Genomic DNA, 61325 nt, shown 5'->3' on the forward strand with positions numbered 1-61325 from the left:
AATTATGTAGATTGATTCAACCAATTTGCAGACACCGTAAAATACTTTATGATGTTGGTTGCGGTGTCGACACGCTTGTCATATGTCATCAAACAATTCACTACTAACACAAATATTTTTGATGTTAATTACAGACCCACTTGGTCTCACAGAAAACGACTGCATTAATAGTCTTAATAGTGGTAATGTGTACCAATATTTCCGTTTAAGGTGATGTAATTTTTACAAACACCTCTTATTCACGTATGTTCGGCCACCACCATCATTATTGTAAACGAAATTACAATATATGACATTGAATGATTGAAATACTTGAGCTCGCCGGGATTGACACGGATCTACAATCCTTGAGCCCAACCAGAGTAACCAATGTGTCGAATTGCGATGCCACATTGCATAATGGTGAAGTCAATTATTGTGAATAAGTATTCTCATTGGATATGAGCATTCAACTATAGTCCACTATGTTGAAACCTTGACAGGCGGTCTCTTTTTCTACTAGTAGTGTAGAATGTCACTTTAATGAGACAGTTTTCCCGTTGTTAGGAGAGATAAAGACAAAGAATGTTCAAGTGGAACGACAGAATTGTCGTGATTTGTCCCCAATGTGTCTCATCTTGATCCCCACTATTGCACAAAGTGACGAGCTCACAAATCAGCTGCAAAATATGCCTGCAAGGATAGATGTCCTAAGAAGAGGGCATGACGCCGCCCAAGAGAAATTGGGCACATGGTGACGCCATAAAGTGGCATATATGGTGTCATAGGCTGTGGCTCTCCAAGGAAGAGAGGGATACCTCCTTATGTTCGATATATGCTTGATTAAAGGAAGAAAGCAAGTTTGGCACAATTGGATCCATTGATTCATAATCTCAAATCTGCCTCATGAGAATTCATGGATTTTGGTTAGCACAGGGAGATGCCTCAGATATTAGAACAAATCCTTGCAAATACTTTATAGTGTAGGATATTGAGTCTTGATATTGAACCACATTTCGTTGAGGAATACCAACGTAGTAACTTGGGATAATGGAAAGAAGCGATCCAGCATGAACTAAAGTTCACTAACAAAGAGATAGGTATTTGGGCAGGTGAAGCCGACACCGGAAGTGTAAACCCTATCATATATCTTTGTTAGGATGCGTATGAGAATTAAGAGTATAGACTCATATTATAGCGCAAGGTCTCTCACTAAACGCACTAGAATCGATTACAAGAAAATATTCATTTGTAATAGACCACAATGAGATATTCTCGTAATAGATGTCATTGCACTCCACTACTTTATCAATTTGGTAGTTTCTGAAAAACTGACAAATGTAGCTTATGAATGTTGTACCAAAATATCTCTATGTGGGATCGAAATTAAGAGATATACATGAAAGTCATAGACCAGACTTTATTCATCCAAGAAATGGTACTAGACCACGTTACGCTACAAAAGGAATTGAAACGTGCATGAAGTAAATACTTAATTTGGAATATGGATCATAAGAATTATGTCATTGCGTATTCAATATGAATTTTACATAGTCTTTTGATGAACTAAAAAGATGTCGTCATTACAAATCTTAAGTTGAGAATAAAAAGATCTTTGGGAAAACACAGACCCAAAAATGGATCTCGAGGATTGTAATATTGATGATTAACCATCAATCGGCTTCAAGCACTCTAAAGGTTAAAAGTGAGGCTTCTATAACTCCATGATTAGTCAAAGTCTTTAAAGATAAATTCGTCTTCGTCTAAATGGAAGATGATAAGTAACTGTTTGGAAATGAGATTCCCTATACAAGTGCAAAGATTCATTATTGCACTTAACACAATATGCAAGACTTGACCTCTCATTTGTTGTATAGCTCTGCGCCCACACAACAACAATACCTAAAAGTGTAGACTTATTTAGTCCCTATCAATGTTCTAAAACTCGGTCAACTCGGCCGAGTACTCGGCTGGTTACTGAGGCGATTTTGACCTACTCAGTGTCTCTACTCGGCGGGAAGAAAATCGGCCGAGTACTTGGTCCAACTCGGCCAACTCGGTCCAACTCGGTCATAAAAAAAACAAGATTTTAGGGTTGTTTCGAATCTTCCTAGTGAAAGGGTTGGAGAGGAATCAGGAGTGAATGGTGGCTTAGAGCCTAGGAGAGATCCTAGAATCCAAGAAATTAGGGAACTTGATGAGGATGATTTTATATCCGATGATGAAGAGGAAATAGATGACTTGAGTTTTGATTTTGAGTAGGATTCGGAGGGAGTACAAGATGGATATGGAGAAGAAGAATTTGAGACATAGTTACATATGCTTGGGATTGTTTGCAAGAATTGAATTGGTTTGCTTTACTTATGTTATTATAATGGACTAATGGTTGTTTTTATTTTTTAGACATTATTATCTCTTAAATATTGTAATATTTTATAGACTATTTTTATTATTTTGGACATTATATATTAGATTATATATTTTAAAATAATAAAATAATTCAGAAATTAGAATCCGAGTACTCCCCGAGTACTCCTCTACTCGCTGCTCACCGGCCGGCCGACTGACTACCGAGTAGGGAGTTTTAGAACCTTGGTCCCTATACAGAAAAGAGAAAACGACATGGTAAGGATGAACACTATCTACGTTGTCGCCAGATATGCTTAAAGTAAATATGTAAAAGTTATCAAAGCTCCCACGATTAATGTAAAGATCAAGAGGAGTCTAGCACATATATTTTAATCTCAAATGTAATAGGTGCGTTGTGCTCTTTTCCCCTTTGACCAAGATTTTATTTTCTTCCATTGGGTTTTGTTACTTGGCAATGTTTTTAATGAGACAACACCTTATGCATCATTATATCTTCAACTCGGCACATTGGGGAGTGTTGAAGGAAAAACACTATTAGTGTGTCTTCGTTAAAGTAAATAACGGAATGAGTTAATGACGTTTATAGTCAACTGACGTAACATATCAATCACCATTATGTAGCATTAATTATCATTGTAATTACCATTAAATTTTTATTGTAATTCTGACCCCTATATAAATGGGAGTATCAATGAAATGAGTAGACAATTTCATTTTACTTTTACATATATATCTCTACTACTATAAAGCGGGTACCCAAAAGCTTCACCAAATCGTGAACTGCTAATTATACCCCTATATAAATTTTATCCCCACACATATATAAGAGGATAATTATGTAAAAATACATATATTTCATTAATGCGATTATCAAAACTATCATTCGTAGGAAACAAAATTATATTAAAGGATTGTCTTTCAAAAATACACTCATAATAAAATTTTGTAAACCACATCGATGAAAACACGTGCATCGCACGGATACGAGGTTAGTATATATATATATATATACAGTCTCTATCCAGAGTGAAGCTTCACTCTGAAATTACAGAGTGAAGTTCCAATTTTAGCACACTTTTTGGTCAAATGTTTTCACTATAAGTGATTCAATATTTAAGTATGTTATTCAATATTATCTCTACAAAATTTCATCTAATTCGGACATCATTAAGATATTGAAATTAGATTAAATCAATGAATGAATTAAAACTATTCAACGTGAACCGTTCGTGTAATCTCAATTTTGAAAGCTCAAACCATTGTCAAATTAGATGAAACATTGTAGAGATGATCTTGAATAACATACATAAATATTGAATCGCTTATGGTGAAAAAATTTAACCAAAAAGTGTGCCAAAATTGGAACTTTACTCTGTAATTACAGAGTGAAGCTTCACTCTGGATAGAGACTATATATATATATATATATATATATATATATATAGATAGTATTCTTGATCTCCATGCAGATAGTTTTTGGTCGAATTAAAAATTATCAAAACTAAGTAGCCTAACAAGATTATAACAAAAATTAAGAATCATATATTGTCCCGTTCGGCTGTTCTTGAGATTTGTGAACAACTCCTCAACAATTACAATATGCTATGTGTATGGGAATCGAATAATAAAGATGGTATTTTAGAATTTTTAATATTACATTGTTACTCTCAGAAATATGTAGCATGGACAACTCTTCATTCTTGTAACAAAAAGCGTATGATATAAACCTGAGAAAGACTACCTGTAAGTATGATGTAGTATTTCTCAAGTTAATATCATACACTCTTTGTAATTGAAGATGTTTTACTTAAGTACGCGCTCTACCGATATAAATGAATTTCTCATTTATTGTCTAGAAGAAAAAAAAAAAATAGAGTGAACAACCATGCATAATTACCTACCCATATGGCCATATCTACAGTACTAGATAATGGATATGTGTAACAATGTTTGTCGATCTTGATATATTTTTGAATTAATGGAACTTTAACATTACTAGCATGGTTATACATAATGCTACACAAAATTAGGTTGCCAGGGAAATTGGAAGTAATGACACAATTTATACAACAATCATGTTCACTATACACAATTTCGGTGATGAGTATCTTTATGTATAAACCATTCACCACGGAATCTAAGACAAAATTAACCAAAGCTCCATACCTAATCACACACATCAATACACTAGAGTCTCTCTCGTCTCTCTCTCCCCCGCTCCCTTGATCAATTTCATTAATCTGTTTCTTGAGTCTAGGTCTAGCTACTCCAAGCATCAACCATGCCTAAGGCCAAGCTCGCAAATGATGAATCCAAGTGTCCATTCTGTAAGAGAGTCATGAAGAAGGAAGTTGTGCTCGTGCACATAATGAGGTTTCATCCAAAGAAGGCAGATGAAAGAAAGTGTGGCATTTGTGAAGAGGAGTTTTCAAGCCCTAGTGTTATGATTGCTCATCAAAAGACCCACAATGGCTCTCACATCAAATGCAAGTAAGTAATGTGATCAATTCTTTATTGAATTTGCATACTTCAACTTTCTTGAAATGTAATTACTTATTCAATTCTTTGTCTTCATTAGGAATTGTCCCAAGATTTTTAGTGATAAGCCATCCTTAGGAAACCATGTCGCTCAATTTCACTAAACATGGTGAGAGAGTGAAGAAATGAAGATGGAAACGAAGATGACAAAGGCTCATGAAAAAGAAGTAAAGATCAAGTAGGCTGGCGCAAAGAAGCGAACCTCATGAAGAAATGTAGAGAGGAAACAAAGCTTTCTTGGTTTTTTTTTTTCTTCTTTCGTTAACAAATTGAGTGAAAATGATGATGTAATATTTTGGTGACTATCTTTTTTTTTTGTTTTTTTAGAAGAGTTTTTGGTGACCATCAGACTATGTGATTGGTCAACGACATTTTTTTGGGTATTATAGACGAATTGACTCTTCTCTTGCTTTAAAACCAATATGGTTGAAAAGCCCATATTGGCTCCTAAAGCCGGTTGCGGAGCTCATCGAGTTTCGTTGTCTCGAATTTCATGTTGTTGCGAATGCTCACAGGTACTGTTTAGGGTTCTTGGGCTTTGATTGATTTTGATTTTGATTCTGGAGAGTGCTTATAATCGGGTTATGTCATGAGGTGTTTTGCTAAAAGGGAATCGGGTTTTTGATATAATTTCTGGATTGAATTCCTTTTGTGATTCTGGGGATTGTGATTTTCCGATTCAGGCTTTCGTGTTCCTCGCTTAGCTTTTGATTTATACTCTCTTCTTGATTGTTGGTTTGGTTAATGGTTTTGTAAAATTTGCCTCAGTGTCTGTAATTGGCTTTTAGTTTTTGTAGGATTTCGACTTAGATTACAGTGTATGAATTTCTGTGGTTATTCGTAAATTATCAGCTTAGAATGATTGGTTGTAGGCGGAGACTGCCCAGATTAATGTATCTGATTTAAGATGTGTATTTGAATTGTTAAAAATGGTTCCCTTTGAACTATGAGCTCTTGAATTGTTACCTTACTCATTTGGTTCGAGTATTTAAATTATTCATTTAAATGGGAAAGGGCAGGTTGTCTGATCCAAACATTTACTGTACCTGGGAAAGTTATCAGCTTGACTTGATCTGTATCTGGTCAAGCATCTAATGGCTCCATTCTGATGCTCTTTTGAATTGTAGCTATTAGATACGTGTGTGTAAGCAGTGTCTTTCAACATCAGCATTTATGATGTAATGCCTTAGCTCAGCTACCTAATGTATTGCCTATGATTTTCTCCTGTCTTTAAAACTGGGTAAGTAGGATCAATAAAACAGTCTAAAATGTATGTACTCTAATGGGTTTTTATCTTTGTTGATTGATTGTTTTAGCGGGAGTAGGATGCACAATGTTGAATAATTATGGTTTATATAGAACCTTAGAATGAAGTGGTGCTGTTCATGCCTTTTTTTAAAATTTTTTTATTTAAAGTCCTGTATACATTGTCAGTAGACATGTAAGTAAGATCAAAGATTTTATGATCAGCTTTTATTGTTTGACAAAGTCAGATCTAACATGAACTTGAGAGGCAAAGATCATTCAGCTTTGAAAATGATTGTAGTAATACTGATAAATTATATACATATATCTTTTTGTGTGCGGTTATGGTACAATATGATTTCTTCCAACTGTGATTTCTTGAGTCACTTCCCACTTTATCACACTTGGGTTTCTTTATTGAATCTTAATATGTATCAACACCATCTTTGTAACATTGATATCTGTCACTGTCCATATTTCTTTTTCTCATTGTTTCGATCTCTGTTACTTTTAATTCAAAACTACTCATAATGCTTAATTTAGTGAGAATACAAGACAAATATCAACTATATATGCTATTTATACAGGTTTCTGATATTTTTCCTGTATATACTACAACAAATTTTAGTATATGCAACGGATGTCTAATGCAAGGAATTAAAATTCTTCGTATTGAGACTTTTTTGCAAATTAAGTTGCATATCCTTGCATTTGGCTCTTATCATAGGCAAAGAATGTTTGGTGAAAGAGGGATGTCTGGTTCGCAACAATGATTCAATAGATTCAAAGTGTTTTTGAGATGATAATAGGCCCAAAATCAACAGGGCAGATTGTTCAAATAAGCTGCCAGAAACTCGCCTTTAGTGTTATAAAGAAAAAGTTGAACTTCTGCAGAGCGCCAAGCTCTTGTATACTAGACAATTGGTCTACCATGAAATCGAAGCCTTCAGTTTTGTCCTTCTTTTTTTTTTGCTGTTTTATTCTTTTCATTTTTTGCCCCAAATTTAAAGAATGAACTTCTGTCTAAATGTACTGAATTAAGATATCTTCTCATTGATCAATCTTTAAGTTTGCACCTTAATTAGCTATTTCATTATTCTCATATATTTGTAATGTAATTACCTGAAATGCTTCCTTTGGGTTGGTTAATGAGTGAAACTAACTAGTTGGAAACCAAGTGAACTCACCGGTTTACTTCTAAGTAAACTTGGTTTCTACCGGAGGTACCGTTTTCTTTTATTTTGTACTATTACCCATTCTGTTATCTGCATTTGTTTTCATGGAGATGCAAACTTCAATACATTATCTTGTACATAAGCCATTAGACAATGTAGTTAGTGATTGGAGTTAACTTATTTGGTCAATCTATTGTAAAACTTATGGCTGCAGTCCCAACTTCAAATATGCATGTAAGTCACCATTTCACTTTCAACAAAATCATTTTGATTAGCTCGAACTTTGGCATACCCTGTGATGCTAATATTTTCTTCTGATTTGTAATTTAGAGCAAAGTGACTCTTGATTAAAGGTTTTCACCCTGTGAATTTATTGACTGTACTTCTGTGTGGTGCATAGTTTGTTTATGGAGTTGATTGGATATGAATAGTTACGTAACACCCCTATTAGCTGAATACACTTTTGTCCACATTATACAAGTTTTTCTCTCAGTATACGTAGTTTTGTTTCATTTTCTTACTAACTGCGTGAACAACGGATAACAGTTTCTAAGTGTAAAAGTAAGTTGAATACGGTAAAGCTATTTTTTGATAACTCTTGGGAATTAACAACTGGCATGGGTATAGGTTTATCTATCTTTCTGATTCCAATCTTGGATGGTATATTTGGATTGTCTGAAGTGTTATCTGTCTTATTTAATATATTTGTATATTACGCTTGAATTGTGAATATTTATGTATAGACATTGAGATTTACTGTAACCTGGAGTTTTAAGGTCAATAATTTCAAAAACAACATAATATCATATATATGAGTACATAAACTTTGTCATGATTGCAGAAATATATATTCATGTTTCATTTAATAATTGCAGTTGAGAATGATTTTTGTTTTCCTTGATCCAGAAGAGTTCTCAGAGTTGCAGGTATTTGAGGCTACTCCAGCTAGAAGTGATCTGCACTTCTGAAGAATTCTTGTGGTTATCTCAAGTCTTTGACTTAGGTTAGATGTCTTTGACATGGCTAGATTTTTGTGAATTTGTTGGTCATCATTGTGGAATTTTCCATATGTTATTGTTACTCTAAATTCTTATGAAAAGTAAATCGTTCCCTCAAAGCTTCAGACTGATTTTATTCTTGGATAAGAAATTGATATAAATATTCCTCCAGAAGGCATGTTTAATTGTTAAAATGACCTTGCCTGTACTAAATGCAAGGAATGATATGTAAGGAATTCTCCTTGCATATTAGTTAACTTTGATAGTTGCATTTTGTGACACTCAAATGCAAGAAATTTTAGTCATTGTATATGCTCTTCCGCAAGGGCTTGCAAATGGAAGGGATGTACCTTGCATTTGTGTGCAGGCAAGGGATTTCTGGTTTTTTACAAGGCAACAATTTCTTGCAAAAGGCCATTTCTCTTGTTATATATTGATCACCAAATCAAGCTTTTGAAGACATTTTAAAGATGCGGCATATATTAATCTTGTAATTAATGTATTCAAGAAATTAGTATTATTTATTGTAAATGAAGTGGGTGTTAAACTGATAATAGTATAATTATTTGTTGATTTAAGTGTACAACTTATATAGTTCTTGGTGATTTCAGATCCATATTTTAAGCTATCTATTCATTCATACTATTGTCTCTTGCTGTATAATCAGTTTATCTTGTCATCTGTCAAGAAGCAATATTTTTCTAGAATTAAAGACGTTATAGAAAATTCTTCTTCGTTTACACTTGAGAAATTTTTGTAGACCGCTCAAAAACATCAAGAATATGTGTACTCATTTGTAACAATCATAGACATCAGGAAGTACAGAAACTGAACACAAAACCAAAAGACAGTGTCCGTGGCAGCATTTGCTTCCCTACTGATCCAAGACCAGTTGGCCAAAGACAATCACCCAAACGTTTGATCTCACGAAGCCAGGACAACAAAGACCAAGAGACCAATCCCTTTGGGATTTTGAATTTGATAAAAGTGGAAGGCAATCTGTTTTTCAGAGAGAAAGTAAGCAAGTCGTTGCAGATTTCCGCAGAAATTGCTCGATCAGCACAAACCAAACCATTCTTTAGTGAAATCGTGAAGGAGCACTGCCGAACCACACAAGAAAGATTTAGAAAACCAAGTGGAATCTGTATTAATCTTAAACCACCTGCAGGAATCCAATATGAAAGAGCAGCATGGACAGTCCAACGATGAAATTTTTTTTGGTAGAAGAGACCATTCTTTTTTTTTAATTAATATATATTTTTTAAGCTCCTGATCTCTGAGAGAAAGAGACTTGAAGATGTGAAAAAAAACCATTCTTCTTCTTTAATCATATGGTCTGTATGGGCCATGAAGAATCATATTTCTGATCAGTTTCTTTCACATTATTCTAATTTGAACAATTTTCATCCTCATGCCATGCAATCTCAAAGTAGGATACACAAAGAGGAGAATGTCGTGGAAAGTCCAACAGTTACAAGTGACGAGCATGCATATTATACATAAACTGCTCTGTTCAGGTTACTCCCTGGACAGATTTATTATTCTGTACATTTGCATTGTACATTGTACACTTACATGGAAATCTTGTCAAGCCAAGAACCTCTCTATCAAGTAACCAAAGAAGAAGCTCGTCTTGGCCCATCCACTAGTCTCAGGTGCTTTGGAAATCGTTGAAACTTTCTTAACATTGAACATCATAGTGTGTCCAATTTCCTCACGAAGAGCTTCGATTTTCTGAATATCCACCGAGTTGCCTGAAGAGTCTCTAACATAGAACACATTCAGTGCTTGTTCACCAATGGTTGAGACGCCTGCTCTTGAAACTGATAAGCCATTCTCCCTCAGGATCCTTGTTACTTCGGATAGCAAGCCTACCCTATCCTTTGCACATAACTCTAGCCTAAGCCCCTGAATGCCATTGTAATTTGATCCAAAATATTCATCAAGATTCTAGAAAGCATAAATTTCATGTATATGACATCAATAAAGCTTAAAAATTTCATGACTAAGTACGAGGAATAAAACTGAGTTATTTTATTGATAGATGATGCTCTCTTATAAAGGAGTTTACAACATATAATATTCTCATAAACAAACTCTATCAACTAATCGTTTGACTAGCTTAAATTTAGACTAGTTCAAACTGTTTAGATAAACACATAAGAATATTCTAAAAATAGGCATTGATTTAAAGTGAATATCACAATGTGGTTTGTTATGTATAGAAGGAGATTTTCCTACAAAAGGTGACTTGTAAAGGGTATAATCATTCTCTTTTTCAACTTTCAAACGCAGAATGGTTGTTTTTCTGTTGCAATCACTTTAGTTTATGGATTTTTATTATTAAATAAAATCATCTTATACAGACCCAAATTTGAAGAAACTTCAGTAGGGAATTTCGTATAATTATGAGTTATGATAGATACAGGGATATAGGCTCCACTAATCATCATGATACCTGTTTCAAGCATAATATCAGAAAACCTTAGTGCTTAACTGTGATCTTAATGTTAGCTGTGCAAATATATGTATGTTTCTTTACTACAGCATTCTAAGACACAGTAATATTTAACCCTTGGGTTAATTGACTACATATTTGACCCTTTGCTCAGTGAATATAATTTAAGACAGTAATATATTAGATGGATGATTTTTCTTGTTTTCCACTTATTCCTCTAAATATATATATATATATATATTGAGATTTAATTTTTAAGGTTTTGAAGTGTCCTTGGGAGGCATTAGGGAAGGACGTTACCATGTAACCACTATTTATGATTGTATCATTCAGTTCTTTCTGCCAAAAATTATCTTTTGAAACCACAAACACAAAGATACTGATCAGTTTCCATAGATATATATGACAAAATGAAGACTACACAAACAAATCCACATGCATTCTGCAAAATTATAAGTATTGACAAGGAGCGTAAAATGACACCGTACCCCGGCCCGCCCATTTTCATGATCAGATGCTGATAATTAGCACGGCTAACAAGAAAGCAGGATAGTACGTTGTAGGTCATAGCCAATTTTCCTTACAATGCATATGCATAATATACTATTTAATGAGATATATATGTATACTCTCCGGATATGAGATTTCAAGAAATTGTGTCCTTTAGTACTTCAATAAAAATTAATAAATAATCTATTTCTAAACTATATATTTATTTATCTAAATTCAAAAGCCTTAGTAATTATTTCTATGTATCAATCTTTTAGAAATTATGAACGATTTAGTTTGGAAATTGAGCAAGAGAGAGAGTTCTAATAAAATTAGCATGAAAGAGAAATTTTTGATCTGACTAACCAAACTATGTAGAAAGTATGAAAGAATTCTCTCTCTATAAAAGTATATATTAAATATAAAAAAATGTAAGAAAATGGGGCATGAGGTGGTCACCCGCTGTTGCAGCCTCACCTGCATGACTTTGATCCCTTTTTTTATATTATGAAATGATATATATATATATATATATAAATATTCATATATTCTTGACTAAGGAGGAGAAGCATTGATCAGCTAGCTGTACATAATTCATATAGAGGACGTTTCTTTTTCTTCCACATGTTGTAAGGGACTAAGGATTAAGATGATACCATCTGTAAATAATGTTTGCTTTTACTAACCTCGCTCACTCGTCTACGAATTGCAGCATCAATACATTTGACTACCCTTTCCTTCTCACCTTCAGTATCAAGGGTGCAACCATCCATGTGACGAATATAGTACTCCTGCATGCAATCCACTATATGTTGTCATATCTTTTAATAACCACATCTTTGAGAGGATTGAAATGATTCGAGCTAGTTAACGTAGTGTATGTACGTACCTGTGATGCATATGGAACATCAGACGAGATGGTGGCATGGAAAACAACATACTCCATATCAGTGAGTGTGCATACAATGTCAAACATTAGTTTTGCGCGATCTTTGCACCGAACGCTGACCACCGAGTATCCTTTTTCTTCCCAACGCTCAATGGTGATCTTGGGTTGGAAACAGACAGGAAAATCAACCTCATTTGAAAATCTACCACCACTATGGCCACTGACCTCATAATCTCTATCAGCAAACAACATCTGGTGGAGCCGTCTATCCACATGAGTGAACCCCATAGAGAAACTGGTATGACCAACATTGTTATCATCCTTACACCCGCGTAAGATATTCTTGAGTTTATCTTCTATAGTTGATAATCTGGTTGGATTGTCCACAGGTTGGGATGTAGTGTCATTAACATAAACAACACATGCTATTCTTTCGTTGTGTGTCCATACTTCAGCAGCAAGTACATTAAAGTGCAGGTCAGCAAGAACAGCAGAGATCTCAGATAAGAGACCTGGACGGTCTCTTCCAATTAGCTCAATGACTGTGTGATCACCAACAGAATGAACTCCAACTCTTTTTCCTGACCAAGTCTTCACTACTTCTGTAGTATGCCCCTTTGGTCCTAAAGCCTATTCATGCACACAAATCATAGACAACAATGCTCTTAATACCATCATTTTCATGAAACCCTTTATGTAGGCTGCTTCACCTGCTTGGGACAATGGTGAGGCTTGGCTAAATTTACAAGTGAAATCATTACATCCAATTTGAAACTATGATAAAGGTCATTGTTAAAATTTGAATTATGCTAGCCACTGATGTATGTGAATTCGTGGTCCATGAATGGGAGTGCATAAGCATCAAAACTCATGTTGCAACAGTAGAGTAGCTAGAGCAGTAGAGGCCTGGGGGGTAGGTGCATACCTTTTCAATATGATCGATGGTTCTTTTGTCTGTAATCTGCTTTCCTTGTTGATCGGTGACGTGAAACACTGTTAAAAATATATAGAAATTTCATCTGTCATCACCTCGAGAAAATTCTTCTCTAAATTATTTTCCAACAATTTTTATTTCTTCTACTAGTTAATCGTACACCGAAGAGTTACAAGAGGGGGCCGGCCATGGGCTGTGCCAATTGTGCAACAGCACAGGGGCTCAAGGCACAATTGTGCAACAGCACAGGGACTCAAATTTGTGAGGACCTCAAATTTTTATTTAAAGTTTACTTATAATTAGAAGTGTGTCAATAGCTATGAAATTAGTTGATGGTTCAGTTGGCCAAGGCTCTTTTTATAAATGTGGTGATCTGAGTTCAAATCACCATACCAACATTTTTTCCCTTGAATTTCTCTTTTGTTAAAAAACTTTTTTCTCATGATTTTATGGGTTGAAACACTCAAAAATATCTTTTCTACAAAAAAAAAACCCTCTTCTCGGTCTTCTGCTTTGATTTCAATTGAACATGAGTTTTTAGAAAAGCTTGATTATGAGAGTTTGATAGATGATTTTGTATCTAAGAGTGCTAGAAGATCAGTGTTCCAAAAGTAGTAATATTGCATTAATGAGATTATCATGTTTCCTTGGAAAAAGTTTGGTTTTAGTTAGTGTTTCATTGTAATGACTTTTGTTACTCCTAAATGTCAAGGCAATCAGACATGCTTTTATGCATACCATGACTTATGTTTTTGCATTTGTGCTTGTTGTAGCTAGACTTGAGGTATGCAATTTAGATTTCTCTTAAAGCCATGTAACTAGAGATTATGTATTTATTTTTATAAACAAATGATATGAGAATACCCATTTATTGTTGGAAACTTTAGTTTATTGTTTGTTTGTTTTTTCTATTAGTAGCAGGAATGCCTCAATATGTAAGTCACACATGGCCTCACAAAATGACGGACCGGCCCTGACAAGGGTGGATAGTCCATCTCATGTTGAAGGCAAGAACTGTCTTACTTGGTATTTAATTTCTTCCTATAGAGAGAAGAAATCGCCATAATATAGTAATATCTTAGCAGTTGGTGAAACATATACACACATACCGTCCATGAACCATCCACCATCAGAGGAGATATAGGCTTTAGTGATTATGAGGTCAAGGTCTGTCAGTACTTGCACAACTTCTAGCAGAATTCCCGGCTTATTGACGCTATCGACCTACAAAGATAAAGACACTATTCAGCATCTATGGTTTCTGAAATATGTGTAATGCATTGTGGGAAAAACAACATGAATCAAGTTAACTCTTGTCTCTATGATCAATACGTATACAGTAAAACCTAACAAGTATATGTGTACAGTTTGCCTGCGAAGCTAGTTCTGCATCGAGCAACACTACAATTAGTTGTTTTAACTTTAACACATTTCAGTGAATGAAAGCACCCGTGAATGAATACTGGAACTGTATAAGATGCATATATATGATCAGTAAAGTAGCTAGGAACAGATTCATTGTCTTCAGCTACAGCTTACTACAAGACGTACTATATGTGAGAATATTACATAACTGTAATGACTACAATCAAAAGTCACCTTGACTAGGGAACAATCATTGCAGCTAGAGTTGTCCACAGAGACCCTGCAAACATATTACGTAGAAATGTGAAATACTAGAGGTGCTAATTAGTCTCTACGTTCGTCATTCGATATTGCTTAATAGCTAGCACACTAAAAGAAGAATAATTAATCATCTCTTCCAGCCATTTCATCAAATACTAAAAGCTCTCGAATTGAAATAGTACTAAAAATTCATTTTTGGAGAATAGATTCAGAGACCCATATATCAGCCTCACTATTGGCAATAAAAAGTTTATACGATGCACGATTTCCATGAATCACATGTCAAAAAGTATATTGTTTTCCACTGTTTTGATATTCAAGAGCACACATTCATTCGCCATCAATCAAGTTAGACAATACGGCTAAAATGATGACGATGAAGCACTAGTCTGGTTACTGAAGCCGTGATACAAAAGTATAGTTGTGATTTGAACCTTGGGGGATTAATTCTTGTGCTCAGGTTCTCATACTCAGGATCAAAGTATGGCCAATAAACTCTTGACATTACTGCTCAGGAAAGACCTTCATGTGAGACAAAAGGATAGAGTACAAATATTAGCAATAAAAAGAGATTATAAAATGAGCGCTAAGATATTTAATGTTACAGTGTAATTTGAAGGGCCTCCGTTTCTTCTTGCAAAAATTGGCCAAGATGTCAGGTAAAAAATAAAATAAAAACTTGAGATGTGTTACACAAGAAAATATAGCCAGTGAATTTCGATCAAACTCAACACGTAGTGCATAAATATTTGACTTTTTTTTTCATAACAGGAACTGAATAAGACTCTAATTACTTAGTACACATCCATATTATTGAGGTTTCAAATCAATTTCTATATGTATTAGAGATTGCCGAAACAGACATGTGCAATTAATTTAGAAAATATGAAGAAGTTAAATGTTAAGACTAAACCTATTTCCTGAAATTAACACAGCAATAAAGTAATATTTCTGCAAGGAATATGTCTTAAAACGTATTATGGGCATGTTTTGGTAATAGACCTATATAAAGCAATATGTCATGTTTTTTGGTAATAACTTGAAGTTCATACCAATGCATTTGAGGCGTACTGACCATAGTTATTTTGTCCAAGTTACTGATGTGGTGGCCATATTCACTTGATCAAAATCATTTTCAGAAACGTTTTTTTATAGAAGAAAATTAATGAATGCAATTATGGAAAAATTAAGAGCCATTGTATATGTTTGCATGTATAGCCACATTGCCATGTATATATAAATTCTATCTTACTCACTTCACTTCCTCCACAGAGAAAATTCTATAACCAAACAAGCATGGCTCAACCTATAAGAAATGTCTTGTTTCTAACAGTGATTCTTATACTGAAAACCACCTCTGTAGCACAGTTTATCAAGCCCAAAACTCATCTCCAGATCTCTAATTACATGGAGACGGAACTCACTGTTCATTGTAAATCAAAGGACGACGATATCGGCGTTCATACACTGCCACCTCAAGGCTCCTTTACGTTCAGCTTCAGGCCAAACTTTTGGAACTCCACTCTATTCTTTTGCAAGTTCATCTGGAAGGATGAATCTCACTGGTTTGATATTTACGTACAAACCAGAGATCAACATGTATGCGTAAAGCACTGTAACTGGTTCGTGATAAAGAATGGCAGTGGTGTGTGCAGGTTAGTCGAAGGGGAGGCTGCTTCGGTATCTATGTGCTACCCGTGGAACGATGCCTCTCATGCAGAATCAAGTCATCATTAATTAACATCTCAATGTACAATTATTTTCATGATATACCGTTATTCAATAAAAGTCTTTTTACTTGTTTGGAAAGTTAAGAGGTAGATTTAGCAAACACATTGACAATTAACTGGTTGGATTTTAAGTGCATGTGAGCTCTGTTCGAAATATCGGCGATATCGCCGATATATCCCCGATATATCGCTGATATTTCGAATCCGATACGATAAGAGCATATCAGTCAAAATTTATCGGTCAACGCAAAAATGACGGTCAACGGTCAAATATCGGTCAAACTTTGATTTTTTATTATTTTTTTCAATTTTTGTTTAATTTTTTATTATTTATTTCCTCTTTTTAAAAAAAAACTTATTTTTTTTCATTTTTTCATATATATTTTTAATTTATATAAATTTTAAATATATATGATGAATTTCAAGTCTAAATAATCATTCTTAAATACATATTTTTATTATTAGATGTCGTTCGTGTACTTTAATTTTCATTAAATCAAGTATTTATTTTTTTTAGTTTACTTAGTACCGTTTTTTTAGTTTATTTAGTACATATTGAAGTATAATTTTATAAATTTTATTGAAAATAAGCAAATCCGATAAAACCGATATATCCCCGATATATCGTTTTACCTCTTGACCGATACGATGCCGAAAACGATATTTAGACCATTGCATGTGAGTGAGACTGTGTGTACTCTCACAAAAAGAATGAGCAAGAGGCCAAATGTGGTTAACACATTTTGAAACGCGAGGGTAACAATGTAAATGAGGTGTTTAACAAGATGATAATTGTCAAATTGTGTGTGGGAGACAAGGGATCGGAGGAGACTAATAATTTGGAGATAGATGATTTTCCCTATTTTAAATTTTTAATGGCACACTCATACAGGAAATCCGGGTCGATTCAAAGTGAAGTTTGTAATCTTCTATTAATAAAGCCATAAGGGAAGTTTCATGGTTAAATTTTTAAACTACTCAAAATGCTCACGGTTTATTAATTTCTGAATTCTGTCTAGGGGTGCTAAGGGTAAAATTATAATTTATAAATTATAAAAATAAAAAGAAAGAAGATGGATTTTCGATATGATGCTAAGAGTAAGATTGTAATTTACAAATTATAAAGGAGAAAAAAATGAATAATGATTTTTTTCAGTTCAAATAGATAATAACTACTAACTATTGTGAATATAACTACATAAAATATTCACTATCAGTTTATTTTTTAAAATTTTTGTTTTGTTTTTTCTACAATTTCTAATAGAAGAAAAAATGGTAATACTTAAAGAAGCCAAATGGTAACATACATGGAGGCTAGTATTAATAGTTCAAACTATCCATACATACTTGTTTGACAATTTAAGACCTAGTTTCATACCGTTTTACTTTTTTTTTAAAGGTATTATTTAATTTTTCAATTTTATTGTGTTTGATAAATAAATAAAACAGCTTTTTTTTCCCCAAAATTATGGAAGTAGCTTTTAGATGCAACCTTATGGTTTCTTTTGAAAGCTAATGTCATAAAAAACACTGAAAAATAAGTTTTAAAAATGAAAACGAGAAAATAAAAAAGTCAAAATGATGTCTTCACTTTTCTTTTGTAAAAGTTGAAAATATTTCTAATTCTCATTTTATATTTTTTTAGAAATATTTTAACCAACACATTTTCACCTTAAAAATAAAAATATAGTTATGGAAACGTTACCGAATGCCACCTAATATTTTATGAAATGAAAACAATATCTAAAAGTAAACGTTTACCAAACATGAAGACACAAGACTGTTTTAATTTACATTTGATTTTTAAGTCAAACACTATAGGACAGTTATAATTGACTACTAAGGAGGTTACATTATATTATATAAATACCGTACTATTTATTCGGTTTTAAATATATATGTAATAATAAAATAATTACACATAACATTGATGATTCAATGAATATGCGCGCCTAAGGTTACTGGTAACTTGACTTTCATACCAATGCACCTGATGACCTAAGGTGTACTGACCAAAGTCAATTTCAAAAACGTTTTGAATGCAATTATGACACATTTAAAAGCCATCGTATGTTTGTATGCATAGCCACAGGGCCATCCGGCCATGTATATATAAATCTAATCTCGCTCCTCTTAATTCCTCCACTAAGAAAAATCTACAATCAAACAGTCAAGCATGGCTCAACCTTGTAAAACAGTTTTGTTTTTGACAGTGCTTCTTCTGCTGAAAATCACATCTGAAGCACAGATTGTCAAACCCACAACTTATGTCAAGATCTCTAATCACATGGAGACTGAACTCACTATTCATTGTAAATCAAAGGACGACGATATCGGCATTAAGACACTGGCTCCTAATTCAGGCTCCTTTACTTTCAGCTTCAGACCAAATTTTTTTAACTCCACTCTATTCTTTTGCTCCTTCATTTGGAAGGATGGATCTCATTCATTTGACATTTACGTGCAATCGAGAGATGAAGGTCGATGTGAAAAGAACTGCAACTGGTTCGTTAAGAAGGATGGCAGTGGTGTGTGCAGGTTACTAGAAAAAGAGCCCGGTACGGTAGATAACTGCTACGAGTGGAAATCTTCTCATGCAGAATCACCTAATAATTAATTAATTCTCAATATTTTTATCTATTTATATTATCATGATGTATCGTTTTTGAATAAAAGTCTTTCTATGTTGATTGGAAAGAGGAAAGTTTGGGATTTGTCTAGGGTTGAATATTTCATTATATGGAGCTCAAAATTCTCATTATTTAAATTCAAATTTTTAAAATCGAATGGTCTTCATTACATTTTGAGATCTATTTTTTTAATTGATTTTTTTTACACACAATCTAGTATCTATATACAATGGAGTGCTTCATAGCATAATTTTCCAAAAGCTTGCAATAGCTACTTACAATTAATTTCAAGATTTGTTCTCTTCAAATACTTGGATTTTAATTATTATATTTTAATTTGCAAAACATTACTGAAGTGTGATAATCAATTTATTATCTATAGGGGGTTTTAGTTGCACCTCTAAAAGTGCTATGTGTAATAAAAAATAAAATAAAAAATTATTATCTATAATTAGCCTCGGTGCGGCTGCCCTCATGTCTTTCCAAACATTGGAAATACAAGTGGACATAGAGCTCAGCCATTGAATCAACCTGAAATCAGCCGCTAAATCACCTATGACTAAGCTGGGGAATGCTTAAGTTACTAGGGAAGCAAATTTACCGATCATTATTTATTTGCTCATCTTGTGACTACTCTTCTAAACTCAGTCATGTGGTCAATTGAACAATTATTATCTAACTATGAGTTGAGAAAAGACACATGACATAAGTTTAAAAAATTGAGCAAATAAATGCCGGTCAACAAATTTATTTCCAGTTACCACCGCCGTGTGCAAACCGAGATCGGTACCACAATTGATCGGGTCTTCATCAGCGAAGCTCTATTAAGTCTTAACAGAAACCGATGAACGACCACTAACAACACGTACTGTGAGTAGAGAAATCAGCCCCAATGAAGCCTCAAAACCCAACCTCTCCCATAAACCCACTTTAACAGTAAAGGAGGAGGAAAATAAAACATCCGGTCCAATGACCAATTGACACCCGGAGAGGCCGACTGAGTAGAACCCTACCATGTACCTCCATCATGAAAAACCACGATTGAGAGAGGAGTACGCCACTGCCACCGCTAACATACCCTATTATACCCTAATATAGAGGCCAGGCCCTCATCTTTATACAAATCCTTAGTTCCTAGTTTACCGAAAACAATTCGGTACGTACACTGTTATGATTACAGTATTTAGTTATTACTATTTATATTAATGTTTTAGCACCTCAATAATTAATCATACATGACATGACATGACATATTATCTTACCACTTAACTAATTAAAATAATTATATTATATTATTATTAAAAGAAAAATAATGTTATCTTTGTTAATTTAACGATTCTAAAATATATATTTTTTGATTTTTTTTTCTCTTTTTTTTTTCATCATTTTGATACTATATCTTTTTTTATACAGCTTTACGATCATCATCATGCTTCTATTTACGCTCCGATATATAGTAAAAACTCAATATTTTTTAGAATACTTGTTTGAGTATGCGAATTCATATGAATAATATATATATATATATATATCCACAAGAGAATATTCCAAAAGACCAAAACAATATTCCGTGTGAACTTTTTTATTTTATTTTTTTTTCATTTTGCAGTTCGATAGAGTTAAAATTTTAATTTATAAATGTAAATAAAATTTATAAATTGAAAAATCATGAATTAAATTTGAAAGAATTCTTGACTTATTTAGTGTCACAAATTAAGATGGAAACTTTTATTAACATCGTAACTCATGTATTAAATAAGATTAGAGTAAATATGGAAGAAAAAACATTTGTTACCTTACATGTCTTATACAATTTGATAAATTGTCATAAGATTAGAATCACTTGTAAGGTAACTTTTTAAATAAATATTGGATTAATAAGTATAAAATTGTATTTTCCTTTAAGAATGACATGGTGTATATTTCAATTAATGACGTAACAATGTGAAGTGATATACTACATAGGATTGTGACATCAAATTATGCGCCTCATTAAGACTCCCTACTAGTGCTCTACTATTTAATATAGCTTCTAATGACTTATCTTGCACCGAAAAATAGAAGTGTTTCATTGTTTTAAAAAGATGGGTGCATTTTTGCCTAAAATTTGGCTAGCTTTGTGGATTATCTTTGTATTGACTTGCAGACAATTGATATAATTGTCCTTGAATTCTAAGAAAAAAGAACAGATGCCGTCTATATTACCAGTAAAGGAAAATTAGAGAAATCATATGATAAACAACCAAATAAAAAAAATGTAATTGATTGCTTTTTTCAGGCCCGTATGTACCTTACCTTGCCTGTGCAGAAAAGACTTGGAAAAATAATAATTGTGCAGTGGCGAATTGGATGACAACGGCGATAAGAGGTCCCTAGTTCACTAGTTGTCTTGCTGATAAGAGGTACTTCTCAGTTCTCACTGGTATATACGTTCTGCACTTCTACACAAAATATGGCATAGTATCAATAAGTACCACTGTACAAGTTAAGGTTTCAACTGGGTATACAAATAGACCCTATATTAAGCTCTGTTAGCATGCATCATTTAACTAATTAAGCAGTGTGGACATATATTGTTCTTTTTTTAATACAAAAAACTTGCAACAACCCAGTACCGTTTAATTAGGCTACTAAGTCTAGTAATATAAGTCTCTCATTAGTTACGGTACTTAAGTTTAACTTAAGGTTCATAACTAAAATGGCTCGTTTCTCTCTTCTCCTAACCCTAGTTTGTCTTATTGGCGGCGATGGGTTTAGGGTTAGCGGAGTTGACGGTGGTAGCTTCAGTTTCAGAGTTGAAGGCTTTGGCTCGATCCAAGCTATGAGTTGAGGTCATCAGTTACAAGAAGAGGTAGCCGTCTCCTAGAATTCTAAGGTAGAAGCTCGGCATTTTCAATCATTCGAGGTGGCTCCACGGTGGCGTCGATGGTTGTTAGCGGTGGTGGGGATGGGATTTCTCGCTGTTGCTACCAAGTCCGGATGTCGATTGTCAATTTGGGAGGCTTTTGTGTGGTGGTTTCACGATTGCGGTGGTGTATGTTAGAGGTGGTGGTGATGGGCTCCCTCACTGCTGCTATCAAGTACGACAAATTCTCTATCAATTTTGGGCTGGTGTTCTGGAAGGGCAGATCTTGCCTGGTTTCTCTAATCCCCAATTCCTATACGTTGGCTCTTGTGATCTCATATCGGTGAAGGCCGAGGTTGGGTTGACCGAGATCGATGGTGATGAGGGGAAGACGAGTTCAGACATGGGGGTGTTTGGAGCAAACGGTGGTGGTCTCCTCCGGTTTGGCCTTGGCCTTGGTTTGCTCGCGGTGGCGTTAAGGAGGTGGTCGGGGGTTCTCTTGCGTTTGGTGGCGGTGATATCAAGATTTGGGTGCCCAATCTTTGGGGTGCCCATAGCAATTGAAGGTGGGCTATTTATTGGGCCGGGATTCTAGGTCTGGGTTTGGACCTTCGCCAGTTTTCAATAGTCTTGGTGTTTTTGGGCTTTGGGGTGTAGTAGGTCAAGGTTTGTGTGGGCTCTTTGGGCCTTAGTTAACATCGATATGGGTGATACCCCCTCTGCATAGGGTGGCCTTAGCGGTCTTCAAATAAGCGAGCTGGTCACGCAGAGCATTTTAGTTTTGGTTACTGGTGAAATTTTTTTTATTTTTTTGAGGTTCATGCTAGGGTCATGTGCACTTAGTTGCTTAGCTAGGGGTTTTCTTATTTAGATTCTTTGCTTAGTTCTGATATATGTCGGGGCCCCCGAGGGAGTGAACTAAATTGTTGTATCATTCTCTCATTTTTGAGTTATGTATTAATGACAATATCTTCGCGTTTCAAAAAAAAAGTCTCATTAGTTTGTAAGTGAGACTATATGTTCAAGTGTACGTTCAACCCACCAGACTGTTAATTACAATATGAATATTGTAAGAAAGTTAATTATATCTCGAGACTAAGATCTATCTGATCCAATTGAATAACCCAACTTGAAACGCGTACTTCTTCATTCTATTACGTGAATTTTTTTTCTTGGTTTCAATCCTTTCATAATTGCAAAGTACTAATGAATTCAAACTCAAAACACAGATGAAGTTGCATGCATAATGATCCGTCAGTAGTTTTGAAATCTTTGTATGCTATAATTATATATATATATATATATATATATATATATACTGTCTATATCCATAGTGAAGTTCTAATTTTGACACATTTTTCGGTTAAATTTTTTCACCATAAGCGATTCAATATTTATGTATGTTATTCAAGATCATTTTTACAAAATTTCATCTAATTTGGACATCGTTAAGGTATTGAAATTAGATTAAATCAATGAATAAATTAAAACTATTCAACGTGAACCGTTCGTGTAAATCTCAATTTTGAAAGCTCAAACCATTGTCAAATTGGATGAAACTTTGTAGATATGACCTTTAATAACATACCTGAATATTGAATCGCAAAACATTTGACCGAAAAGTGTGTCAAAATTAGAACTTCACTTTGTAATTCCAGAGTAATACTTCACTTTAGATATGGACTGTATGTATATATATACACACGTCTCATGTTCACCGTGATTAAGTTTCTAATGGCCATCTTAATCCAAGCTAGCTAATCAGTATGTATGACAAATTTTTACATACAGACATTACACAGTCACATCTTTTGTACGTGACTGTTGGTTAGAATTTTTTTCTAAATTTCTTAATAAACATCGTAATAAGAAGTTTCGATATAATTTCAGACTGCCAGCTAGATGTTATTTCTTTCGAAAGAAAACCCAATACATACCTAATCTAGAATATATCATATCATATGCAAAACCATGCTCTTTGGGATATTATGTATTTGGAACTGAAAAGACCAAGGGAAGGAGAGAGAGAGAAAGCAATAAGAGCATATGCACCCATGTTTAACCATCAGACCATCAAACCATCAATTTAATTGCCTCCATCAGTTACTATTCACTGTAAATTGCTTTTTTGAGCTAGTTTTTATGCAGCGGTGCAACTCCGTCAAATTAGCAATTACTATTCATTGATTAAATATTTTATTTTTTGAGATTTCATATATGATAATCAACCAATTGCTAGATGACAAGTGGCATTTATTTGATATCCTTATCACCGAAATAATTTTATAGATTTTCGATAGGATTTCCGACCAACCAAAAGGTGACACGTGTGTGTTTGTCGGCCAAATAATTTCATTGGATTTCCGATAGGATTTCTGATAAGATTTTTGACGAATGACAATTCGACACGTAACATGATCTTCAAATTCTATGATCTGAAATTCACCATAAATAAGCTGCATCACCCATTCTATACTCACTCAATCTTCACAACTCATTTCTAAATCCTCAAAAACACATTCTTCAATTACTTCGCCACATTCCCCCATCACTATAATGAGCTTCTTTCGCAAATTGTTGAAGCAGAGACAACAACACAGTCAAGAAGATGCTGAGATGATGGATGCCATGGTGATGAACACGACGATGATGATGGCACATCTTGATAATTCAGATGAACCACAAGGACGCGGTTCACGTCCTGGCCGCTCTCCTAATCACCCCAGAAATAGGGTATCTGGGGGAATTAGTCTCATGGCAGATTACTTCATCGAGCGTCCGATCTTTAGGGCAGAAGAATTTCGTCGGAGGTACCGAATGCACACCCATTTGTTCAACCGCATCATGACGAAGCTCTGCAACCACGACCCTTATTGGCATCAAAGAGCAGATGCCACTGGACTACTAGGGTTGCTGCCCCAACAAAAGATGACAGGTGCCCTCCGAATGTTGGCGTACGGCGCAGCTGCTGATCAGTGTGCTGAGATATGCAGGATGGGGGAATCAACTACACTAGAGGATGACTCAACATTGCTTCATAACAATCTTTCTTGTTAAATTCTTTTTTCATATCTTTGAAATATAATGATTGAGCTTGAGTTTCCTAAAAATAGAAACGAATATTAGATTTATAGGAAAATTTAATGTAAACAAAAATTTAATATGAAGAAAAAAAAATAACAAAACAAGAAAAAAGAATTTATTAATAGGAAAATTTAATCTATGTTAAACAAAAAAAATATACATGAAAAATTGATTAGACATACCTCATCTACCAAATTCGTCCCGCTAGCCGCACGGCTTCTTGCTTTGCTTAATGCTGTATGCCACTTCTTGAGCATTTTCTTCAAGCGCGGAAAATGTGATTCAAGCGCACATTTCGAGCGAGGACCTTGATGAGGATCTTCGGGGTTGCCACACCACTTTTGGCGTAATCTTCGTAAACTTTCTTCCACAAATTATCCTTGCATTGATATCGGCCGGTGATGATGCAAGTGGATTGTCGTACCCAAGAAACACATAATTGCAACTCTTCGGATGGAAGCCAACCAGAACCCATTTGATGAAAGGAAGATGGAAGAGAGGAGATGAAAAGAGAAGTGGTACAAATTGTGAAGAATATGATGAGGTATTTATAGGGAAAATAATGAGTAATTTGTACATTTTCGGAGTAATTTGAAAAAAAAAAAAATTTGACCGTTGGCTACGCAGGGAGCCGTTGTACCAGTCTGGCGCCACGTGGCAGCCTGTAACTGGCCATCGGCTCTGCAGCTGTCGGCTATATATTTTTTTTAATTTTTTTTAAAGGCCCGTGTAAAACACGCGCCAGATTTAAAAAAAAAAAGAGAACGCTGGGCGCCCACGTGCGCGGGTCCCAGCCTTTGCTGCCAATCACTCCGGCAAGCAAAAGTTGCCTGCATGCTTGCTGGTTTGATCATTTGACATGGGTCCCACTCATTTATTGCCTCTTCATTTTGCACGGCTGCATTGGAATAGAGCAGCAAACAAGCAAAATTTATGCTTTTTGCTATGATGGTGATGCACGGCTGCATATGCTCTAAAAGAGCCATCAAACGTGTTAGAGATGACATAAAGACTTGATTCTGAACTTTATGCACCACCATCCGTATCTCCACCGTCCCAGAATGCATCTTCCACCCATGAAGATGTCAATGGAACATGACCATTCATTCCACTTTTCCAATAACTAAATCAACTCAGAAACCTTTTTGAAATGTTTTAGCAAAAGAAAAACAAAAAATTATGGGAATGGATGGCGTAAAAGTACATTTCTGAAAAAAAAAATTCCACTCGTGAGGCTGTGGGAGAGTAAGCTCTCTACACCATAACTTGTGAATCCAAATCCAAATTCAAAAGCTGAAACTGCAAATTCAGAGAAACCTAAATTTACGTACCAGAGATCGACATGTAACTCACTATTCATCTTTATATAACCATATCCAGCTAGCTAGTTAGCTTGCAACTTGAGCAAAGATGGCCTCCAGAAGTCCAGTCTTGAGCTGCATGTTATAACATACATAGAAATAAAGGAACAAAAAAGATCAGTAGAAAGAAAGGGAAAAACTTAAGTATATGAGTATGGAAGGAAACCATAAAATCAAACCTACCTTGAAAAAGGGTTGCAAGTTCCTCCCAAGCCCAAGAATTGAAGCAGGAAGAAAAGCCAGAACTCTTTACATGATGGAATGTTTGTGAGAGAGAGAGAGAGAGAGAGAGAGAGAGAGAGAGAGAGAGAGAGAGGAGGAGTAGGAGGTGAGTAGTGCAGAGAGTTGTGTTAGAAAGCGCGCGGAGAAGTCTGTTTGTTGCGGTGGATTTGTCTGCGTTGGAATACCATTATTTCTCTTTCTATTTATGAGTGTGTCTGTTTGTGTCTCTCTGTTTCTTTGTGGAGGTGTTAAAAGTGGATGGAACACACTTGGGCATGGCGTGGCAAGGTGCGGCGAATAGTGCCTGGACTTATTTTTATAATCTTAACTTGGTTTTGGATCGACTTTAATAAAGATTAGTATAACTTCCTCCAATCGGTTTATTGGTCGAAATGACGCGACGACCGGAACAACTCTCTGCTAATTCGCGTTGCCTTCTATATTCTTCTCTTAATTTCCACTCTCAATGTCACGCGCGCGTGTGTTTTACTGTGCATGGAGTGATGGAGAACCGTGTCTTTCTCAACCTAAAAGGCTATTTGTAGTTTATGGTACACTAAATTAACATTATTTATCGGTTTAAAATCAATTATTTTTAAATCAAGTGTGTTACAAATCCTACAATGTAACGTTTTAATATTTTTTTTAATATTTTTTGAATATTTTAAATTTTATATTATCATTTAATTATAACTTTACTTTTATAAATTATAAATAAAATAAATGTATTATGAAAAATTTAAATTTAAAATTTTATTTCATAAAAATTAAAATTACATGAAATTTAACAAATTTAAGTTACATAAATTATAATTAAATTGTTAGAAAATACTAGTATTTATGATCATTTGGTGTATCGTTCAATATTTTTGGATAATAATCATCATCGGATGACAGAAATAACTCACGTTGCCTAAAATTTTACATTATTTTCATTTTCTCTCAGTCATAATACTCCTTGTTGGAGTAAAATTGGTGGGCCTCTTCTCTAGTACGCTCTTTTGTTCCTTTTTTTTTCTTTCTTTCTAAGCATTCTTTACTCTTGGGCCTTCATTATAGATTCTATTATGCCGCGTATGTATTCGGCAATTTCCAATTTGACTTTTGCTTCCGCATTCTACTTTTTGGCAGGTTGTTTTCTCTCCGCATTTCTCCCAATTGAGCGAGAAACATGATTTGTAGTTGGCATCGAAGTTGGAGTTGTCACAAAGTTGTCGTATCCTTGTTTCCGGAACAAAGTTGGAAATTATACGTTCTATTTTAAATTATTATTATTTATCGCTTTTATTTGTAATTTAGTTGTTTGTTTTAATAAGTGATTACTTTTTTTGGTTCATTAAAAATTATTAGTTTTATATCGGTAATGTTGTTGTATATTGAAGGAGTTTTTACACTAAAAAAACTAGTTTAATTCGAGTTTAGTGTTGTAATATATTATTTCAACAAAGAAAAATACAATTTTCTTTTTCAAATAATGAAATATATATTTATCACACGATATTGTTATGTATTTATGAAATTATTCACCAAAACAACAATAAAAATAGTTTTTAATGCGAGACTGACGTGTGCCACAATATTGTGTCAGAAGTAACCCGAAAGGGATATTTTTGCCTATTTTGGGCAATTTCTGGCACGTACCATGAGTTGGAGACGAAGTGTGCCACAATTCTCCAATTGTGGCACAATATCGGATAGTCCATGAGTTGGAGATGGCTTGAGGATTTGAGGTTGATCTCTCTTTCTACAAGCAACAGAAGTGTGAACTTTCTCTTATATTTTTCCCTTGATAAGTAAATTTATGGTTAATGAACATGGGTTAGTAGTGAAGGGGTTATAATTGGCGAAGTGGGTTAGTTTTAAAATTAGACTAGAGTCATTACACTAATTAATGACTTAAATCGATCTTTCAATGGAAAAACATGTATGTTACTCATGAGTTGTGTTGAGAATATACATCCCGTATTGGGAATTAAGACCTTGTTTGTGGGTTTATAAGAGTTTGTGTCACTTTATCCATTGTCAATTGATTTTGGATGTGAACCTCATATCAATTTATCATGGTATCAGCGTGAGTTACCCATGTCCACGTGTGAAGCCCAAATAGCTACATGGATTCCACGTCACCCAAATTGTTGTTCACGTGTATGGTTTGAAAATTCGCCACACGTGCAGTGCACCTAGTTTGTGGGTTTATAAGAGTTTGAGTCACTTCATCCATTGACAATTGATTTTGGATGTGAACCTCATATCACTTTATCATGGTATCAGCGCGAGTTACCCATGTCCACGTGTGAAGCCCAAATGGCTACACGGATTCCACATCACTCAAATTGTTGTTCATGCGTAGGGCTCATCAACGGGCCGGGTATTTTCAAAAATACGAAGATCCAAGCCCGCCCACCTAAGGGGGGCCTTGCGGGCTTTTGCGGGCCGGGCCGGGCCTTACGGGCTTTTACGGGCCGGGCTTTACGGGCTTGTATTAGAAAAACAATATAATACTCTAATTTAAGGGTTTGAAACAATAAAATAATTGTTAGAAAACATTCTAAAATAAAAGTCATAAATAAATTCTAATTTCGAAATATTATCGATCGACACCAATAGATGTGATGGATATATGTATTTAGGGACCGTGTAAAAATTTCATCCAATTCGGACCTCGTTTAACCGTCGGAATTTTCGGTCAACAAAAAAAAGAGACGTTTTCACATAATAAAATCTCATTGACCGGGGCTTTGCCCAATAGATTTCTTCAGTTTGACCGCGCACGATAGGTAACAAAAATTAGGTAATTTCAAATATATAAATAAATTTCCACATTCGCATCTTGATAATTGGTCCCCCCTTAGGGCATATTAGTGTTGTTTTTGGTTTACCGGAAATTCTGACGGTTAAACGAGGTCCGAATTGCATGAAATTTTAAAATAATCATTAAATATATATATTGATCACATCAGATTGTGTCGATCGATTCCGAGAAGTTTCCTTCATATAGTCGCTTCATAATGTGATAGTTTTATTATAAACCTAATATAAGGTTATAATACATTAGTGGACACTTCGGCGATCGACAACTCAAATTCAAAATATGGTCGATCGACACCAGTAGATGTAATCGGTATATATATTTAGGGAACCAGTAAAAATTTCGTCCATTTTGGACATGGTTTGACTGTTCGTACCAACGGTCAACAAAAAAAGAGGCGTTTTGACATATTTAAATCTCATTGACCGGGGCTTTGCCAAATAGATTTCTTTAGTTCGACCGCGCACGATAGGTAACAAAAATTAGGTGATTTTAAATATGTAAACAAATTTCAACATTCGCATCTTGGTAATTGGTCCCCCCCTTAGGGCATATTAGTGTTGTTTTTGGTTTACCGGAAATTTCGACGGTTAAACGAGGTCCGAATTGCATGAAATTTTAAAAATGATCATTAAATATATATATTGATCACATCGGATGGTGTCGATCGGTTCCGAGAAGTTTCCTTCATATAGTCGCTTCATAATGTGATAGTTTTATTATAAACCTAATATAAGGTTATAATACATTAGTGGACACTTAGGCGATCCACAACTCAAATTCAAAATATGGTCGATCGATACCAGTAGATGTGATCGGTATATATATTTAGGGAACCCGTAAAAATTTCGTCCGTTTTGGACATGGTTTGACCGTTCGTACGAACGGTCAACTAAAAAAAAGGCGTTTTGACATATTTAAACCTCATTGACTGGGGCTTTGCCAACTAGATTTCTTCAGTTCGACCACGCACGATAGGCAACAAAAATTAGGTGATTTCAAATATGTAAACAAATTTCCACATTCGCATCTTGGTAATTGGTCCCCCCTTAGGGCATATTAGTGTTGTTTTTGGTTTACCGGAAATTCCGACGGTTAAACGAGGTCCGAATTGCATGAAATTTTAAAATGATCATTAAATATATATATTGATCACATCGGATGGTGTCGATCAATTCCGAGAAGTTTCCTTCATATAGTCGCTTCATAATGTGATAGTTTTATTATAAACATAATATAAGGTTATAATACATTAGTAGATACTTCGGCGATCGACAACTCAAATTCAAAATATGGTCGATCGACACCAGTAGATGTGATCGGTATATATATTTAGGGAACCAGTAAAAATTTCGTCCGTTTTGGACATGGTTTGACCGTTCGTACCAACGGTCAACTAAAAAAGAGGCGTTTTGACATATTTAAATCTTATTGACCGGGGCTTTGCCAAATTGATTTTTTCAGTTCGACCGCGCACGATAGATAACAAAAATTAGGTGATTTCAAATATGTAAACAAATTTCCACATTCGCATTTTGGTAATTGGTCCCCCCTTAGGGCATATTAGTGTTGTTTTTGGTTTACCGAAAATTCTGACGGTTAAACGAGGTCCGAATTGCATGAAATTTTAAAATGATCATTAAATATATATATTGATCACATCGGATGGTGTCGATCGATTCCGAGAAGTTTCCTTCATATAGTCGCTTCAGAATGTGATAGTTTTATTATAAACTTAATATAAAGGGTATGATACATTAGTTGACGCTTCGGCGATCAATAACTCTAGTTCAAAATATGGTCGATCGACACCAGTAGATGTGATCGGTATATATATTTAGGGAACCCGTAAAAATTTCGTCCGTTTTGGATATTGTTTGACCGTCCGTACCTACGTTTAACAAAGAAAAAGGCGTTTTGACATATTAAAATCCTCTTTGACCGAGGCTTTGCCAAATTGGTTTCCTTGGTGCGACCACACACAATCGGTGACAAAAATTAGGTGATTTCAGATATGCAAACGACTTTTGGTGTTCGCATTTTGGTAATGGGTCTTCCCTTATGACATATTAGTATTGTTTTCGGTTTACCGGAAATTCCGACGGTCAAATGAGTTCTGAATTGGATGAAATTTTTACAGGGTCACTAAATATATATACTGATCATATCTACTGGTGTCGATCGATCCCAAGAAGTTTCCTTAATATAGTTGCTTCATAATGCAATAGTTTTATTCTAAACCTAATAAAATATGTATGTATAATATTTTATTATTTGGCGGGCTTTTACGGGCCGGGATTTGCGGGCTTTTGGCGGGCCGGGCCGGGTTTCACACCTCTAATTTAAGCCCGGCCCTCTACCCACGGAAGCGGGCTTTGGCGGGCTTTCTCGCGGGTCGGGCCGGGTAAAAGCCCGTCGGACTTGCGGGCCTCCGCGGGCTTTTCGGGTCCGCGGGCTAAATGATGAGGCCTATTCATGCGTATGGCTTGAAATTCGCCACACGTGCGAGGGTATGTTGAGAATATACATCCTACATTGAGAATTAGAACATAACCTGTAGATCTATAAGAGTTTGTGTCACTCTATCGATTGCTAATTAATTTTAGATTTAAACTTCATATCATTTTATCAAGTTGTCCTCCGACTTCTCTTGATTGATCTAATACGGTTGTAAGTACGCGCGCAAGGTGTTTTATAAACTGTTTATTAATCTCGTATTTTATAGGATTGAAAAAAGCGCCATCAAGGCAGCAATAGCTTTTACCAAATTATACTTCTCTATAGACAAGTATGGCCGAAGAAAAGTAAGGCGCGTGGTGGTCATGATGAAGTGGTATCATTGTCTTCGTTGGTAGATGCATATATAATTGCTTACACAGTCACTCTGATCAAATGCTGGTTGTCCATGACTCCATGTTGTCTTCATGAATCATAACTTCAAATCCTCTGCCACTCGCCCACTCCTAAGAGAAATCGCAATATATATATATACACACACACAAATATACACATTCATGTCTCACTGCCATGGGTATTACGCAATTGTAGCAAAGACATTAACATTTGGCTAAGCTCATCAGATAACTGGAATAAAAACCTGATAGAGCCAAGCCATAAGCCATTCATATATATAAACATAAAAAGAAAAAACATGAAACTCAGATATATATATATATATATATATATATAATTACTTACAGTTACAGACGCACAAACACCCCCACCCCTCCCGGTACTCTGTCACCCGGCCCCTAGTGGCTAAGCAACCACCAGCTTTGCCCCCCGCCACCGTCAATGCATGTAATATCAAGGTTTACCAAAATCAGTGGTGCTATACAGCCATGCACTCCCGAGGTGCTTTAGCAAACGTCAGTACGTCATTACACTCAAACCTAACAAAAATCAAACATATACATGCTTTACACAGTTGATCTGTAGCTTCCATGAGACCCTAGCAAGTGGCCGGAAAGTCAAGGTCACGCATGGAGAAGATCGAGTCTAGTTTATATACGTGTATATATGCATGCAGACAGCAGACGTACGGACGTAGTCCAATTCCAAACCATAATATTCCGAGTTTATCAAGCTACAACATGCACATTCTGATCCCTATAGTCGAACCAACCATCAGAGCTTGCAACCTCTGACTAAAACGACTGGCCGGTGTCCTAGAAGGTGAGATATATGAGCATGCATGGGATCGAAGTATTAGGAGGGGTAATTAAATTCACACCCAATTTTGAAGATACATTTTAAATAAAACCTACTAAATTTACTTTTTAATAGACACCTAAAATGTACTGACTATGATACATTTTATGTTTTAACTTTGGTAATATTTACAAATTGCCACTATTTAATTATAACATTAACATTATAAAATGCTTAATTAATGCAATGCTTAATTGGTTTCTTATAATGTTAATTATTTTGCTGTTTTTAATTTAATTATTATGGCTAGAATCATGCATTGTTTCTATAAATTTATAACAAAAAATTTAGATAAGTGAAAGAGAATTCATTATCTATACATAAAATGTAATCATAAATATGATAATATATATATATATATATATATATATATCCTTTAGTTGTGTAAATAAAAATTTTGATTATTAGAGTACTTATCAAGTAACTTGAGTTTCACATAGTTACCTATATATTAGACTCTTATTTTTGTTGTACCAATTAGGTTTTATTTTAAATTATACCTATGATTGTTGTAAAAATATATATTGTTGTTATAGAAGAATGTAATACGCATCAAGTAAAGAGAAACATTATCTTTATTCATTGATAATAAGGCTTTATATATAGGCATTACATTGAATATCCCATAGATTCAGGGATTATATATCTTTCCTTACCTAGATTAACATATACTAATTAGGACAAGATACACATGAAGATTACGGAGAGTAATTCTCCTACAACACTCTCCCTTGTATCAGGATTCTAATGTGTCTTGGTGCAATATTGTTGCCTCGGTAAAAACCTTGTCAAGTAAAACAAAAACCTTTTGGGTAAAATAAAAGCTTAGTTGAAAGGAAAAAGAGTACAACGCACCAACTACAATTGAAGATAACATATGGTATAGACTCCCCCCGAAGTCTTTAAAACAACTTCCTCTTATCGGTAACTCAATCTCGGAGTTTAGATAAATAGCATATACAAATGCTCTTCACATTCTTCAAAAGTAGCAATGGGTCAATGATTTGAATATCAAATCTCGCCAAACATGTACACTTATACGTACATGGATCAAAAGAAAGAGAATTGCATAACAACTCAAAACAAGAGTTTGCAATGAAAAACAGATTCACGCGTGATATGACCTTCACACACTTAAACAATCATAACTTCTTCGAAACATAGGTATGGATGAACCGTAAACATTTCTGGAAAGTACACATCCGTAGATTTCCAGTGATATATGGTTCACAACCTAGTTCGTTCTGAGCTGATCACAAAGCGTTGTCGAAGTTGATTCAGCTGTAGGTTCTGGACAGATCCATCATATTTTACTAAAACAGCTATAACTTAGTCAATATATTAGATATTGTCAAATGCTTGGTGTTTCTAGAAAGTAGTCACATAGAACGTTCCAATGGTACTAAATTCACCATTTTCCAACAAGTGAGCTGCCCTAAAGGTCCGTGGAAGTTGATTTACGAATCTGGTCAGATTTTGATATCGCTTCATTAAAGTGTCTTTTGTGTTGTGATATAGGATTTGATACCATAACGTGTTGTGATCAAGCATTGACATATGTGTGGGCGCACTCAGCCATCATTTTGGCCTCATGAGTTTAAACCAAATGAGATGTCGAGTCAAATATATTACAATAAGTACATGCATACACATATCATACTTAAATGTGGCGAGTTTCATCTTTTAAGACTTATCATCGCACGGCGGAAACACGTCTTTTATGACTTTGACTAATTCATGAAATACTTGTAGACATTGGTTTAAAGTCCTTGTTGCCCTTAGCTAACTAATGAACAACATCTTCAACGGTCATCACTTTTAAGACCTAGTATTCTCAAGATTTTTTCATTCTAAGTATAGTTACATGCAATATTGCATATCCCCAAACAGTTATGAGTAAATTACTTATGCGTAACGAGGGCCCTAGCTATAAGCTTTTACTACTTAATTGTTGCTCATGCTCATCCATTTATGCAGAATGAACATGGGGTTACGGGGATGTCCAATCCTGGCTATGCAATAAAAAGTCTTCGAAATGAATTCTCCTGCATTATCAGGGTGGTGAGCCCTGGGTTTTGAGCAATGAGCTTCAAAAAGCAGCATTTGGCTCTTAGTTCATCAAGAGTCCATCACACTTCATTTTAATATCCCTACCTTTATCAAGTTATCACACTCCATGGTCTAGAGACACTTGCATTAGTTTAAAACCAATCAATGCAGGATCTTTATCTACATCTCTTAACTTAGTCCTAACAGAGATAATATGTGACCACAAGCTGCAAATTCAGTTATTTTGGAAACCACCTAACTGACAAGAAATTATTGATAGAGCGTTAATTAAAACGTCTATAATAAACCATGTAAAACATCATCCTTAGTATAGAATAAGCAGAGATCGTTCAGTTCGGAGAATTGAAGGGAACTCTAAACTTTTAGTATTAACAAATAATGGGGGGTTTGAGATTGATTATTAACTACTAAAATAAAACCAAAATTACTATTTACATGATCGACTTCTCTTTAACAAACTTAAACCAAATTTACCATTACACCACATAATTACAAGTTCGAACCTATCATGCATTCTAATTTGACCAATTACATACTCTTTAGACACCAATACAATTAGAGCCTTAGAGAACATCTAATCATGCAAGATTTCTATTGACGTTTAGGTTGACTTAGGGTCTCACCTAAATTGCATGCAATCAAGTTTAAGAACACTTAGGGTAAATCAAATAAAATTACATTTAAGCACCAAATCTTTGTTGGAGACATGTTTCATGTATGACGTCACCCACCATGGTTTCACATTCAAATTTTCAGAATTTTTACCACTTTTAATTAACACAAACCGAACCTACTTAGGGTATGATTCGATTAGTGTCAATATGGTTGATGAATCTAGCACTCAAACACAATCTTAGGGACTGCATCTAAGCACTAAATTCATATGCACATATCTGAAAATTATCTAAAAGTATGAGAAAGATGATTAAAACACAACAATAAAAATACAAACTTCAATAATTATAAGAACATAGATTCGGCATAGTCTCAAAAACATATCAAATACAATCTGAAAATTCTAAAACTAATACAAAACCAATATTTCCACATAAACAACAACTTACAATCTTCATAGACAAAGAATTGTAGATTAACACAAATAGACGAAGCCATGGAGATGAGTTGCGAGAATCACACGTTGTAGGAACCTTAGAAGTACGGCTGCAATAAGTGAAACTCGGTGGAGATGATGATGGTTTTGGGGTGGATGGCTTGGCTAATTTGTGAGAGAAGTTTATGGTGGTATTTTGGTAGAGTTTTGACTCTTGAATGCTAATGAGAAGTGATGATTTTTCTTTGTGAATGATGTGTTATTTACAGAAGAGTTTTGGCTCTTTGAATATTATATCTTGGACTTTTTCTCCTCAATTTCTTTCACTTATTTTTGTCATTGGTGGGTGCAATCTCCTTTGATAAATTCTTTCTTTTTCTCCTTCGTAGGTGTCTCCTTCTTTCTCTTTTGCATTATCTATTTTTATTATCTTCCTTTTTATTTATCTCTTTTTATTTCACTTATTTTTATCATTGGTGGGTACAATCTCCTTTGATAAATTCCTTCTTTTTCTCCTTTGTAGGTTCTCATTCTTTCTTTATTTTACTCATTTACTTGACTTTTTCTCTATTTTTTTCACTTCATTTTACAATCTGAAAATAATAAAAGACAAGATAATTCATATAAAAAGAACAAGTAAGTTACTAGAATAGGAGAGTAAGATTAGGAAAGTTACGGAATAAAATTTTAAGTTCAAGTAAGATTTTTCCAAATGGTACGTTTTCTAGTCTAAAAAAAAGGATTCCTAATGCAAGAAGGACTCTCAAGATATTGCCAATGCGACCAAAATGTAGAAAGATGAAGACTCATAATCCAACTAGGTTTCCTAGTCCTACAAGGATTCCTACTCAAACTAGAACTCTAAACCAATTCTGCATTTTCAGCAGAAGGAAATTTTTTCTTCATCTTCCGTCGAAATTTTTCATAGTAGAAGGAATTTTACGTCTTCTTCTGTCGAATTATTTTTATGACAGAAGGAAATTTTTCAGAAATTGGGGTTCTAGACCTAGGAACTTGGGGTTAGAACTACATGATGATAACGTGTTATAGAAGGATGTAATGTGCATCAAATATGGAGAAACATCATCTTTTTTCATTGATAATGAGACCTTATAGATAGGCATTACATTGAATATCCTGTAGATTCAGGGATTGTATATCCTTCCTTATCTAGACTAACCAATAGTAATTAGAACAAGATACACATGAAGATTACGAAGAGTAATTCTTCTACAACAACTGTTGTAATCCTTTTCTTTAATTGAACATTAAGTTACTCAAGCCTCGAGTACTTGGTTATAGGTAAATTATGTAATTTTGAAAATAAAAAGTTCTCTCGATTAGGTTTAGACATGAATTAATAACATACCTACCATATAGAGAATAAAATTGCCAAAGAACAAAACTGTGTACCTTGTAGTACGTAGAGACATCAATGTCACAACTCTTTTCCTAATTCTTCATCTGCTTCAATCTCATTCTTTTGTTTCAAAATATTTCTTTAATTAGCTCATAGAGACGCATGTAAAAAGTACTATGGATCGAAGGCAAGAAGATGAGCATAACATACTTTTTGAAGATTCTAATCAAAGTCTCTTTTCATCTTTTGAAATAAATTAAACTTTTGCTCGGAGATATCTTGCTAGCTATCAATCTATTACAAATGGAATACTTCTATTATATACAATAAAGTGAGTAATGAAAATATAAAATAAGTAAGAAATTAAGAATGTAATATTAATGATATATAAAATTCAATTCAATTAAATTTTAACTTACTGTTTGAAATTTAAATTGATGCTAATTTTGATAAACATACCATATATAGCTTTATCCAATCTGAATGGAAAATTAGTGACATGAAAAATAGAAAACACTATTGATAATATACATACGCTAAATATGGTAAGTTTTTTTATGTGGAGTGAATGTAAAATGAAAAAAATAACAAACTACTAATAAGTACTAGACAACATTTTGGTTTACAAAAAAACTCACTTCCTAATTTAATGGAGCAAATAAGGACCAAAAGTTACAAATAAGGACCACATAATAACAAGCTGACACATATCATATGATATTTTATTTTTTTGCCTCTCTTTTGTCGATTAAGAAATTACTTGCTACTGTCGATTAAGAAACTACTTGCTACTGTCGACTAAGAAACTACTTACTACTGCCGACTAAGAAGTTACCTACTACTGTTGATTGAGAAACTACCTGCTACTATTGACTGAGAAACTACCTACTACTATCGACTGAGAAACTAGCTGATATTGTCGATTATGAAACTAACAACTATTATCTAATTAAGTAACCTGCTATTGTCGAGTATGAAATTAGCTGCTACTGCTGACTTGAAATGTGCTATTGTCGGCTATGAATCTAACTGCTACTGTCGACTACAAAACTAACTGTTAATGTGGTTTTTTATGAGAATAATTCGAAATTTCAAAGTTTCTAAAAAATATACATATGGTACTTAAATGAAAGATGATGACGTAAGGAATAACTTTATATATTGGCTCAACTCTAAATTGCCGGTGGTTTGGCCGGAAAATTTAAAATTACCGAAAAAAACTAAAAAAATGAGGAGAGATAAACTTATTAAATCTGGGAATGACAGCTTCGTAATTTTCGCGAAAATAATGGTAGATTTGACATTTCAGCGTTAATCAGGTTTTAATTCACTTATCTTTGGGCTTGAGCTTATGTCCTAATTTGTATAAGAAATATGAAAAATGAGTTTTTAGTTATAATTCAAATGTTACCTAGTACTACTAAGTAATTTTCTATAAAATAAATGGGGATGAACTTATTTTAGAAGAGACTTAACATTATTGGATTTATATCTAATTTTCTCATAAATAATCAACCGTTCAAACCCTAGATGATGGACAAAGTTCATCATAAACGCAGTCAATATAAGCATAAACGCCCTCGATTCATTCGTCTTGTTTGGCCGAGAAGAAAACCTTCATTTTATTGATGATGTGCGATTGTAAAGCTTCTGATAGTTCTCAAAAGAATGCAAGCAGTGCATGATCATGTAGCAAGCATATATAGTATAACTTCGTCAAGCGTACGTCATTGCTGATAGAGATGACAGAATTCTGAGAAAGGGAGCACCCTGAAGCTTTTTAACAATGAAAGCTTCAAAGACGGCATTGCTAAAACATAATGAAAGCTGGTATAAAACTCTCTATGACGCCATTAGAAATGACTGTTATATTGACTTATGAAGCTAGTTCACAGAGTTATAATGAAGACAGTAGTTAACACCTAAGTACCAATATTTCATTTCTGACTAATACAGAATTCAATTTGAAAACCATTGTTGAGAGTACGTAGTACGTACTTGGGAAAGAGTAAAGGAAACAGGAATTGCCAATTAAATATTTTGGGTTTAATCAGATTAGTGGAGGCCGAAAGTGGAATTCTATAGCATTTTATGTGTTGGAGATTTGGAGTAGGCCTACCTCATCTTTCGAATAAACTTTGGAAGATCGCGATCGATATATACACTGTTGGTATAAATATGTTAGCAATCCTTTATGTAACAAAACAGAACATGCTTTATATATCAAGCTCAATCAAGTGAAGTCTGAAGTTCAAGTTCAAAGAACCAACATTCTCTTGATACTCAGGTGAAATCATTCATGTGCATTTCATGTTTTTCACTAAGGATGAAGTTTTGTTCTGCCATCCTAATTTACTAGGTTTTGTTGAGTTTATGTTTTCTTGTCTCTGCTGACATATTAAGTTGAAAGTTTTGAATTCCCTGATTTGAATTCAAACATTTTGTAGCAAAACTTTTGCTGGACTTAGTTCAGCTGAGTTAGTTCACTTTTAACAATTCAAATGTCCAAGAGTCACTTTGTAATCTTTCCTTGTAATCTGTTGGACAAAAGAGTGTCTTTAGCTTCTTGAGAAGCTTTGTGTGCTGATCAGTATATGGTCAAATCTATTGAGTTGTGTTACTTATGAAACCTATAAATTCAAAAGTCAAAAGAGAGTATATCCAAATTCGTTGGTTTCAGCCCCCCCCCAAGTATAGAGAGAGGTCAGGGTTTGAGATTAGATCACAATCCTTGAAATTAAATGACTTTGGATGGCCGGATCTGCTTTTGGTTTTTCCTAACATACTCCACACCCATATTAGCTTCCTTTTATGGCTAGGAGACCTCCCATAATCGTGCACAACCTGTTTAGAAGTGAACTGGGTTGTAGTTACACAAACCGGTCCATATCAACTTTCTCGGCCAGTCTGACCTTTGGTCACTAAATTAAGCATAACTTCTTCTAGAAAAACGATTTTGCTACGATTCCAACTGTTCTGGAAACTAGAATTATAGGGCTTTCCATCGATATCTTATTCATAATTTCCTCCATGTAATTTGCCCGCTATGATCCGTTGAAGTTGACCTCTCTGAAAAGGCACAATCCTGATTTCGGGTTTTATTACTCATTTTGGACTTTTAAACACATCTTCCTCTTATTTTGCTCCAATGAACCTAAAAATAGTAAACTAAGTTAAAATGGGCATTATTAAAAAAATAACTAAACTAAATGGGAAAGAAAACACATTATATACGTTGCATTATATGCTCCTATCAAGATTGACCAATATTGTGTGTTTACAAAATTGATGGAACATATAACAATTCATTTGCACATCGCAGAATTTGTTTAAGGAAAATAGTGCGGTGCAGAGGGATGTCAAAGGATCACTATTTTAGTCTCTATCTCATTCCATTTTCATTGATGTTCCCGAATTAGAAGAGCATCAGAATGGTTTGATACTTTGATGCATGGATGATCCTCTATATTGCTGCTAGGGTTGTCCATGCTGGTCTTTTAATAGTCACTCTTAGTCATCACAAATAATTACAAACGATAAAAACAAAGAAACACCCAACCTGTGCAAATCTTGTTTGTGATTGTTAAAATATGCGTATTCTTCAACAATTCCCGGATATCTAACTAAACCGTTTAGGTGTAACTAGAAGCCATAACGACTTGCTGAGAATCTGGTTTATAAGTATGAAAATGCATGAACTGATGAGGTGCCCAAATGCGCACAGGTTGATGCTCGTACCTAAACTAGTTGACTAGGTTGCTACTAGGTTTACTAGTTTGTTAATCTGATAAGCAATTAAGCATAAGCTACATCAAGGGAGTTGACTTCTCTACTATAACTTTGCCGCTAGAATTGGCTTGAATATGAAGCTGCTGATCGCCATTCTATCTCCCCCTCTCCTTAAATTTGCAGTTAATTAATCTATATTTATTTTCTTTAACATAGCAGTCAAAAGTTTTTAGATAACCCAGTTTCAATAAGATACGTAGTGGTTGACCCCCTCCCCATCTCTTTCTAAGCAGATAACTTCATTTACACACATCCACCTCATATTTGACACACCACCAAAGAACTCAAAGCCAGCATATTGATAAAAATTGGATAGGCAATATGGAATTGAAACTAGGTAACTGAAAGGACGCAGGAATGTTAAGTTTTAGAGATGAAAAACTAACATTGGTTGAAGAAGACGATGCAATGATTGAGAGGCTTGTTTAAAGAGAGAGGCTACAAAATGGGAATGCAAAATGAAATTGCGGGTGGTTCAGACACTAAAAATTGGGAATGCAAAATCAAAGTTTGTGATGGTGGTTGTACATGGGTAGAACAAAAACAGGAGAAGATGGTTTACACTTTGTATATGGTAATTTTGAAATAGACGCTAGAGGGGATTTGCTTCGTTACTTCTTGTTGAACTTTGGCTTTTGGAACTTATTACTTTTCAGCTGTTGGATTGTTGCAAATTGACGTAGCAGCCTCCCATGCAATTCCAAGTAGAACCTAGCACCCAAAATCGTGGTAGTCCATGATTAAGACACTTTTGATCACATTTAACACGAAAATACTAAAAGCATGCTAAACATAGCAGAAGTTTCAAGGCCCGATTGCAATGCATACTTCCAGTTCCCATATCATGCCAACATATAACATTACAGTAACTATATATTGATGAGTGTCGTACACAAGTCTTAATATTCAAGATTGTCAAATTCTGGGCTAAACAGATTTTCTCAGGCGACAGCTCCAGAAGATTGCAAAAAGCCCAAAACTATCTATCTCAAACAAAACAAGTAACTACAGAAAAACAATATGAACATAAAAAAAATCCAAGGGAACGTAACAGGTAATAATTTTAGGGAAACGAGAGAATGATCAGCTTTCTAGGCAACCAAACAGATCCATAGGAAAATAAAAGCATGAAAACCACACCAGCATGAAATCCATACCTCTCTGAGATGGTCAGATGGTGACTATTTCTACTTCACTCCAGTGGTTGAAGTCTCCCAAGCTATTACCTCTCTGTCAGAGGACACCTAAACCCATTCAAATTTAAAACATGGAGAGTACAAAAGGTAAGTTAGAAATGTAATATTCAGATGCAGATGAAGAAATCATTGAAATGTTAAACCTTTTCTTGCAGCTAAAAGGCATGACATAGAAAGATCTCAAAACACGGAAAATATAGAATATGCTTATGTGATTCCTGACCTGGGGATCAGATTTCAATAACATTCTGGTGGTGAGACATAGAACCCTTTAACATTGAAAGAAAGCTCAGTAAATGACAAGATCTCAAAGTAGGATATGAGAATCTTCTATTGAAACTTAAGGTCACGAGTTGCGCTATATTTGCATTACAGGACCTAAACAGAGAAACCAATAGAGATTGTATACAGAAGGCTTTGAAGACGAATGAGTCCATGAAAAGAGAAGCCATTTCAAACAGGAATTGCAGGAGGCTAAGATATAAGCAAATCTAAAGCAGAAAATGAAAAAAAAAATCAAAAAGGGAAGAATAAGAGCATACTTGATATAAAATCGTCCATTTGTAGCGAGTAACATTCCTTGTGATCCATTCGCTGGCATGCAGGTAGTTGGCCATAGGCCCATAGCTTGAAGTTGATCATTGGGAAGGCCAGAGCACTCACGGTGGACAAGGCATGTTCCTGAACAAGGAAGATACCTGATGTGGCACTTGTAATCTTATGTTCCCCTCTTAACTAGAAATCTGCAATGCCCTCATCCAAACTTAGCCTGACTGTATTTCTTTTCACCACTCCTCTTTGCATCACGTTGTTAGATTGTGAATGTGATTATCAGCTTCCATTTCCCAAAACAGTAATCTCAATATCATATAAATGTCTTTGCTTCTATGATGCTGTAAATGGTCTGCCTTGAAAGTATATACGTTTTTATGTATCTCAATCCAACTACATCCAAACACATTCTTCACGCCTTTAAGTTTCATCTCTTTTCTAACTCGAATCAAGCTTTCCCATCTTCCTCTCATTTCATATGCTCGAGCTAGCACCAGATAAGGTAGAGATGACTGAGGTTCTGATGTCATCATTAGTTCTGCAACTCCTTCAGTAATTTTAATGTCTGGCTGAAGCGCGGAAGCAAGAAGAATTGATTCCCATATAACAGAACTAGGTTCATACGGCATTGATTCTACTATATCTATTGCTGCTTTGAGTTTACCTGCATGAGTCAACAAGTCTACTATGCACGTATAATGCTCTTCCGCAGGTTTGATCCCATATTCCTTTTCCATGGATCTAAATATTGACATACCCTCGTCCACAAAGCTCCCAAAAGTGCAAGCTAATAAAACTCCAGCAAATGTTACATCATCCACCGGCAAACCTTCACTAACTAATTCGTGGAATGTGTTCATGGTCTCAAACAATTTACCATTGTGAACTAAACCCATAATCATGGTGTTATAAGATATCAAATCTTTCACCCCCATACTTGCAAAGATCTTCATGGCATGATCTATTAATCCAACTTTAGTGTAAAAATCAACAAGTGAACTAGCGACGATAGCATCTGACTCAAAGCCTAACTTAATAACCAAAGAATGGAATTGAAATCCCTGCTCAACTGGACGAAAAGTGGACATACAGCTTAGTACACAGCTAAGAGTAAATTCTGTTGGCCTCAAATTGTTTCTCAAGGTCCACACAAAAAGCAGCACAGCCTTCTCACCAGAACCATGCCGTGCATAGGTCGAAATCATGGAATTACAAACAGCCGAATCCCACCAGCTTAGCTCTTGAAAGAGCCGGACTGCATCCTCCAATCTGTTGCATTTGGAAAACATGTCAATAGCAGCACTTGATACAATGCTATTAGAAAAGAAGCCCACCTTGAAGCTAAAAGCAACAATTTGCTTACCCCTTCCCAAATCAAGCAAGTTACAACAAACATTGATCACAGTAGAAACCGTAAACTCATCAGGACAATGCTCAGTCCCTCTCATAAGAACAAACTGCTGAACTGCCAATTCCTCATACCCTGCTCTATGACAACTCCAAATCAAACTGTTCCATGTAACAGCATCCACCTCCTCCATACTCAAAAACACCCCGAACGCATAATCCACCAAACCACTCCTTCCATACATGCCGATCAACGAATTCCCAATTACCACATTCGACAAATCCACACCCTTTCTAATCATACCACCATGAACTTCCTTCCCATGCCAACCACACGACACAGCTGACATCACAATCGAAAATGTATACTCGCTCGGCCACACACCGGAGCTCTGCATTTTCGAAAACATCCCCATTGCATCACCAACCAGTCCACACGAAAGGTACCCCGAGATCATCGAGTTCCAGCCAACGACATCTCTCTCAGGCATTTCATCAAACACCTTCCGCGCGCTCTCAAGCTCTCCAAAACGGCACAAACCCTTCAAGAGAATATTGCGAGACACAATGTTCTTGTAATGGATCTCATCAAACATGACCAACGCGTCGCGGAGCGTGCCGAAGCGAGAGTAAGCATCGAGGAGGCGATTCCCCAGGAAGGTGTGGCGGTTGAGCCCCACCTTGGCCAGCCGGGCGTGGATAAGTTTGACGTGAATTGGAGATTTGAGGCAGAGACAGTGGTCTATAAGATGAGAGTAGTAGTAGGAGAGTGTGGTTCTGTGAAGCCCAGGGACTTGTTTGAGAAGCGATTGCATGCAAAATCGCAAGTGCTAAAATTGAAATCCAGAGGGGTTTGAGTATACTTGTGTGGAAATAAAGAGGTTGAGACGTGATACGGTACCGTTTTAAAATGGAGTCTCGTCTCTGTGTTCGTAATCAATTGCAATGAATAATCTATCAAGACTACGAAAGAATATAAAGCCGCCTACGAGTATGCCAACCATCGTAATGCGTGGTGAAGATAGAGACCAGGCAACACAATATTAGACTCTCAGTAAATCGTACGTTGTGATTGTTCTAGAACATCACCATGTTAAAAAGGAGTCAATCTTCTCGTGATTACTGATGATATATAGGCCTTAATGTCATTCTTGAAGAACATTTTTACTTAGTTGAACTAGCTTTCATCTTAACTATCCCTCTAAGTCACCTAGAGATGGATGATATGTTGGTCTGGCATTATGATAAAAATTGGGGAAGTTCCCTACCAAGAAAGCCTATACTTCGGCTCGCTGAAGGCACATATTCGGCAGAGGATCTAATTTGCTAGGGTTTAGGGCAGATAGTTTGCTACATTCAAGCTTCTGTTTTCTGACAATTCGGGATTAGGGCAGATAATTTGTAATATCAAGCATGCTATATCTCATCATCACTCTTCTTCCTTTGTTCACGTGTCGGGAGAGGCAAATGTAGTCGCTCATACTGTAGCTAGTCTAGCTCGTAATTCCGATTCGTCTTATCAGTGGTATTAGCTCTATTCCAACTCAGCTCTATATTTGTAACTGTAAAGTTTCGGGTTTTTCTTAAAAAAAAAAGAAAAAAAAAGCTTGAAATATGCTACTGTAGATGATTTAGGTGTAAGAGTAACTTATCCATCAAAATACAACCATCCGTGAACCTAAATTTCTAACCACGGATGGACGAATAAATAAGTAACGAAATGCGTGCAAGTCTGGGGAATGCAATTTGAAAGTCACCAGCTCAAGTGATAGCTCTCACGCCCTGGCAGCCCTGCAGAGTGAAAGGAAAAAGATCATTCAAATAGGCAGCAATCGAACCTTCTCCCCCTCCATGTCAATATCTTTCGTTTATAACATCCATTTTAATATTGCTTTTGAATTTTGATTCCAAATTTTTATCGAATTCATATTAACTAACCCAAAAGTTGCAATAATGCATGCCTCAAGTGGTCAAGTAACATCACCTCAGAGCAGGCAGAGCATTTTCTTCTTCAGTGATAACAAGCTTGCCTTCAGTAAACTCACAAGCTAAAATTGGAATACCAAGCTGCTTCTGCAGTTTCCTCACAACAAACACTTCTGATTCTTCACACATGGTTACCACAGTGCCCTTCCTGCCAAGACGACCAGTCCGACCAGCTCGATGTGCATAATGAATTGTGTCGGTGGGCAAGTCAAGATTGACAACAAGGTCACATTCTGCCACATCTAATCCCCTTGCTGAAAGTTCATTTGTCACCAGAATTCTCACCTCCCCCTTCTTGAACTTTTTCATAGTTGTTGCCCTACCAAGTTTACCAAGATCTCCATGTAACTCTGACGCGGTCATTCCGCGGGCCTCCAGCTTGAAAACAGTATCTTTTAGCTGCCTAGTGTGGTTCATGAAGGCTATGACAGATTTTGCATCCAGAGCATGAACACACCTTCTCAATGCATCAACCTTGTGTTGCAACTTTGTTACACAGTAGTAGTGTTTCAGAGATGGAGGTAGGCTCTCTATTGCTGAATGACTTTGCAAATTTGAGGTTGAGTTTGTACTGGTCGAATTTCCTGACAATGTAGTGGGTCCAGAGGGCAGGATGGAATCAAGGGGAATGACATTTTTGGCTTGGACAAGAAGTGGATTGCGCCCCCAGCTACTGGCTGCCCTTATGACTGAAAATGGTACTGTTGCTGAAACCAATATAGTCTGACGCTCAGCTCGCTTCGCAACTGAACCTTTTGGTCCATGTGAGTCTGCACTGGCCTTCCTCCCTACGTGTTCCAATATCCTGTGCATGTCCTCCCGAAAATTAAAAGATAGCAGTTGATCAACCTCATCTAAGACCAGGAAACGACAGCCGTGGGTGTGAAGCTTCCCTGCCGCACTAATCTCTGCAATCCTTCCTGGCGTCCCAACAACAATGGCAGGCTTATTCTTCTTAAGTGCTTCTTCTTGTCTTGATCGATTTGCACCCCCTACAAGCTGCTGAACCATTTTCTTGTTCGCAGGTCCTAATATCTTTTCAAACTCCCTCACAATCTGCATGCCCAACTCCCTGGAAGGAGCCACGATTACTGCTTCAATATCTGTCCTCTTCCCATTTTCACCATCAGATAGTGTCTCCTTCAGGGGGCCTACTTCAGATAAAATAGGAAGAAGATAAGCTAGTGTTTTTCCTGAACCCGTGTAAGACTGAATCACAACATCATGATCTTTGAGAATCGTTGGAATTGCAGTGGACTGAACATCAGTTGGAGTCCTGAAGCCTTGACTCTCTAACCTCTCAATCAACAAAGGAGGTAGCCCAAGCTCAGAAAATGATTTCGCATTAAAAAGACTCGAATCTACTTCAAGAGAGCTACGTGCCCCTGCTGCCTTGATCACATTGCTTCTAACTACCTTAGCCTTACTTTTGGGAACCCCTTTAAAAGAACTCAACCGCGTAACTTCACTGGTGTCCTTCTTATCTACTGATTCAATATCACTATTAAAGCCAAGGCTTCCTAGACTCAGGCTACATACACTTCTGCTGAACCAAGTATTCCTAGATACATTTGAGAACTTATGGAAAGATAAAGACTCTCCGAAAATTAGCAACCTTGATGAGATTAATGCTGGCATTTTATTAGGTTCTGACTCCCAATAAATAATTACCAATTACTTAACCATATGATGGAACTTAGAAACTTTATACTGAACCCTGCACATCAACGTTAGACAAAGAAAGAAGAATTACATTATAGGGGTCGAAACCAAATGGGTAACTCTATCTTATACAAATACAAGAACCCAATTACTTAAAATGCAAAATCACATAAATTACTTCACAACATTATTCAATTTCATTCCATCAGTTGATTGAGGCATTTTATCAAACACAATTAGACATATGAGCAGCAAGCTAGCATTTTAATTCTTCTACTTTCCCCCACAAATTTGACTGGTATCAATCAACATCATTATAATCTATTCAAGAAACACTAGTTTGCCAATTGCTCTCAAAAACCCATCACAGGATTAGTAAGTAAAGGCTTAACCTTGACAGAAGAGATCAAATGGCAGCAAAAGGGTACAGTAAAAGAGAGAGAAGGGAGTGCCTGAGAGTGGATACTAACGTTGGGGATAGTGCGGCTTTAAGTTTGAGTAGGAGGGGAAGAGATTTGAAACCTCAAGTTGAATTAGTAGTTATTCAATCTGATGAGAGACGCTAAATTGGAGAGCTTCTTGCCGTCTCTCTATGGATTATATCCATTCTCCGTGTATCCGTGTATTTGCTATTTGCTCCCCATCTTTTACCTTTCTCCATGTAACGCCCTACGCCCCTACCTCTTCTTGCTTTCACTAACTTATTATCTTGTGTCCCAAAAACAAAACAAAATAAACTGAGCTATTTTAGTAGAAATTTTAAATACATTTCACTAATATCTTAATAGTTAATACATATCTCTACTTAATACACTACCGACTAAATTATTTTTTTACTAAATACACATTTCAAAGTACCCAAAATGTCCTTATTCTAAAAATCGTTAATTATCATATTATGTTATAGGGAAAATGGAATGGTGTATTATAAGTGTCCGTATGTAATACCTTAAATATACAGACGTACATATCACGACCTAGGTATTCTAGTGAATTATGTCAAAGCCCAAATATGTCAAAATCTCGAAGGTCAATTTCTTTTGACGTTGTTGGATTCAATTAGCGGTTACATATAACAGCTAGGTAGACATAAAAACTTCTCTATTACTCAGTTACATCTACAGTCATCAGAGATAATGCAAATGAAGTCAATTATAATCTCACTTATTTTTTCAAATGAAAAAGTCGTTGACATAAAAATGTAGAACGATTCGATTGTCTCTTGTTGGCTCTTGTTACATAAAGTATCAATGGACATAGTTAAGACATAAAAATGAAATATAAACCCAAATATTGATAGAATCGTAAAACGATATTTTCATCCCATAAAGTATGTACATTGTGAATCTCGAAGGATTAGAAATGATCGATCCTTATTAATATTTTTAGTTATATCCACAATTATACTATTCTTCAACTATTACTGTGGAGATCGCATGATCCATTTCTTTGCATTCTGTTATATAGGTCATACTAATATTTTGTGAAGTTGTTTTACTTTATGCGGTACTTCTCAAAATCAAACTATTGAAAATCGAACCACGTATATTAATATTCAAATGTTCTCAATTCATTGAGAAAAATTCATAACCTTGGTTATATGTCAACGATTGCAGCAAGGTCTTGCCCAATCCAAAAATACTTCAATACCGAAGTCTAATGAAATTTTAGGCACATATAATATCCATTATAATTATATATTTTCTAAGAGAGGTTTCATTGCTCATGTCATATCTCATATGCATGTTTCAAAAGGTACATTGTTATCAAATGCCATTGATTTATATGAACCTACATGTTCATAATATTTGCTCATTGCTTTATGATTATTACTTCTTTATTATCCATAGTTCATTCTGAGAGAATTTCTTTGTCCTGGGAGACATTTTTTTGTCATTTAAGATTTGAAGTATGCTTCAAAGTTACGTGTAGGAAAACATGTTTGCATAATTCGATCATGGTTGAGCCTTGGTTGGCTTGTAAGGGAGGTTGGTACTCAAATTCTTTAGAGCTCAATATATGTTGTGCTGGTTTAACCAACTGTAGATAGAGTACGAGACTTATTAGTTTCGTAGTCGAAAATTCTAAATAGACTTACACGAAAATTAAACATACCAAGATATATTATGACCACTTTGGAGCTTTATGAAGTTGCTTTATCACAGTAAAGATATATAATTTAATTAATTTCCAAGAAATACAAATCGGATTGCAAGACCAAGAATTGAAATGGTCGTATTTTTCGATGCTTCATGAAAATGCTTTATCACAAGAATATGTTTGTCCTATCATTGTTTTTGAATTATAAAATTCTCATGAAATTTTGTTATCATGGCAATGCTCATATAATATGCTAAAGAAAATAATTGTAAAAATTATATAGACATAGCATATGCAACAAATATAGCATATCATTTAACATGGTTAAGTAATTTACATAACTTAAGTAATTATCGTATTCATGATACATGTCAGAGACCATTAATAAATATATAATGCTTAAAAATTTAAATCATAGAATCACGATTTAATGACATGCTAAGTAATTAATTTTTGATAAAAAGCATAACATGCACAATATTCAGAGAGTATTTCATTTATAAATGTGAAATTTAATAAAAGCGGCAACTTTAGGAGATCTTACTTGTAAGATTGCCAAATAAACTGTATATAATACGGTTGTTCTTATATATGTCAAATTTGATTGTCATGTGAAACGGTTGCTGCCACGATTCCATTGTGAATGGTAATTAATTAATTACATGCAAAAACAACCATATGTAAATGACTAGTCACTTGTAACCAGACAAGTCTAATTTAAATTAATTTACATTTGAGTAACAAAGTCTTAAAAATTTATTTTACCAACAGCGATAAATCCCGAATTTACTATGGAAAATCTCCTTTTTTCTTTGTGGGTCGGGTCGGGCATATCCAGGTTGGGGGTGGCCGGGTCGAGGTCTACAACTGTAGATCTGCGCTGGGTCAAGGTCTGCAAACACAGATCACCGCAAGGCGTCATTGGCGCATTGGCCGGAAGAGAGAGCCGCTGGTTCTAGGTCGGGAAACGACCGTTTTAGGGCGTTGTCTTCGAGATGCGTTGGACGTCGGAGATCTGGAATGCGAGACGGATGACCTAGCTTGTGATGGTGTCAGATTGCGCAGGGCTTGGCTACGGCGTCGAGGGCGTGCAAAAGCAACACTGGGTTCGCGAGGTTGCGTTGGTGATGTTGTCGTGATTTAAGGCGTCGAATTCTGAGATTCGGGTTGATCAGATCCGGTTTGAAACCGGGCTCCATGAATCCGAGCTTGAGGCTGAGATGCTTGACGAAGGCGGTGCTGGGCTGCGCTGGTTTGATGATGGCGGTCAGGATGTCCAGAGAGTGGAGCCTCTAGTGGTTGCCGGCAAAATTACTGGTTGGAGAGGATGGGTGCCCAGATCGAATTTTTTGGGTGCCCGTGGAAAACGTTTTGTCTTCTTCTGCACTTTTATTTTCTGCAGAATGTTTCTAGGGTTTAGATAGGAAAAAATTTATTCTCTTTGTTGGAAAACTCAACGTTAAAGCAAAGTGCTGATAACGTGTTGTAGAAAAAATTGAATGGTCTACTCATTTCATTGATACTCCCCTTTATATATGAGTTAGAATTACAATAGAAAGAAATAGTAATTACAATGGTAATTAATGCACACTAATGGTGTTTTTCCTTCAACATATTATTTAATATAATTATTTCATATCTATAAGTTTTTGTAATATTTTCAAATCATATGTTCGATTAGTTTTGGCTATATTCTATATTCAAATTATCATTACAAATTATAATTAAATGGAGAACTGTTGTTGTTACAACTCCAATATCAATATAAATCGAACAAAAATATGTATCAAGTTATTCAACATGACTTGCAATCATATAAGAAAAAAAACTAAGAATTGTTACAATGAAAATATATAATAACAACTAATATAAGTTCTAGTATACGATGAAGAAAATGTATTCTCTACATGTAGGTGTAGGTATTGTGCCATTTGTTTTCCTTCTAATAATATATTTATTTTAGTTATTTAACTTATCTATATATCGTATTAAAGAAATAAAAAAAATAGCGGTGTGTATTAAGATGTTATTAGAGTGTATTTAAAATTTCTTTTTAGAATTTACTCTAATGAAAAAAAAACATTATTATGATCTATGGATTTGAACTTGACACAACATTACCGACTACCGATATAGAAATGATACATCATTTGATGAATTTCTCTTTTATTGAACATCATTTGAAGACAATTTGATATAACAAGATTTCGTCATCCTTTATGCCTTTAGCACGCGTCAAGTTTTTTCTTTATCGATCCAAAATGAATCGTTGTGTTTGTAAGCTTCCGTTCTTGAATAAAAGTTTGTTTACATTGTCAAAAAAAAAACGTTTTACGTAGTTAATTCGGGGACATATGTTTGATTTATATAGGCTCCCCTAGAATGCATCATGGACTCATTTCATAACAAATATTTCTTCTTATATATTAGCTACATTTTAGACATAGCATATGCATTCAGCTAAGCAGCCTAAGCATAGGTAAGTCAACTGCATTCATTGAGTTATACTCAACTAAACTTTAGTCTTATTATCAAATGTAGTTATTGAGTTATAATCTGCTAATCAAAAAGAATTCTAAAAGGCATATAAATAAATGGAATATTCTTAGTTACCTCAAAGTATGTGATACCCCCATTTTCTGATATTACAACAAATTTGTTGTCATTATGGTAAATAAGGTAATGTTTTGGATAAAAATAGTTATATTAGGTTTTTTTTAATCAACGACGCAAAGTCTTCAAGATATATGAAAAGGTACGATATAACATGAACACATTCCCGCCCGTTTTTAGGGCAACAACAATTGAGAATGCACAAACAAACTAAGCTCGAAATCAGAAAAAAACCTAAAAAAACTAGACATCACCAATTTCTCGATTAGTTAGTTGTATGTCGAAAATCGCTACAATCCATCAAATAGTAACTAGAACCAAAACCTTTGTCAACATTAGCTACTTATTTTTGAAACAAGAAACTCGAAAACTAAGCTGGAGCGGCTCCCTCTGAAGAGGTATCCAAAGAACTCACCGATTCTTCAGTAGGCTGGGCCACGACCTAAGGCCCACATTCCCTCTTTTCCTCTAACTGAAACTCCTCTTCTTGTTCCGTTGCGGCCCAACCCCTCACAGCAGCATCCTCCCCAATATGGGTCTTGGGCTTGTTCTTCCTGCTCGGAGGTCGGCCCAACCGTTTCTTCTATGGGCTTAACGATAGAAGCCTATCTTGATGAGGGAGACTCAACTTCGCCGGAAACGATAGCTCCAGCAGCGGCACCGCCACCGGAGCCAACCGTGTGGCTTTGCTTAATCAGAGTGTCCAGTTTCATTTCTGCATCATACTTATCTCTACTAACTTGCAGCGACTCCGAAAGAGCCAGCACTGTCTCCAGTACCACAACCTCGGCCGAAATCAGCATCACCAGCACCACCAGCTCCTCACACCTACGAAACTTAGCTACCAGATCCGCCACATTCACACGAAGAATAGAAAATACCAAATTAGGCACAATGGCCGGCCCCGATGATGACGAAGCACCGACATCAAACCCCAACCCCTTCCGAAAGTTAGGGTTAGGGTTAGGGTTACGGAATAGAACCATGCTCACCACCAACTCATTGCCCGTCCTCTGAGCTGCTCCCACCAGCTGCCTAATCCCTACAGCCACCACTGGCGACGCTCCTAGTACTCGAGACTCTAACAGATCCGGCGGACCACCATACCTCGCTGCCCCATTCTTCAGCATGCCACACACTCGACAAAAGCCGATCAATCTCTTATATTTGAAAGAAAGCATGGCCGTAATATCAGCCGTGTCGAACTCATAGAGATATGGAGGAAAAGCCTACTGAATCAGATCCGTCAAATAGTGAGTGACCCAAAACCTAGCTCTTGAACCCCGATTCACCTCTTTCTCGAAAATCTGCTCAACAACCCCTAGGGTTTCACCCACCAATGACACCTCCTCCGGAGTCATCAAGGCAAGAGGTATGCCCAAATCTCCATCGTCATTGGGAAACTAAAGATAGTCGCTGCCGGATCACAAAAGTCACCTTAACGAACAACGCTCATTTATAGAACCACGGGCTATTGAAGACGATTTCATCCCGCTCTACGTCCTTCGTGAACTTCAGCACAAACCGGTCACCTTTTGCTCGCATCTACAGCCGACCTTCAACCCCAGAATGATGTTAGAGCACTAATAACCACCTTTGGAACTTGCTTTTTTTCACGGCAAGCAACCTCCCCACTGTGAATGGTTGGCGAGAGATCGCTGCATCATTGATGGCACCACCAAGAACCACCTTACCCTGGCCTTCTCCTTGATGGCTAGTGCAGTGGCGAAACAAGTGCTGAATCTTTCTGACATCACGTCAGAGGAAGAAGAGAATGCTAAGCAAAGGGAGAGAGCGACGAGAGAAAACAAAAACCCTAGGTGGCTCACTTTGCTTCTGGTTTTGTTATGTTAATTATAGTTATTTTTCATAGTTCTATTAGTTGTAATTACTTCACCCATAATATTTTATAAAATTACTAATAAATAGTTGTCAATATGGTAAATTTGTTTAGTTATTTGTAAATATAAAAACATAACTTTGTTCTCAATGTTGTAAATTTAATTCAATATAATTGTGATTTTGGTTCAAAAAGTTGTAATTGAGGGTATGTTATAACTCAATGAGTTCCAAATATATTTTGACATTTTATACTTTACTGATGTGAACTGATGTGAAGGTGTTGAAATTTCATTTTGTGTTCCTCTTTTAAATAATTCTTCTACTCTAAGACGATAAGGAGTGACAAATGCTTCACCGGCTTTGATTCTTCTTAGGATTGTACGATTGTAGGATTTTGGTAGAGAGAAGTCAATGGCATGATGATACATCATACATGCGTGTATGAGAAATGAATAAGAACCTTGTATTATGATAAACTAATTAGAAGAATGATGTTGACTACAAGCAGCATCTAGCTGTCCTAGAGGTCCCAATATCTAATATACTTCTTTCTTCCATTAAATAAATATTATTATGAGCATCTAGATGCTTCTAGTGAACCAAATTTCTTTTGGCTTGCATCAACGTTAAATAAGTTCATTATCTATATACTTTTCAGCAGATTATTCTGTACGCAAACACATAAATTAATTTTGTCTTAATACAGTCTTAATTAAGTTGTGTTAAAAAGATTTAGAACCACGTATTATCCATCTATGTCACGTTGACATGGAAACAGTATAATGAATTCGAATTATATATTTTTTAACAAATAAAAATATTTTTTAAAAAAGGATTATTATTTTTAATCAAATTATTTATTTACATCTTTTTTCTACATACTTAACCATACTTCGAATTATATATTAAACATACCTATTCATTCAAATATAGTGTGTTGTGTATATATATATTTTTATATGTACACCTTTATTTTTAATTTCTTATGTATTTATTTGTATTTTTCTAATATCTTGTAACATACGATATCACATAAAATAATAAATATATAACATGTTTTGACAAAAAAAAAACATATCAGCAAGTGTTCCTCTTAATTAATTTTATTAATTTATTTCATTATTAAATATCAATAAATATATAATGACAATATTGTCTCTCAAATGCATGACATGTGACTTAAATTTGGATGGAAAATATTAAATTTTTAACGGATAGGGTGCAAATCGGCAATTTTTACCAAGTTTAGGAGACAAATTGACTCAAATGCAAGTACAAATTGACAATTATGGCCAAATATTATGGTGCAAATTGACATTTTTGCCTAATTTTATTAATAGATATGGTGCCTTATACATAGGTATTACATCAAAGATCCCCATGAATATGGGATACAATATTATTCTTTAACTAGCTAGACTATACTAATTAGGTCAAGTTATACCAAAAATATCTAAGAGATGATTCTCCTACAACACTCTCCCTTATATTGTGATCCTAATGTGATATAGTGCAATACTGTTGTCTCGGTAAAAACTTTGCCAAACAAAACAAAACCCTCTTGGGTAAAATAAAAGTCTTAGACGAAGTACAAAAAAAGCATAACGCACTAACTACAAATGATCAATGCACATGACATAGACTCCCCTTGATGTCTACAAAACTGCTCCCACTGATCTTTAACTCTATTTTTGAGCTCTGATAAACAACGCAAACCAATACAGTTCACATGTTTTACAAATGTGGATTTAGGTAGTGACTTGGTAAACAAATTAGTCACATTATCCTCATAACGAATCTGATTAACTTGGATATTCAACATCTCTTATTGTTGCTGATTATAAAAGAACTTTGGCTAAATATGCTTTGTGTTATCACCCTTTCATCTGCTCAATGCAAGTCACATTATCTTCGCAGATGCAAATAGGTTCAACTGGTGTAGAATTAATCCACTAGCATCTCGAATGTGAGTAATGATTGCTCGAAACCAAATGCACTCTTCATGCAATGCAATAATCTCAAAATGATTCGAGGAAGTAGCAACAAGAGTATGCTTGGTAGATCTCTAAGAAATCGCCCTATTCCCAATGGCAGAACGTCCTTTGTGTGGATCCGAAAGGTATCCAGCATCAGCGAATCCTATCAACTCCTCACTAGAAGTTGTAGGAAATAAGGATTTGTTGTTCAAGTGTTGAGAACTAATACCGGCTGCGACATTAGTGGCGTCGGCGGAGCTGTGTCTAACTTTTCGGCCAGCGACAGTGGTGACTCGGTCACTTACTGACCTAACATCTCTGTCTAAACCTACCAAAATAGCACTTTTCTTGTCGGAATACTGATAGTACAACCTCATGTTAATGGAACCCTTCAAATACATGAAGATGTTCGTAATACCGTTCCAATGACGAATGGTTGGTGCATAACTAAACATTGCCAACACGTTTACTAATAATGAAATGTCTAGACGAGTGCACTGAGCTAGATAAAGCTAGCAAGGCTCCTATAACACTCAAATATGGATACTCAAGTCCAAGGATCTCTTCATCGTCTTCTATCGGGTGGAATGCATCTTTCATAATATCCAGACTTCTTACGATCATGTGAGTACTGGAAGGATCTAAAACCTTTTCCATATTGAAGCGCCTAAGCATCTTTTGGACATATGCAAACTGGTGTACAAGAATTCCACCGATTCTATGCTCAATTTCCAAACCTAAGCAAAATTGAGTATTTTCCATGTCTTTTATCTCAAATTTTTCCTTCAACTAGCTTATCGTCTCCCCAATCTCATTCAGAATTCCTATAATATTCATGTCATCGACATAGATAGCTACTATAACAAAACCAGAACTATTGTGTTTGATAAATACCCAAGGGCACAGTTCATTGTTCTTATATCCTTTCCCAATCAAGTACTCGCTCAAACGGGTAGACCACATTCTACTGGATTAATGCTTCAATCCATAAAGTTAGCATTGCAACTTAATAACATAGGCTTTGTGCAGCTCACTTGACTTGGGTACTTGAAGTCACTACTACAATAACTCAATCACACAACACACATCAGACAACAGAATGAAGGTGACTGCTTGTCTCATGACTTGATTCTCTTTATACAACTAAACTTATCACTATGTGTTGTGTTATCAATGAATTTTCATTTTCAAATTTCATCATACAATACATTTGAAGTTTTTGTGTTGTATAGAACTCCTCCATCAAATTTTCGCAAAATGCAAAACTGTAGAGACAACAAATGCAAACTACTAGTTGCATGACTGATACTTTTACAACACAGAATATATGTTTTGTTGTTTGAGGGAAACTCATTTTACGTATCATTTGGCTTGACCATGTTCCAATATGTGCTGGGGGGATGCCAATTGAACTCACTAAAAATTTTCTACAACAAAAAATAAATCTTGTCTTGTAGGAATAATCACTTATATAACTAAAACAGTTTTTGTGTTGTGTGCTTATGTTTCAAAACTTTTAACATGTTCTAAAGGATGCCAAGTGCATTTAATTATACAACAGAAATGAATCTTGTATTGTATGAATAATCATTTATACAACTAATACAACTTTTGTGTTGTGAGCTTATGTTTCAAAACTTTCAACATGTTCTAAGGGAGGGATGCCAAATGTATTTAATTATATAACAGAAAATGAATCTTGTCTTGCATGAATAATCATTTATACAATTAATACAACTTTTGTGTTGTGTGCTTATGTTTTAAAACTTTTAACATGTTCTAAGGGATATCAAGTGCATTTGATTGTACAACAAAAAATGAATCTTGTCTTGTATGAATAATCATTTATACAATTAATACATTTTGCTTGTTGTGAGATTATAATTCAATATGAGCTGGGAAATACCACTTGCAATTGTGAAATGATACAACTGACATAGCTAATTAGTTGTAGGATTTTAGTTTAGTGTTTAGAGTTTAGGGTTTAGGGTTTAGAGTTTAGAGTTTAGTATTTAGAGTTTAGGGTTTAGTGTTTAGTGTTTTGAATAAAGACTAGGGTTTAGGGTTTCAAATGATTTAATTTTATATTGTGGTAAAAAAAAGATAAAAAATAATATTATGAAAAATAATTTTAGGATAAAAATCATTTAAAATTAATTGAATACAAAGTCATTATTGTGACATATATACCATGTTTGACTATTAAATAATATTTAAATAATAAAAATTCTTTAAAAAAGCATACAAAACAGCTTCGGTGTCTAAAAATGTCGTCAAAAAATATTACGCTTACATGGTAGTACGCTCTACTCACCCGTGTAAAAATTTACATGGCTTTATTTTTGCGTAATGATGCTATAAATATATCTATAATAAGTAGTTTATACGTAAGGGTTGACTACATCGATTCAAATCAAATCGTTGCCGAAAATAACTGAAATTTGAACTTTATCTATATTAACTATGGTGATCACATCTTGCAGTCGATTTTTGAAAATATGGTCTACTCGATTTTTAAAAATAGGTGATTTAGAATGACACACGTTCATATAAAACGTAGTAAGAATGTTAGACCACATTAGTACACACGTTGTACTTCAAATGATCAATTGTCACAAACTGATGAAATTATATCAATCATAAGATAGTATAGTGTATGTCATCAACAAAGCACTTGTATGGTACCAAATCGACATGATTTCGGCAATGTTTAGATTTTCATTCGCAAGATTAATCCTAAACATGACCAATACCTACTTATTACACTAATTTTTTTTAACTGCTCATCTTCGATTTTCTCGATCTTGAAGGAAATTAGATTGTACGTAAGATGTGATCACTATAGTAAAATATAACTTTACGTCTTAAAATATTTGCTCACATGTTTACGATAAAATGCGCGGTTCACCCGAAATATATAATATAAAAATGATTAAATACTTGTGACACCTTATATTTTAGGTGTAAAAATAGTTTTGTCCTTCTACTTTCAAATTTAATCTGTATATCCTTCAACTCTTATTTTTAACAGTTTTGTCAATTCCGTTAATTATCTGTGAAAAAATCAGTTATCATGCTGACGTGGCAAAAATTTGAAATTTAAATGACTGTAGTATCCCCATCAGCAAAAAAATAATTTTTTTTCTTTCTTTCTTTTAAATTTTTTTCTTTAACACTTTTATTAATAATATTTCTCTCTAGGTTGATACTAAGAGGATTTTTTTATGATGAACTAATGAGAAATTTGACATTTTATGTTGATAGCATTGTCATATTGTATATATATATATATATATATGTTTGATAATTTATGTTGATTACAATTATATATATTTGATAGCACATATGATGAATTAAATTTAAAACAAGAAAAATAAAAAGAAAAATCAAAAGAGAAAATAAAAAAGGCAGAATAAAAGAATTGGGGATATTCTAGACATTTTAACGGTTTAACAGAATTTTTTGACGGTCAACTAATGGAATTGACAAAACTGTTAAAAAATAAGAGTTAGAGGATATACAGATTAAATTTGAAAGTAGAAGGATAAAACTGTTTTTACACCTAAAGTATAAGGTGTCACAAGTATTTAATCCTATAAAAATAAAAATATTCACACAACAATAAATACTTGTTTTGTTGTGTGATGAAATGTTGGAATCACTTTTACTCAAGTCATATCTAGGCGAGAATATTGCCTCATTCACTTTGACATTTCAAAGTTCGTCTTGATATGTTAACATGTGAACTCATACAACAATAGAATTCAAAACTCTTGTGTGAATGAGAAGCCAAACTTGCCATGTCACCCAAAATTAGACATTCCCTCCAACTAATATTCCAATTCCCCTTAGACGGAAATTTCCCTCTAAATTTAAGACACATTAATGAAACGTTGTTGTGTTAGATTGGTATACATTATACCTACCAAACACTTGACACATTTGCTCATTCTCTCCTTCTCAATTCTTTGTCTCTCACTCTATCGACAAAAAAAATACTCTCTCTCTCTTCTTTCCTGAGCTCACTCATATTCCCTCTCATTTCTCTCATTTCTCTCCTCCCCCAAAAAAATTCAAAACTCTAATTTGCTCTAACCCCGAGGCCTTTATCGCCGTCTGAATTGCACAATGGCCCACCGAGATTGCCAAGTTCGAAGCTCGCATAGTCGGTAAGGCATCCTCTGCTCCTCCTCCTTCTTGGCCCCTCCTCTCCTCTGCCCCCAAATTCGTCGCCGCCGACTTACCCGCCCAGCCTTCCACTTCCAGTGATTCCGATGATAATGTAAGCCCCCTCTCTGTCATTCTCACTTTGGGATACGAAATTGAACAATGAACTAATCAGGGTTTGGATGCTAGTATTTGCAATGAACTAATCACTCCTCTTTTCCTTTCTCTTCTTTTCTTCTTCGTCTTCTGTTCGACAGATTAGAAAGAGACCAAGCTGTGCAGCCCAGCCGCCTCCAAGCTGCACCACCACCGTCGTTGCGACTCCGACCTGCGCGCCATTACCAAATTCCTCTCTCTCTTACCTTCGTCAATTATAGTTCATAGCACTCACATTCAATCATCCTTGAAGTAGATCGAAAGAGAAAGAATTTGATCATTCTCTGAAACTCTGATCAATTCATCAATCTCCGGCCGATGATTAGCTCACAGTGGTAAGTTCTAGCTTTTTTTTCTTCAATTCC

The 61325-nt window shown here is 35.1% G+C and overlaps 3 protein-coding genes and 1 long non-coding RNA gene across 8 annotated transcripts; all 4 read right to left on the reverse strand.

Annotated features, from left to right (window-relative positions):
• Positions 1-9679: 9679 nt before the first annotated feature.
• LOC126782908 (ACT domain-containing protein ACR3) lies at positions 9680-21473 on the reverse strand. Its single transcript, XM_050508263.1, has 8 exons — positions 21356-21473; positions 15136-15226; positions 14675-14720; positions 14185-14299; positions 13067-13134; positions 12142-12771; positions 11939-12043; positions 9680-10213 (listed from the first exon to the last, which is right to left on the reverse strand). The coding sequence occupies exons 2-8, from the start codon at positions 15204-15206 to the stop codon at positions 9893-9895; spliced, it is 1356 nt and encodes a 451-aa protein (XP_050364220.1). The 5' UTR covers positions 15207-15226; positions 21356-21473; the 3' UTR covers positions 9680-9892.
• A 1-nt stretch (position 21474) lies between these two features.
• LOC126782920 (uncharacterized) lies at positions 21475-26650 on the reverse strand. The gene is made up of 3 exons (XR_007670819.1): positions 26535-26650; positions 26322-26426; positions 21475-21502 (listed from the first exon to the last, which is right to left on the reverse strand). It is a non-coding gene; the product is annotated as an uncharacterized LOC126782920 (long non-coding RNA).
• Positions 26651-41614: 14964 nt separating this feature from the next.
• On the reverse strand, positions 41615-45361 carry LOC126783409 (pentatricopeptide repeat-containing protein At1g43980, mitochondrial-like). Of its 3 annotated transcripts, XM_050508873.1 has the most exons (5): positions 44475-45361; positions 43102-44380; positions 42783-42828; positions 42521-42607; positions 41615-42074 (listed from the first exon to the last, which is right to left on the reverse strand). In XM_050508873.1, exons 1-2 carry the CDS (start codon positions 45271-45273, stop codon positions 44346-44348), a joined length of 834 nt encoding a protein of 277 aa, XP_050364830.1. In that variant the 5' UTR covers positions 45274-45361; the 3' UTR covers positions 41615-42074; positions 42521-42607; positions 42783-42828; positions 43102-44345. The 3 variants fall into 3 exon arrangements, with proteins under 3 accessions (XP_050364830.1, XP_050364828.1, XP_050364829.1); XM_050508871.1 differs by lacking the exon at positions 44475-45361 and having other exon boundaries at positions 43102-44335; XM_050508872.1 differs by lacking the exons at positions 42783-42828; positions 44475-45361 and having other exon boundaries at positions 43102-44335.
• A 715-nt stretch (positions 45362-46076) lies between these two features.
• LOC126782899 (DEAD-box ATP-dependent RNA helicase 47B) lies at positions 46077-48742 on the reverse strand. 3 transcript variants are annotated; one of them, XM_050508250.1, is made up of 3 exons: positions 48577-48742; positions 46443-48161; positions 46077-46249 (listed from the first exon to the last, which is right to left on the reverse strand). In XM_050508250.1, exons 2-3 carry the CDS (start codon positions 48080-48082, stop codon positions 46234-46236), a joined length of 1656 nt encoding a protein of 551 aa, XP_050364207.1. In that variant the 5' UTR covers positions 48083-48161; positions 48577-48742; the 3' UTR covers positions 46077-46233. The 3 variants fall into 3 exon arrangements, with proteins under 3 accessions (XP_050364207.1, XP_050364208.1, XP_050364209.1); XM_050508251.1 differs by having other exon boundaries at positions 48559-48742; XM_050508252.1 differs by having other exon boundaries at positions 48499-48742.
• Between the last annotated feature and the right edge of the window lie 12583 nt (positions 48743-61325).

The sequence above is a fragment of the Argentina anserina genome, chromosome 2, assembly GCF_933775445.1.
Source record: "Argentina anserina chromosome 2, drPotAnse1.1, whole genome shotgun sequence".
NCBI lineage: Eukaryota > Viridiplantae > Streptophyta > Magnoliopsida > Rosales > Rosaceae > Argentina > Argentina anserina.

Excerpts from the sequence above, each read along its gene's own strand:
- LOC126782899 (XM_050508250.1), bottom strand. The coding sequence starts at position 48,082 with ATGCCAGCATTAATCTCATCAAGGTTGCTAATTTTCGGAGAGTCTTTA.
- LOC126782908 (XM_050508263.1), bottom strand. The coding sequence starts at position 15,206 with ATGTCAAGAGTTTATTGGCCATACTTTGATCCTGAGTATGAGAACCTG. Across the intron at positions 12,772-13,066 it reads CCATCGATCATATTGAAAAG|GCTTTAGGACCAAAGGGGCA; the intron begins GTATGCACCTAC and ends GTGCATGAATAG. Across the intron at positions 12,044-12,141 it reads ATGTTCCATATGCATCACAG|GAGTACTATATTCGTCACAT; the intron begins GTACGTACATAC and ends GATTGCATGCAG.
- LOC126783409 (XM_050508872.1), bottom strand. The coding sequence starts at position 44,316 with ATGATTTCGACCTATGCACGGCATGGTTCTGGTGAGAAGGCTGTGCTG.